This window comes from Oryx dammah, unplaced genomic scaffold (genome assembly GCF_014754425.2).
Source record: "Oryx dammah isolate SB20612 unplaced genomic scaffold, SCBI_Odam_1.1 HiC_scaffold_17, whole genome shotgun sequence".
Classification (NCBI taxonomy): domain Eukaryota; kingdom Metazoa; phylum Chordata; class Mammalia; order Artiodactyla; family Bovidae; genus Oryx; species Oryx dammah.
In genome coordinates, this window is record NW_024070201.1 from 77,080,810 (window position 1) to 77,152,898 (window position 72,089).

At 40.9% G+C, this 72,089-nt stretch overlaps 1 protein-coding gene across 2 annotated transcripts; it reads left to right on the plus strand.

The window, feature by feature from the left end:
- The first annotated feature begins 15,599 nt into the window (after positions 1-15,599).
- On the plus strand, positions 15,600-59,093 carry LOC120877058 (fatty acid desaturase 2-like protein FADS2B). Of its 2 annotated transcripts, none has more exons than XM_040259357.1 (12): positions 15,600-16,168; positions 26,433-26,543; positions 35,761-35,958; positions 37,677-37,778; positions 41,860-41,985; positions 47,858-47,918; positions 51,518-51,594; positions 51,741-51,853; positions 53,271-53,367; positions 55,271-55,350; positions 57,197-57,322; positions 58,663-59,093. In XM_040259357.1, exons 1-12 carry the CDS (start codon positions 15,848-15,850, stop codon positions 58,745-58,747), a joined length of 1,497 nt encoding a protein of 498 aa, XP_040115291.1. In that variant the 5' UTR covers positions 15,600-15,847; the 3' UTR covers positions 58,748-59,093. The 2 variants fall into 2 exon arrangements, with proteins under 2 accessions (XP_040115291.1, XP_040115292.1); XM_040259358.1 differs by having other exon boundaries at positions 51,756-51,853.
- The last annotated feature ends 12,996 nt before the right edge of the window (positions 59,094-72,089 follow it).

Consider the following 72,089-nt stretch of genomic DNA (forward strand, 5'->3'; position numbering starts at 1 on the left):
AATACACAGAAGAACTGTACAAAAAAGATCTTCATGGCCCAGATAATCACAATGATGTGATCACTCACCTAGAGCCAGACATCCTGGAATGTGAAGTCAAGTGGGCCCTAGAAAGCATCACTATGAACAAAGCTAGTGGAGGTGATGGAATTCCAGTTGAGCTGTTTCAAATCCTGAAATGTGATACTATGAAAGTGCTGCACTCAATATGCCAGCAAATATGGAAAACTCAGCAGTGGCCACAGGACTGGAAAAGGTCAGTTTTCATTGCAATCCCAAAGAAAGGCAATGCCAAAGAATGCTCAAACTACCACACAATTGCACTCACCTCACATACTAGTAAAGTAATGCTCAAAATTCTCCAAGTGAGGCTTCAACAGTATGTGAACTGTGAACTTCCAGATGTGCAAGCTAGATTTAAAATGGGAGAAGAACCAGAGATCCAACTGGTTCTTTTTGATGATGTTGGATCATCAAAAAGCAAGAGAGTTCCAGAGCAACATCTACTTCTGCTTTATTGACTATGCCAAAGTCTTTGACTGTGTGGATCACATTAAACTGTGTAAAATTCTTGAAGAGATGGGAATACCAGACCACCTCACCTGCCTCCTGGGAAATGTTTGCATGTCAAGAAGCAAGTTCGAACTGGACATGGAACAACAGGCTGGTTCCAAATTGGGATAGGAGTACAGCAAGGTGACTTATTTATATTGTCACCGTGTTTATTTAACTTATATGCATAATACATCATGTGAAATGATGGGCTGGATGAAGCACAAGCTGGAATCAAGACTGGCAGAAGAAATATCAATAACCTCACATATGCAGTTAACACCACCCTTATGGTAGAAAGCAAAGAAGAGCTAAGGAGCCTCTTGATGAAGGTGAAAGAGGAGACTGGAAAAGTTGGCTTAGAACTCAACATTCATAAAACTAAAATCATAGCATCTTGTCCCATCACTTCATGGTAAATAGATGGGGAAATAATGGAAACAGTGATAGACATTACTTATGGGAGCTCCAAAATCACTGCAGATGGTGAGTGAAGCCATGAAATTAAAAGATGCTTGCTCTTTGGAAGAAGAGCAATGACCAACCTAGACAGCATATTAAAAAGCAGAGACATTATTTTGCCAACAAAAGTCCATACAGTCAAACTATGGTTTTCCCAGTAGTCACATATGGATGTTAGATTTGGAGTATAAAGAAAGCTGAGCACTGAAGATTGATGCTTTTGAACTGTGGTGTTGGAGAAGACTCTTGAGAGTCCCTTGGACTGCAAGGAGATCCAACCAGTCCATCCTAAAGGAGATCAGTCCTGAGTGTTCTTTGGAAGGAGTGATGCTAAAGCTGAAACTCCAGTACTTTGGTCACCTGATGCAAAGAACTGAGTCATTGGAAAACACCCTGATGCTGGGAAAGGTTGGAGGCAGGAAGAGAAGGGGATGACAGTGGATAAGATGGTTGGATTGCATCGCTGACTTGATGGATGTGAATTTGAGCAAGCTCTAAGAGTTGGTGATGGACAGGGAAGCCTGGCATTCCACAGTCTACTGGGTTGCAAAGAGTCGGACACAACTGAGCAACTGAACTGAGCTGTGACTTGGAGCAATTTTTTAAATTATCAGTGTCTGTTTCCTTATTTGCAAAGTAAGGATCATATACTCAGCTTTGTTCTACTGGCACTTGTATTAAGTAATAAATATTAAAGACACTGGTGCATTTCAAAGTGCTTTTTAAGCTGAAGCCATTGCTATTATGGATACTGAAAAATACCATCAGTTGACTGCCATTGGTACTGAAGGTACAAATTTGAACAAGGCACATTGCCTGCCTTGTACTTTTAACTATCTAATGCAGTAATGCTCCAGGTTCACCTGATTTATTCTCTGCTTACTGCTCTGGCTTATCAGAAATCAGTATTCTTCATGCTGGGGAAAAAAAGATTCCAATTGAGGACAATCAAAGGGTTTGATTTCAGTCCCTTACCTTGAAATGAATCATTTGATCATCTCCAACTCCCTTACCCATGAGAGCAGCACCCGCACAAAACTCTATTTCCTCACACACCAGGTAGGTGAGAAATACAACACATGCAGGGCAATGGAAATGGATCTCACAGAAAAAAATGTCTCTCCAAACTCACATCTTGGACATCTTTGCTAATCTCTTAAGTGCAAAGCAGAATCTTTAAAGACTCCCTTGTATAATATCTGTAATCTTGTTCACCTCATTAATTCAGTCTACATCTGTGTAGTGGGAAACTGAAGTAATCAACCAGATAATGAACACCTGAAAATTTGCCATTGAGAGGCCTGAATTACTCATCTAAGCTGGTGACATTAGGCAAAATGATTGAGGGAAAACGCTTCTTTCCACCTCATTATGCTAAGCTACACACACAGAGACACACACACACAGAGACACACACAAACAGAGACACACACATAAAATGTTATGTAATATGACATCATAATATACAGTTTAAGTTAAGCCTCCCTCTGGCCCCAGTGAGCTTGGATGGTGAGAAATGGAATTCAAGGGAAGAAATATGTGAAATACAACTTAGTTTCTACCACTGCCCACATATTGGCGTTCCCTGATAACATATTGTGTTTAGGGTGTAAGTACTTTAAGTATTTCTCTATAAAATCAGAAAACCAGGGTTAAAAAAAAAAACTCATTACATAAAAAAGGAAAAAATACATTTTTTCCTCTCTCTCTTATGCTTCCCCAAGGTGAAATTAAGCTCAAAGATATTGTCTTAGGGAGGGAGGAAAAGTTTTCTCTCCAGAGAATTTTTAGAGGGAGAAGATAATTAGACTCCTTTCTGATAAGATATGCAGATGAATTATGAGTGATTATCTGACACCAAGGTGCAAGCAGCTGCAGAGCTGCTTTCCCCCTGAGCTTGCCTCTTAGAGAGGCCATGGTTCTTTGGTTTCTGTCTGTTGTGGAGCAAAATCAGAGTGTGATTGTAATGTGGCTGGGTAAACAATGAAAGTCTTATTAAGGTCAATCTATGGAGCAGGAAAGTGGCCTTTCTTTGAGAAAGTATTTAAATTTTATTTAATTCTTACTCCAAATGTGACTAAACAACAGCTCCAAATGCTTTCTATATGAGGCAAGTCACGCTGTTAAGGTTAAACAAATAACCTGAGAAAGGACCTGAAAAAGTATTTGAAGAGATATAATAGCTGAAAATTTCCCTAACATGAGAAAGGAAACATTCACCTAAGTCCAGGCAGCAGAGTCCCAGGCAGAATAAACCCAAATAGGAACACACTGAGACACATAGTAAGCAAACTGACCAAAATTGAAGGCAAAGAAAAATTATTAAAAGCAACAAGGGAAAAGCAACAGATAATGTACAAGGGAAAACCCATAAGATTATAAGCTGACTTATCAGCAGAAACTATATAGGCCAAAGGGAGTGGCATGACATATTAAAATAATAAAATGAAAGGCCGTAGAACAAAGAATACTCTAACCAGCAAGGCTCACACTCAAATTTGATGGAGAAATCAAAAGATTTTTAGACAAGCAACAGCTAAGGCAATTCAGCACCACCAGAACAGCTTTGCAAGCAAATGTTAAAGGAACTTCTCTAAGCACACACACAAAAAAAACCAGAAACAAGAAAATTACAAATGGAAAAGCTCACCAGTAAAGGCAAACATAGAGTTGTTGCCATTGTTTAGTTGCCAAGTCGTGCCTGATTCTTTGTGACCTCATGGACTGCAGAATGCCAGGCTTTCCTGTCCTTCTCTATCTGTCGGAGTTTGCTCAGACTCCTGTCCATTGAGTCAATGATGCCATCCAACCTTCTTATCCTCTGTTCCCCTTTCTTCTCCTGCCCTCAATCTTTCCCAGCACCAAGGTCTTTTCCAACGACTTGGCTCTTTCCATCAGGTGGCCAAAGTATTGGAGTTTAGGCTTCAGTATCAGTCTCTCCAATGAGGGATTTCATTAAGAATTTCCTCAAGAATTTCCTCTCCATTCCCCTCCAATGAGTTGATTTCCTTTAAGACTGACTAGTTTGATCTCTTTGATGTCCAAGGGACTCTCAAGAGTCTTCTGCAACACCACGGTTTGAAAACATCAGTTCTTCAGCACTCAACCTACATTATGGTCCAACTCCACATTTCTGCATGACTACTGGAAAGGTGTGAAATAATTTGCACACAAATATAATATGAAAAGCAGCAACTGTGATAGAGGAGAGCAGAAATGCAGTATTGGAAATGCATTTAGAATTAAAAGACCAACAACTTAAAGCAACCTTGTTTATATATAGACTGCTTTATCAAAACCTCATGGTAACCTGAAACCAAAAATCTATTGGTTTGGCCAAAGAGTTCATTCAGGTCCTCAGACAAATCCAAATGAACACTTTGGCCAACCCAATACAACAGATACACACACAGATAAAGAAAAAGGAACTCAAACACGACTCTAAAGTTAGCCATCAAATCACAAGAGAAGAGGAAAAAAGAGGAAAGGAGGGGGAAAGGCTACAGAAACAAATCCAAACAGTTACCAAAAATGGCAATAAGAACACGGATATCAATAATTACTTTAAACATAAATGGATTAACTGCTCCAACCAAAAGACACAGACTAGCTGAATGGATAAAAACACAAGACCTGTATACATGTCTTTGAGATCTGCTTCAGTCCTAGGGACACATACAGATGGAAAGTGAAGAAATGGAAATGGGGAGTCCATGCACATGTGAATCAAAGGAAAGGTGCAGTGGCAATACTCACATGAGAAAAAATAGATGTTAGAATAAAGACCATTAAAAAAGACAAAGAAGGACACTACATAATGATCAAGTGATCAACCCAAGAAGAAGATACAATAATTGTCAACATATACACATCCACCATAAGAGCATCCCAATACATAGCCAAATACAGCCAAAAAGGAGAAGGGAGAATGACCGTAACACAGTAATGGACAGACCATCCAGAAAACAGATAAGGAAACACAGAGCTTAAGTAACTTGTTAAGCCAGATAGACGTAATTGATACTTATAGAGCGTTCCACCCGGAAGTAGCAGAATATACATTCTTCTCATGTGCACAAGGGAACATTCTCCAAGATTCACCACATGCTGGGCCACAAAGCAAACCTCAGTAAATTTAAGAAAATCAAAATCACATCAAGCATCTGCCCCAACCACAATACTATGAGATTAGATATCAACTACAAGAGAAAAAGAAAAAAAAAATTCTGTAAAGCAGGTGGAGGCTAAATAATATGCTACTAAACAACTAGTGGATCACAGAAGAAATAAAACAGAAAATCAAACAACACTTGGAGACCAAGGAAAATGAAAGCACAATCATCCAAAACCTATAGGATGTAGCAAAAGCAGTTCTAAGAGGAAAAGCTACAGTAACACAGTCTCACCTCAGGAAGGAAGGAAAATCACAAACCTGAGAAAACCTGATGTTATACTTAAAGGACTAGAGAAAGAAGAAGCAAAACTCAAAGTTAGTAGAAGGGAAGAAATCAAAAAATCAGGACAAAAATAAATGAAATAGAAAGGAAGAAAACGATAGGAAAAAAAAAAAAACTCAGTGAAACTAGAAGTGGTTATTTTAGAAGATAAACAAAGTTGATAAACTTCTAGCCAGACTCATCAAGAAAAAAAGGAAGTGGGCTCAAACTGATGAAGAGATAAATGAAAAAGAAGTTACAACAGACACCCTAGAAATAAAAAGAATCAAAAGAGACTATTGCAAGCAACTACAAACAATACGCCAATAAAATGGACAACCTAGAATAACTGGACAAATTCTTAGAAATGAACAATCTCCCAAGACTGAAGCATGATGAAACAAAAAATATAAACAGACTAATCACAAGTATTGAAATTGAGACTATGATTATAAAACTTCCCCATATGCTACATTTTTATCTATTCATCTATCTATGGATGGGCATATAGGTTGCTTCCATAGCTTGGCAATTATAAACAATGTTGCAGTGAGCATTCCCATGCATATACCATTTTGGAATTAGTGATTTTGTTTTCCTTGGGTATATACCCAGGAGTAAAACTAATGGTTAATGTGGTAGTTCTGCTTTTACTTGGTGTTTTGTTTTGTTTTGTTTTGTTTTCCCATAGATGTCACAATTGAAGAAAGATTCCTTTCTGAAACATCCAATGGCTCTGGTCAAACTCAGGGGGAAAGTCTGAGGGTCATTAGGATGCAGGTTGACAATAAACTGCTATGTGACAAAATTAGTCATAGTGGAATAACACTCTGTCAAAACAGAAAGAGCTTCAGCTATGAAGCCAACCATAACCAAGTTCAAATCCTAGTTGAGTCACTTTCCAGCTATGTTACTTTGAGCTGTTCATATCTATTCTGAAACTCATCTTCAATGAGGCTAAGTATCAACTGTTAAGACTGACTGAGAAATTGCAATTAACATTTTGAAACACAGCAGTTGTGCAATAAAAGGTGAAAGGTTGTTGTTAAATCACGACGCCGGGATTCTTGGCCCCCCGAGGAGAAGAATTCAATCCAGGGCCAGAGATGAGGCTTGATCACTCAGAGCTTTTGTGTAACAAAGTTTTATTAAAGTATAAAGGAGATAGAGAAAGCTTCTGACATAGGCATCAGAAGGGGGTAGAAAGAGTACCCCCTTGCTAGTGTTAGCAATGGAGTTATATACTCTCCAGTGAATCCAAAGAATGTCTGCAGGTTGTAAAGACCTCACCAGACCTACTCCCATAATTTACATTTTAAGATAACAGAATTAGCCAGAAGGTTTAATCCAGAGACTGTCCTCAGGCAGAATACATTGTTGTTATATAATCCTAAGGAATGTAGAGAAGGAAAAAAGTTTGTCCTTTCTTCCTCCTTGAGAATTCCAGACCCCTCTCTCCTTGGGGACCCCTAGACTTCTTATCAACCTGCCTAGGAAATGACTCTCTCAAAGGTAAAAACAACTATGAGAGTCAGAAGGTCAACTGCAGTACTGAATGCAAAGGCATGAATCTGCCACTTGCAACAGCAAATGCTTCTTAGAAAACCACAGTTTGGGTCTTTAGTTTGTCACCTGAAGAGTTTGTTAGGCCTTCAGAAATCACCTTTTGCCCTTCATGAGAATTTACTTAGCAGACTTTGCAATTATCATCCGACTTAAAGATTATGTAAATGATACAAGAATGTTAACAGCACATCAAAAGATAAGTGAGTGCACCTAGAATTAAAGACCTAAGGACACTCCTCATCAGGTGAGAAAGAACAATCAGGGATAACACTGACATCAGTCACAAGGCTTGGCACTGCTAAGGTGAGATAGGAGCTGGGGGGTTAGTTTAAGTGGGACTTGCACTCACCCCCTTCATCTCCATCACAGAAAGTATATATGACAGAGTAGAGCGTGCACAACTCTGGGCCTTAGCTTTCCACTGAACCAGTCATTCACTCTGTAAGCAAATACTGAACACTAGTTAGTGCCTGCTTTGAAAACTGCAGACGTGAAAAAGGCATGCTCCCTGCCTTCAAACCATCGCTGATCTAGAGGAGGAGAGAGACAACCATGGTGACGGCAACACGATCAAGACGCGACCAAAGCAGCGACCTCACCGCCGGAAGGGATAGCGGGGCACAAACGAGGAGCTTCAGCTCCATCAAGACTGAGCAGGAGACAGCAGAAGCGTTTGCTTCAACCAAACTCTGAAGAATGAGCAGGAGTACCCTGGAAAGGCAGGGTGGTGGGGACTAACCTGGGCGTGGTGACTTCTTTGTGACGTCACACATAGAGCTTAACAGGAGTGCAGAGAGTCTAAGAGCGGGGCAGATGGGAAACCACTGTAAGCAGAGATCACACACTCTGCCTTTCCTGTGTATCCTCTAAGAAGGCCGAGCAGGATGATTGGCACATATGTCTGCAGGAGATAAATATTTATTATGAAATGTCATATTATCTGAAGATTTAATCTGATATATAACAGACACACGTATTTATTATGAAATCTCATTTTATCTGAAGATTTAATCCCATATGTAACAGAGACAAGTATTTATTATGAAATCTCATATTATCTGAGGATTTAATCCCACACGCAATAGAGCAGAATCATAAGTACACTTAGTCTATGGTTAAGGGAGAACAGTGAAAATCCAACTTTACCAGATCAAGGAAAACAGGGCTTCTTTTTATCTAAGAGCCAGAAGGAATCTCAGATATTATCCAATGCAATGTTCAGTGCTCAGCCAAAAAAATTGATTTTGATTATGTCAGTATTATTTGGGATCCCTGAGTCCTTGAGAACAACATTAACGCATCACTCAATGTGAGATAAGGACATGGAGACCCCAAAGAGAAAAATGGTTGTGTAATGCATCCAGCTAATCAGCAATGTTCAAACTACCATGCAATTGCACTCATTTCACAAGCTAGCAAGGTAATGCGCAAAATCCTTCACGCAAGTCTTCAGCAGTATGTGAACCAAGAAATTCCAAATGTACAAGCTGGATTTAGAAAAGGCGGAGGAAATCGAGATAAAATTATCAAAAGCTGTTGGATCATAGAAAAAGCAAGGGAATTCCAGAAAAATATCTACTTCTGCTTCATTGACTACACTGAAGCCTTTGACTGTGTGGATCACAACTGTGAGTAATTCTTAAAGAGATGGGAATACTAGACCATTTTACCTGCTTCCTGTATGTAGGACAAGAAATAACAGAACAGGATGGGGAAATGCACCGATTCAAAATAGGAAAAAGTACATCACGGCTGTTTATTTTCACCCTGCTTATTTAACTTCTCTGCAGAGAATATCATGTGAAATGCCAGGCTGGATGAATGACAAGCCAGAATTAAGATTGCCAGGAGAAATAACAACCTCATGCACGCAAATGATATCATTCTAATGGCAGAAAAAGAAGAGGAACTAAAGAGCTTCTTGATGAAAGTGAGAGAGTGAAAAAGCTGGCTTAAAATTCAGTATTCAAAAGGTGAAGATCATGGCATACAGTTTCATCACTTCATGGTAAATAGAGGGGGGGGAAGTAGAAACAGTGACAGATTTTATTTCCTTGGGCTCCAAAATCACTGCAAATGATGACTGCAGCCTCAAAAGTAAAAGATATTTGTTCCTTGAAAGAAAAGCTATGACAAACCTAGACAGTGTCTTAAAAAGCAGAGACATCACTTTGCCAACAAAGGTCCATATAGTCAAACTATGATTTTTCCAGTAGTCAAGTATGTATGTGAGAGTTGGACCATAAAGAAGGTTGAGCACCAAAGAATTGATGCTTTGGAACTGTGGTTTTAGAGACACCTCTTGAGAGTCCCTTGTACAGCAAAGAGATCAAACCGATCAATCCTAAAGGAAATCAGCCCTGAATATTCATTGGAAAGACTGATGCTGAAGTTCAAGCTCTGATACTCTGGCCACCTGATGTGAAAAGCTGACTCACTGGAAAAGACCCTGATGCTGGGAGAGATGGAAGGCGGGAGGAGAAGGGGATGACAGAGGATGAGATGGTTGGATGGCATCACTGACACAATGGACATGAGTTGGAGCAAACTCCAGGAGACAGTGAAGGACAGGAAGCCTGGGGTGCTGCAATCAGTGGTGTCACAAAGAGTTGGACACAACTGAGTGAACAACAACAATAACAATTAATAATGAGGGTTAAAACCCAGATGCCTTGAATAATATTTGCTTTATCACAGTTTAGGCACCACCTTTTTGAATAGGCAACCACCAGCACCATGACTCTCAGGATCTCTAATTACAGACCCATTCACAATTCACAATGGTGCAATTTATATTTATGGGCAGAGTTTCAGCTTCCAGTTTATCTTGAATAAAACTAAGTCTGTGGAAAGCAAACAGAAAGTGTCAGGATAAATAAGGCCAGCCTACAATGATGAAAAGAGGGTTTTTAAAAAACCCACATTCTTTGGCTTTGTCATGTTACTGATTCGTGCCTTCACACATAAAAGCAGGGTTTGTCTTACATTCTGATTAGATGGTACCTTAAACTTCTGAGCCAAAAGTAAGAATTGTTGTTTTCTTCATTGAAGGATGGTGGTAACTGATTTTTCACCAGGAAATTTTAAAAGCAGAGCAATCAGTTTGTGCTGTTCTTTACATACATTTGATCCTTTCATCAGCAGTCCCTGATGAATAGCAAATTGATGTTATCTAAAACACACTTAATGGAACAAAGAGTCTAGTACTAGAACTGGGAGGTGAATGAACCATAGGGTGTAGCAATTCAAGAAACTCTAAAACCTATTTGTTCAGTAAAATCATCTGGGAGACTTAAAAAATGCAGAATCGGGAAACTCCATCTTGAACTAACTGAATCAGAATTTCCACAGGCTAATACCCAGAATTCAACATTTACAAAAGCTTTCCAGGTAACTCATAATTATCCAATCCACCCAAGTAAATTTTTGCAACATTTTTCAGAACATAAGATTCTAAGTTCAAATGATGGCATCAACTATGGCAATCAATTATAATCCTACATGAGATATAAGAACTAGACCTGCTGTCCTTTTCCTTCCTCCAGGTATTTCATCTTTATAGGACCCTGCCTATTTATTCATTAAACAAATAATTATTAAATACCTATTCTGCTAGACTTGAGAATATGATAGTGGGCACAATAAAAATGATTACTTTCTCATGAAGCCTATTGCTCTCAGTCACTGGAATTCTATAAGAGATCTATCCAGGAAATTTTCCTTAATTTATATCTTGACTTTTTTTAATCTCAATTTTTGCACTTGCTACAGATAAGCCTTTGGGCTTCCTGGTCCAAGTCGTGGAGAGCAACTGTGGTCAATAGCTCTTAAATTTACATATCCTCTATTCAAGATAATAGCTGATTCCAAAAGAAGTTCTCTGGCTCAGCTGGAGCTGAGTAGCTCTCCTGAATCATCCTCTGTGGCTTAGAGGAGAAGGGTCACATTACAGAGACAGAGTTGCTCCAATTGAACTACATCATCAGAGGCTGGGGCAATTCTATTAGAAAGAGATGACGGATAGACAATTAAATACATTTCAACAGCACTTCTCTGAGGACAATTCATTTGAGCTGCTTACTGTCTGAATTTTGGCTCTGCTCAAATAATTAAGTTTATAGTCATTCTTTCATTATTCATTCATAAAACATTTATTATACATTGACCCAGTCCAAAAGATAAAAAGAATCAAGAATTGTGTAGAGATTAGCAGTTAAGGCAAACAGGCACATAATGAACATCAGTGTTTAACGAAATATTCTAAGTACTAAGAAAACACAAGAGACTTAAAGATATCTTCACATGTTTCCTTAAATGAGTCTTAATGGCTATATAGACATTGTCCTGGCCAGGTAAAGTGAGAAGGTTCCCAAACAAAGTATACTGTAGAAACAAAGTTTTTGTGCAGCAGAAGGAAGTTTCATGGCTGAGAAGTGTAACTATGGCTAGAAGACTAGTCATTATGTAAGTGATTTGCCAGTCCTGCCACTGTAAGCTGTGAAAATAAGAGCAAGTTACTAAAGCATTTAGTGCTTGTCCCATAGGATTGTTGTGAGGATTAACTTTTCTAATGCATGTGAAGGGTTTAGAATACTGCTGGCACATCTTTAGTGCTTAATAAATGTTTTATTATTGTTACCACTGTCAAACCATCATCACCATTATTTCAAACAAATGTGCTGTTCCTGGGGGGTTTTCCTTTTACTTGTGAGAGGAGAGCCCATTTTGTTTATCATCATACCACAAATATCGTGATTTGAATGTGGCCCAGGTGCCAAGGAGTAAGTTCAAAGATCACATACATTAGGTTGCTGATAAGGTCATGGTAGATGCCACAGGCTTAGCTGAGAAAATTCCTTTCTTCAAAAAACCACACGCTGCTTTTATATAATCATATACTCCCACCAAGAATTACCAATTCTACTTGGTGTCATAAAAGATTTCTACTGGCTCTACCTGTCATTCAGCCCAGTCCCCACCATGCAGTCCATAAACCAGAATCCAACTTCATTCTTTCAGAATAATGTTCCAAAGCACAAACCAATCTCAAAAACACAACTCCACACCACAGAGACAGCTAAATTCCAACTTTAGAATTATTTCCTGTGTATTCTTAAGACTTTGGCTCAAGAGATGAGACCAATGCTCCCTTAGGTTTTAGTAGGAGTTAGAGAATTTTTTCTATTCCTGCCAATCCTTTATCTCTTCAGCCAATCACCAACCATGAGGACATTATCATTTTGAACCAGAAAAATCCATCCCCAAACCACTATCTTTGTGGATTCTTTTATTTCTAGCTTTGCCAAGGACACCCCTCTGTACAAATAGGGCTCTTTCTATTAAAATTTGCCAGTCACTGTCTAGGTGGTTAGAACTCAGATATAAAGGTCATCATCCTTAGTAAGTGTCCCTGAGTGAAACTCAAGTGATTAAAATGAACTCATACAACATTATAGGAACCAGCACAAGGCCGGCACAAAATAGATGCTCAATGTGAGCATGTTCAGATGAATTTTGTCTCTTACACTGAGCCATAAGACACTAATTATATTTGAATGGCTTGACGTTTAAAAAACAGCAATATGTGATTCAACCTAATGAGGGATGGGATTAATCATTGGGTATTGTTGGAGTATGGGGAAATAGCTACATGGACTAAAGACTTGGCTTTTAAAAATTCAAATTTTTTCCTTGTTAGAAAAGCAATATATCAGAGAAGAAGCTTAAAGAATAAGTTCATTTGCACAATTTCTCCACTTTAACTGCCACTCCTCATGTGCAATACATCATCACCTCTCCCTTGGAGTACTGCAAGAGCTTCTTAACTGGCTTCTCCACTTTCATTCTTCTTGAACTTGGGCATGAACTTGGGTGAGCATACATGTACACATGTACAAGGGACATGAGTTTGAGCAAGCTCCGGGAGACATCAAAGGACAGGGAAGCCTAGTGTGCTGCAGTCCATGGGGTCACAAAGAGGTGGACATGACTGAGCAACTGAACAGCATAAAAGAAAAACTGAACACATAGGAGACTTCCTTGGTGCTCTAGCAGTTAGGGGTTTGCCTGCCGATGCCGGGGACACAGATTCAATCCCTTGTCCAGGAGGATCCCACATGCCATGGAATAACTAAGCCACAACTACACCACAACTACTGAGCCCACACTCTAGGGCCAACAAGACAGCCGCTAAAGCCTGTGTGCCTAGAGTCCATACTGCACAGCAAGAGAAGCTGCTTCAACAAAGAGCATCCCTTGTTCACTGCAACTAGAGAAAGCCCGTGCTATGCAATGAAGACCAAGCACAGTGAAAAATAAATAAATAACTAAAAATAAACAAACGGGACCTACTTAAAAGCTTTCCACAGCAAAGGAAACCACCAACAGAACAAAAAAGACAACTTACTGAGTGGAAGGAAATATTAGTAAATGATATGAGCAAAAAGGGATCCAAACAACATAGACGGCTCATACAACTCAACCTCCAAAAAACAAACAACCCAGTTAAAATATGGGCAGAAGAAATGAATAGACATTTTTCCAAAGAAGATATGCAGGCGGCCAACAGATATATGAAAAGATGCTCAACATCATTAGTCATCAGGGAAATGCACATGAAAACTACAATGAGGATTAAAGAAAAGGAAAAAAGAAAAGACAAAACCTCAAATTGTAAATAGAAACAAGAACAAAGTAACATATACACAAAAGAAACGAAAACAGAACCAAAACCAAAACAAAACACAAGAGAACTAAAGAAACCAAAAAAGAAATCAAACAATTTTTTCAAAGCTAAAATAAATAAATAAATAAAACCAAAGCAGAGTGCCAACTGAAGAATAAAGCAAAGAAAACAAAACAGACAAAAATTATCAGAAACCATTAAAAGATAATTAAAATGATTGAAAGATGAAATCTTCACACTTTTGGAAATAGGGATGGCTCTTGAGAATTTGGGCTTCCCTGGTGGCTCAGATGGCAAAGCATCTGCCCACAATGCAGGGGAGACTGAGGTTCAGTCCCTGGATTGGGAAGATCCCCTGGAGAAGGAGACGGCAACCCACTCCAGTATTCTTGCCTGGAAAATCTCATGGACAGAGGACCCTGGTAGGCTACAGTCCATGGGGTTGCATACACTTGGACACAACTGAGCAACTTCATGTTCTTGAGAATATTATACTAAGTGAAAAAAATCAAGCAGAGAAAGATAGCTACCATATGACTTCACTCCTTTCTGGATACAAACGTGAAATGTTAAAAATAAACAAACAGTGCAGTGGCTCCTCGAGTAGGAGTGCTGGGAGGATGGTAGAATGGGTAAAGAAGGTCAACTGCATGGTGACTGATGAAAAATAAAACTTTTAGTGGTGAGCATGCTGTACTGTTTCAGAAGTTGAATTCTAATTTTCCACACCTGAAATTTATATAATGTTGTAAACCAATGTAATGTTAATAGGGTGTTACAAACATTTTAAAGTCAAAAATGCTTTTTTCAGAAATGTAAAACCCGCAGGGAGAAATAACAGCTGTCAAAAGAACAATTTGCTGTATGACTGAGGGAATTCAAACAGGGGTTCTATGACAGTCTGAAAGGGTGGGATGGGGAGGGAGATGCAAAGGATATGGTCGTACCTGTGGCTGATTCTTGTTGATGTATGACAGAAAGCCACAAAATTCTGTAAAGCAATTATCCTTCAGTTCACCTGTGGTGGATTCATGTCAATCTATGCCAAAACCAATACAGAATTGTAAAGTAAAAATTAAAAATAAATAAATAAATTTAAAAAAAAAAAAACAACAACAAAAAAAAAAAAACAAATTTTTTAAAAGAAAAATTTTAAGTATACTGTATTGATGTTTTTCTTTCTGGCTTACTTCACTCTGTATAATTGGCTCCAGTTTCATCCATCTCATCAGAACTGATAACACCAATACAGTATACTAACACATATATATGGAATTTAGAAAGATGGCAATGATGACCCTGTATGCAGGACAGCAAAAAAGACACAGATGTGTATAACGGACTTTTGGACTCAGTGGGAGAGGGAAAGGATGAGATGACTTGGGAGAATGGAATTGAAACATGTATAATATCATGTAAGAATCGAATTGCCAGTCTATGTCCGATGCAGGATATGGCACGCTTGGGGCTGGTACGTGGGGATGACCCAGAGAGATGTTGTGGGGAGGGGGGTGGGAGGGGGGTTCAGGTTTGGGAACACATGTACACCCGTGGTGGATTCATGTCAATGTATGGCAAAACCAATACAGAATTGTAAAGTAAAATAAAAAATATATAAATTTAAAAAAAATAAAATGGGAGAATCAGATGAAAAAAAAATTTTTTTAAGTAATCTGAGAAAAGCAGAATAAAAGGAAAATTTCCAATCTGAACCACAACAAAGAAAGAACATTTCCGAATTCCAGGAGGCGTTCGTAGCCTCCTAGAGGTTTTGCAAGCTTCTGCTCATGTGTTGAATTAAAACGACTCTTCCTTTCAATGGGGGAGAGCTAATGAGCCTGACCCAGCGTGATGCCAGTGCAGACAGTCAGCAAAGAAGGAGCCCAGGCCCTCCTCCCCGGGGTCAGGCCACACCATCCCCTGGGCTGTGATTGGCTCCAGCTCTTGACCAAGGGACACTTAATGATGAATAAGAACTCTGCTAAAAGATCAGCCAGCAGAGAGAAGAGAGAAAGGTAGACCAACGTTCTGGGGTGCGGGGAAAGTCTTCATCAGGACAAAAAAGACTCAGGACAGAGAAGTGAGAGGCTGGGAAGGAATTAGAAATTCCAGGTGTCAAGTCAGAAATTCTAAAAGTACAAAGACAATGAAGTTTGAAGATAAGCCTAAGGGCAATGGGAGCCTTGTAGACGAGAACCAGCTGGACCTAGGTGCGAAGCATCAGGCAAACGGGAAACCAGGAGCAAGTGGGAAAGCCAAGCTCTCTGCAAGGCAGGAGGCAAATGCAAAGTGCGACTTGCCCAGAAAAAGCCTCAACAGGTACACCTGGCAGGAGATCCAGAGACACAATCAGGAGGCTGATCAGTGGCTGGTGATCAACCGCAAGGTCTACGATGTTACTGGCTGGGCCCACAGGCATCCCGGTGGGCCGAAGGTCCTCAACCACTGCGCTGGGGAAGACGCCACGGTAAGGAGCTCAAAGCCTGCCCTCTCTCTCTCTGTTCCAGCTGCTGGGTGGCTGGGACCTTGGCTGTCTTTCCAAAACCATTTCAAGTATGTGTTCAAGCTCCATGATCGCTCATCTCCTCCCAAACCAATTTTCTAGGATTCCTAGCCAGCAAAAACTTGAAAGCTAATTAAGCCTCAAGGTCTAGCTATTATTTGCACTGGGTTTGGGGTGGGCTCAGATGCTGACAGTAGATACTATGTGTATTTCAGGTTTGGGTTTTTGTTCTTGGCATTATGTTTTTTGTTTTATTTGTTTTGTTTTGAAATGTAGTTATTGTCTTATAAGAAGAAAATTACAAATAGGTGAGCAAAATCTGGAAAAAACATCTTCACCCAAGTAGAAGTTTCTCAGACTCCTACAACTGGAGTGCATGAAATAGACAGCAGTTCATCTGGCGAGCATCAAAATGTTGAGCAATGTTTAAAGCATACAGTGACACAGGCTTTTAGACTTTGTAGAGTTCTTTTTAGTCGTGCAGTTCATTCAGTGTGATACAGGTAATATAGCCCACTTTTATGGAAGAAGTAACTGAAATCAGAGTGGTTAAGTGACTGACCCAAGTTCACCAAGCCAGCAGATCTCAGATTCAAAACACTTATGTTTATTAACTTTCAGTCTTAACAACTTTCCTTCACTGATTTTCCTCATAACTCTCCTCCACCAAAATAGCAGAAAAAAATAGACTTTCAATGGATGCCTAAAACACCATGCATCATGTATGTTAAGTAGCTTTCAGTTCAGTTCAGCCACTCAGTCATGTCTGACTCTTTGCGACCCCATGAATTGCAGCATGCCAGGCCTCCTTGTCCATCACCAACTCCCGGAGTTCACTCAAACTCATGTCCATTGAGTCGGTGATGCCATCCAGCCATCTCATCCTCTGTCGTCCCCTTCTCCTCCTGCCCCCAATCCCTCCCAGCATCAGTCTTTTCCAGTGAGTCAACTCTTCGCATGAGGTGGCCAAAGTACTGGAGTTTTAGCTTTAGCATCAGTCCTTCCAAAGAACACCCAGGACTGATCTCCTTTAGAATGGACTGGTTGGATCTCATTGCAGTCCAAGGGACCCTCAAGAGTCTTCTCCAACACCACAGTTCAAAAGCATCAATTCTTTGGCCCTCAGCTTTCTTCACAGTCCAACTCTCACATCCATACAGCCACATTCAACTCTTTGTGACCCTATGGACCACATCCCGCCAGGCACCTCTGTCCTTGAGATTCTCCAGGCATGAATACCGAAGTGTGTTGCCGCTCTTTGCCAGGGGATCTTCCTGACCCAGGAATCGAACCTGTATCTCTTACCTCTCCAGCAATGGCAGGAGTGTTCTTTACCCTCAGCACCCCTTGGGAAGCCCTAGACACATTCAAAGGCATGACCTCACTTAAACCTTACCATAAGGAAAGTGAATGGTATTCTCATATTAAAGATGAAAAAAACTGATGCTAAAACATGAAAATAATGTATCTCACAGTCCACAAATAACAGCAACAAATTTTAAAATCAGATAGGTTTTTTACCATAAAGCCCTTTATAACTGATCTTAAAAATAAAATTTCCATTTAATATTGAAGAAGGAGGTTTCTCAATCCTTAAATATATTTAGGAATCCCTTCTAAAATATGCTATAAGAAAGTTGGTTTTAGCCCAATTAGGAACTTTTTCTCCATATTACACACACAAAGAAATGGAGAATAAAAGGTGTTAAATAAACTAATTCAAGATCAGAAATTAGCATATTATCAAGTAGAAATTTAAACAGATTATTTTTATGTTACCCTTATTGTTTTCATGTTAGTATATAATTTTTCCAACTGGTTTCAAAGCATAGGACTAAAAATATTGATTCATGAAGCTCTGCTCTGTGAGTGTTACCTGACTGATAAAAACAGAATACACAAGCATACGGCAAGTTTGCAAAGTAAGAAAGATTTTGGTTTTTGACACTAGCGACATCTTCTTTCCCCAATTCTCATTTTCTCCAAATTTCTCAACTTCTCTGTCTAATCAGGGTCTTCTACCATCTTCTTGTCTTGATTCTGCAGTCAGAGGAATGCCTTTATGAACAGACCCTTCCACATCTCCACCACTCCAATCTGATCTGATATTTTTAAAGCAAAGCTCAACCTTTTCCTGGGAAAGTGTGCATGAGCTTGTAGTCCGTGATGGGAGTCTTACATGTGTCAGGAAGACCCTAGGAAGCAGAGAGCTGAGGATAGAAGCAGCCAAATGACAAGCATTTGTGTAAGAATTGGGAGAAAAATTAAAAAAATAAAGGGGAAAAATACTTGCTGATGAATGACAGAAAACCACAAAATTCTGTAAAGCAATTCTACTTCAATTTAAAAAAATAAAGTGGCAAAAAAGAGGGAACAAATACCACAGATCTCATCTCCACAACACAAAGAAAATATGGACGATGCTTTTCTAACACAAGTCACAGAATCAGCTCAGAGGATGTGTTAGAAAAATATGTACCTTCAACCACCTTGAATATAACTGGTAGATATAGCTTGCAGAAAGCAGGTCAGCTGATGAATTTGCAATTTGCTGGTGAGATTTTTTATCTCCCAGAAGTTAGAGAAAGACCATGATTCTGTATCCAATTCTAGTCAACAAGGAAGAATTGATTAATAAAATAGAAACAATCAGAACCTATGGGAAAATACCCATGACACCTCAGGATTTGTGTCTTAAGGATGAACACCCTGAGCATGGTCAGTCATGTACCCTAGACTTTTAGAAGGCAGATCCAGAATGTTCAGAGAAAAGTCCCCAGTGGATGATGGCTAGAGAAGAAGGAAGGGTGCCAGGAGAATTCTGACAACCACGGTATTCCATGGCCACCCAGAGTCCATGGAGCCTGCGGTGCGGTATACTGGTTAGATAAGCCTGGGAAAGTCCCTGAAATGCTCTGGAACTCAGCTTCATCATCTGCATAATGGGAACGACCTTACCCATCTAATTAGAAAATGAGACTAAAGCTTGTAAAGTGTTGAGCATAATGCCAGACACACTTTTCATTAAATCATAGCTATTGTTATTCGTATCACACCTCCATAGACTCAGAGGTGTGTTTAACATCTCCTGTTTACCACCTGCTTAGAAATCCTGATGGTTTGCTGCCGGCTCTTTGGGAACAGAGGAGTATGTGGTGGAGAAACCGCGAGACTAGGGAAGGAGGGAAGAACATGAAGTCAGAAAACCTGAGGTCAGATGCTCGCTCTCTACAGCCTAAAAAGTGTTTGCAGGCAGTACCCTGAAAGGCAACTGTGCACCAAATATGATCTCTGTGCACAAGCCCTGGACCATAGCTGCACCTGCCCAGAGGCGGGCATCTTTCCTTATTTACATAGAAATTCCTCTCCAAGCGTCCATCCTTCTCATGAAAAGTACATAATGATACCAAGGTAGCTTGTTTCATAGGGTCACTCATTCATTCATTCACTCATTCATTCATGTGGTCAGTCATTCTAAAACTTTTTTAGGTGTCCAGTCTAATGATTAAGAGTACAAATTTGAAAATGAAACAGGTGTGGTTTGCATCTGGGCTCCACCACTTACTAGGAATGTCCTGAGGAGCTTGCCGAAGCCTTGGAGCCTCAGCTCCTTTATCTAGAGAGTGGGATAATGATACTTCTATCTTAGTATGGTTGTCAAAGTCAGCAGAGATAAAATAAAGGTTTTCTTATACCTGGCACAGATTAAATATTCAAAAAATGGTGTTTAGTATTACTTAGATAAGTAATTACTGAGTTAAGTAGTCATTTTGTCCAAGGAATTTTACTAAGAAAAATGTCTGTTATACAAAACACAGGCACATTAATTCCTGTTATTGCACATATTATTTATCAGATTTTTTCAAATTATATGGTTTAAAACTAATGCACAATGCTAATAACTAAGGTCGAGGCTCAGATCTTCTCACCTAGAAAAGCTTACCTAGGAAAAGCCAGAAACAACCTATAAGCCCAACAAAAATCACATAGATTACAATATGTCCATATGAAGCATGCTGCATGCTAAGTTGTGCTAAGTTACTTCAGTCATGTCTGACTCTGGGCAACCCTATGGACTATAGTCCACTAGGCTCCTCTGTCCTTGGCGATTCTCCAGGCAAGAATACTGGAGTGGGTTGTCCTGTCCTCCTCCAGGGGAATCTTCCCTACCCAGGGATTGAACCTGCATCACTTATGTCTCCTTCATTGGCAGGTGGGTTCTTTACAACTAGCACCATCTGGGAAGTCCCAAGTTTCATATAAGTAAGTCAACAATATTTCTGGACTCCACAAAAGAAGTAAACACAATCTTGTGAGGTGTGCACAAGAGCAACATGTTCAGAACAAACAAGTCAGGGTTATTATCCAATGTGCATAGTCAACCACCTCCTTGTATCTGAACATCATGCTCTGAGAGGGACACTGAGAAACTCAAGCTCTTCATCAGGGTAAAAATCCAATATGACAGGAAAAAGATGACAAAAGCCTAGAGGAAATATAGCAAAATTTGTTTCAACTGCTTGAAAAACTGCAAGGTGGAAGAGGATAGAGCCGTGTGCAAGTCCAAAAGACTCATGTGGAATCAGCAGAGGCAAGGCTGGGGTGGACAAGAGAGGAGGTGTACAGAGGTGGCATACAGATCGGGTTCACATCACGAGTAAGCACCAGCAGAACAGGTCTCCCAGCTTGGCCACATCCTTTGCTTAGCACAATCCTGGTCTATATGATGGCTTGAGGATGAGAAGAGGGGAAGGAGGAAGAGAGGATGAAGGGTGTGGGGGGTAAAGAAAGAGACAAGAGAAGGAGGAGGGGAGAAAGGTCTTGAGTTCTGAGCGAAGGGCTCTGGATCTTAACTGTCGCTGTAGGTCTTCCTCCCCTCCCACACTGCTTTAGCCGAGCATCCCTCCCTACACCCAGTCCTACAAGGATTCTAGCTGTTTGTAAAAGGAAAGTTGTCATCAGTAATAACGGCATCTTTTGTGGGCTGTCAACATTTTTTTACTTTAAAATTAAATTTTAATTTGATTTTCATTTGAATGATGGTTCAAGTTGAAAAAAAGGTGCAAGAGTAAAGAGACAAGTGCAGTTAAAGGGCTAATGGGTGACAAAGGCCATGAAGAGGGACTCGTTTTCAAACGCCAGCCTGGTGGTTAAGTAAAGGCTGAAGATCAAGAAGAGTTAGTCAAGGCAGAATGGATACAGGCATCTGTATGGCTGAGTCCCTTTGCTGTCCGCCTGAAGCTATCACATTGTTAATAGGCTATGGCCCCATATACACTTTTTTTTAAAGAGTCAAAATGAAGGAAGGAGTCCAGGGAACATGCTGAAGTCCTGAATAAGGCACTGGCAACAGAAATGAGGGAGAGGGGTGGATAACCAGGAGACATAATTTATAATAGGGGATAAGTGGCTGGGTAAGTACGCAGGAGTAAGGAGTCTAAACTGATGGATGACTTATGTAGGTAGGTGGGTGGCAGTTGCCATTACGAGATAATGAAGCCAGAAAGATGAACAGCTTTGGTGGGGACAGTGGAGATAGAGAGAGTCTGGCCTGGAGCTTAGTTAAGATTATCACAGGAAAAAAATCTCAAATAATGAAAGTTCTCAGATAATAGAGTGAGTTATGGCAAAAATAAATAAATAAATAAATACCCCTCTGTTTATCTGTCTGAGTGGAGGGGAATCTTGGTGACTTCATGTAAACATTCTCCACTCCAAAGTGGCTCTTTTCCCAAATGAAGGCAAAGACTATATTCTCCAGATAAATCAGCCTACTCAAAACTTGTGATCTCCCAGAAATACAAGGGACTTTGATTTAGCATTTGCCTTGAAACAGGTGAGATCTGAGAAGGAACCAGAAGAGGAACTACCCAAAGGTGTAGAAATGGGTGTCCGTGGTTGGGTATTGAATATTCTGGTGAGGTTGTTTTTTTTTTTTTTTTTGGCTGTGCTGCAAGGCGTGTGGGACCTTAGTAGCCCAACAGGGATGGAACCCACACCCTCCATTAGAAGCATGGAGTCTTAACCACCAGACAGACAGGGAAGTCCCTTGTGAGCTTTTTGAGATAAGTAAATCAAAATCTATGTTCTACTTATATTGTTTTGTGACTATATACATATATTCACCATGGGTGGGTATTTTTTTTTTCTGAATTTGGGGAAGTTTCAACCTACTTCAGAGGAACCAAATAATAATAATATAAAAATATCATCATTTAATGGCATCTGATTCCAAAGCTTAAGCTTTTTGATGCTTGGCTAAGGCTTCAGCAAGGTTTTGTAATGAATGAAGGAATAAATGAGCCCATGGAGCAGACTAAGCAGTATCCACAGTTAGAAAACAAATGGAAGCTTCAGAGATTAAGCACATTTCCTAATATAAACAACATACTGCACTGCTCCCTCTAGTGTATTTTGGTGCAAATTTAATAGGCACACACTTTGATTGATTGCAGAACAAGATTTGGCAAATGGAGTGACTCCTGAATTTCAACCCACACATGCTCTCTAGGCCAAGAGCCTTGATGCAGGCCACAGCCTGTATACAGTAGTTAAGCTGTAAGGACATGATCCTTCTCAGGCCTTCTCACTTTACATACTTGTCTCTCCCACTAGGGATCATACTGCTTTTCCAATAAAGGACACGTTTCCAGCCCCCATTTAATAACAGCAAAAAATCAGCAGGATTTCCCAAGTCACTTGTGAAAACAAAGATAATCACATCTTTCCTCTGTGTTGATACTGTTTGGGAAATAATCAGTGTTAAGAGCTACAGTATAAATTTATGAATAGGTTATGAAATAGAGATGATGGTTGAGAAGTGAATCAAAAGATAACAGATGAAAATGAGAGATGATAAAGTAGTTAAAAGGTCAGAAAATAGAGATGCTGAGAGTGGGGAAGAGACAGCAATGCTTAAGACCCATATCCTTTGAACTCAATACTTCTCAACTTTCTCCTTTTTAGAGAAGTCATATACTGCTCTATTCATTCACCCTTCCCCTTGTTCATCAGACATCTCTTGATCACATGTCATATTCCAGGCACAGCAAAAAATATCAGGTATAATTTAATCAATAGTGCATGGTCCCAGTCTTCAAAAAAGTCAAAAGCCACTAGAGAAGGCCTTTGTGAATACAACAGGTTCACTGCAACATCGTTTGAAAAGCTTTAGGAACAAAGTGTCATGGAAGTCCAGAAGAGATCATAAATAACTTTCCTGACTGTGTTAGGAAGGCATATTTCATCTGGATGTTCAAGAATGAGAAGGAACTTTTAATCAGAAAATAAAAAAATGGAGGAAAGCAGTCAAGGCAAAGGGAGCAGTATGTATTACAAAGCTTATACAGGGTCATGGAATGTTTATCAAATAGGGAGAGACAGGATGAGGCATGAAGTGTATGGCGAGAGTAAACCTGGAGAAGTAGGTTGGGGCCACAGACAAAGTGACACACGTGATGAAAACCTAAGGTGGGGAAACACTTCACTAACTGCCTAGCATGCATATACTGATCTTAACATCCTCCCAAAACAATCTTGTGTCACCCTTCTTTCAGGAAAAGAACTGTACATGTTAAGGCTGGAATGGACCTTTATGGCTTCCTGGCTTTAAAGCCACATAGCCTTGAGTTCAAATCCTGGCTCTCCCACTTGCTGTGGCAATGTTCTGAGATTTGGAGTCTTTATATGTATAACAAAAATGATCGAACCTCACAGAAGTAAGTTGATGATGATGAGTTGGCCCATAGAGCACCTTGCACACAGGATACACTAAAAAAATGGTGTTACTCTCTCTCCCCTTCATTTACCCCTGGACTTTCTTCAGGAGGAGCATACTTGTCAAATAAAGTTAATTAAGAAAAAATAACAACTCATTTTTGAAGGTCTTTCGAGAAGGAGATTTCACAACTTATTCAGTATCTGGACTCTAATAGGGAATTCCTTCAAACAATATTCTAAGACTACCTAAACCACTTTTGTACTGCCCATTAATACAATGAAAAGAGTTCCACACAGTAGGGCAATTCTTACTCTTCCAGAAAACTCTGTAGGTCTTCAGGCTCTGTTGTCACAGTATTGACCTGTGAATCTTGCTGAAGATCAGAATAAACAGTGAACCCAGAGGAATATTAGCATCAGCACACTGTTCCAGGGCTCTGGGTGACTTCTCAGAGTAAGATACAAGTCCAGGGCCTCACCCCTGCTCTACACTCTGATCTTGATCCCTCAGAATGTTTCTCGCTCTCATCTGTTCCTTAACAGCAAGCAGAACATGATTTTTCAGTATGGGCCACCCTGAAATGTTTTAGTCACATTGTTAATCACTGAATGACTCTCATCCTGGTTAGGTAAACTAACTTTAGGGTCATTGAATGTGACAACAAAAACACATCTCTGAAAGCAGCATTTCCCAAAGGCGTCAGAGAAAGTATACAAAGGCAGAAGGAACAGTGGATCCTGGACTGGTTCTCATAGATACAAATCCCTTCTTGCATCACTGAATCTAGAAAAGTGAGTCTAAAGAGTTGATATTGCACCCTTCTGAATAATATATATACACACACACACATACAAGCCTATACATAAGGAAATGCTTTATGTGTAGGTTTGTATGTAGTTCTAGATGTATCTAAAGTTGCTTTAGATTTTGAAGTTGGAGGATTCATTGTATTCACTAAAACAATTCAGAGCTCACTCTGAGTGGAGTATGGAAAGAAACTCTCTGAACTGTTATATTTTACTGAAGAGAAGAAAGGCAGGTAGCCCTTATCTGGGTGCGTCTTAGTCACTCAGTCGTGTACAACTCTGTGCAACGCCATGGACTGTAGCCCACCAGGCTCCTCTGTTCATGGAATTCTCCAGCCCAGAATACTGGAGTGGGTGCCATTCCCTTCTCCAGGGGATCTTCCCAACCCAGGGATCTAACCGGGGTCTCCCGCATTGCAGGCAGATTCTTTACCATCTGAGCCACCAGGGAAGCCCAGAGGCACACATATAGGAAAGAGCTAATATGTTTGAGAATTTACTATAAACCACTCAGATTCTAATCAACTCACTTAATTTTTATAATAACTTTATAAATTGAGTAGCTATTACCGTCACTCCCATGTTAGGGAAGAGAAAACAGGAGCATGGACTGGTCAAGAGACTTGTCCACAATTACACAGCAAGCATAGACTTATATGTAGGAAGGCTGCTCGGGGATCCAGTTTCTTAATCAGCACTCTGCAGCACCACCACTCCAGGGTGTTGTGTATGGATTCTACATATTCAAATTAATAAACCTTGGTTATTTTTCTTCATATTAATCATTCCTATTCTCAGCCATAATAGCAAGAAGTCCAGTATCTTACTCTTGCAGAAGCCTCCTTCCCCTCAAAGCAGTTTAAATCCCTGGAGGAAAAAAAAAAAAAAAGTCTATCTCTTATTTCCAAACTTAAGCAGGACATGGGAACCAACACTGCTTCTCATAGCCACTTGGAGTTACTACTTAACATGGGAATGGAGTTGGAAAAACATAGTGGGTCAGCTGTATTTTGTGCCTGTCTCCAGCCCCCACAGCAAATGCTATGGTGTTTGTTTGTTTGTTTGTTTGTTTAGAAAGAGTGCTAAGGCTTCCTCAGTGATAAACTTATCCAAGAAAGTGCCAATTTAGACAACTAAGGGTTTGAGGGCTTTGCTCCCATGCTCTCTTAGGCATTTGTTATCATCAACTTCAACTTGTCTTTCCTTAGAAATAACTCAATTCAAGAGCCTCTGTCCCCTGGTCCTTGACCAAGAACTAAAAGGGAAACTCTGATAGATCTGACTTGCATAGGCAGTCTTGGTTGCTGCATGCTCCAAACAGTGTGGGCAACTTCCACACCAAGCCTGAGGTCTGACTCTAAAGATTCACCGCGGCCCATAATCTCAAAGCCAACTACTTCTTCTGGACTCAATAAAATAAACAACAATCTCTTCTAACGCTTGGGGATCAACTTTCTACCCAGGACTTGCCTAGTAAGCCATGCATTCAGTGGGTGGATCTCCAGTGTGAGACTTCATAGAAGAATTTCAAGGGTAATTCTGATCAATGAACTTGAAGTGTCAACCTAGAGTTAGAAGTAAATGCTCTATAACATAGTCTGTGCTGACTCCTAAGGTCAGTACAGAACAAGGTAAGAAAGGGGAGATATCTGTACATAAGCATGTCATTTTTAAGCCTCTAACAGTTCTCTCTGATTCACAGGACGTCTTCAGAGCCATGCATCCGAACCCTGACATTGTGCAGTTGTACCTTAAACCACTGCTCATCGGAGAGCTTGCTCCAGAAAAGCCCAATCAGGAGAGAAACAAAAATGTGAGTGAGGTCTTGGGACTCAGGAGTATGTGGAGGGATGGGGACAAAGTATATTACAGGGCCAACTTATCATTTTCTGTGGGAAACCAGCCATCCTGCCTGGGAGGACCTGCAATAGCATAAATGAGAGGATTCAAAGTATGTCAAAGCAATGTCATCCTCCTGAGATCCTCAGAATTCTTAAACCTCTGAGAAACAAAGGAATGGGCTGCTTGGCCCTGTGCCAAACAGTAATTCCATGTTTCTACCTACTTCTCGCCACACAACTTACACTAACTTTTCTTTTTCCATGACTGCTTATAATTGTTTGATGTTCCCTGTTAAACCAGTTTCCATGAGAGCAGAGACTATGTCAATTTTGCTCATCCCTGAGTCCTCAGTACCTACCAGCACAAGATTGGACTGGTAGTAGGAATTCCATAAATAGCTGTTGAATCAATGATATGACTATATCCTAACTATAGTTCTTTTTACAATTGGAGAAATTACAGTTCCAGGAGAATAAACTACCTTCTGAAAAGCAAAGAACAGGAACTCCAGTTCACCTCTTCCTGGCTCCAAACCTTTGGGTATTCCCCACGAAAAGCACCACTTTTTTATTTCACCAAGACTTTGACTGAAAAACTGTCTTCAAAGGGCAGGGCCTCCATAAGACTAGACTTCACTAGAATGATTGCACATAAAGCTTAAAGGGATTTTAGCTAATATTAAGCACTGAGGTTTTTTTTGTTTGTTTGTTTTGTTGTGTTTTTTTTTTTTGCACTTCATGTTTTAAAACAGCTTACAGTTGTACCATTCTTTTGAAATACTTTATACAAATTGATGATCCAGATATTGCTGTGAGGCAGAAAGATAAGAATTACATTTCCACTTAAAGAAATGAAGAAATAAATTCACAAGAGGATAGGAGGAATCTGAGGAAAGAGGACTGGTTACGTGCAGGCCCAAGACGAATACTTAGATTGACATTTGAGGTCCATGTGCATCCCTCGAGGCTGTGTGTCAGGAAGCAATGCACTGTACTGAGACAAGTGGGCCATCAGGCAGACAGCCTGGACACAGCCCAGTTCCTATGACAAGGTGTAGGAGCTGAGATGCCGTTTTTTGGTCAGTAAGTCATGTCTGACTCTTTGTGATCCCATGAACTGCAGCATACCAGGCTTCCATGTTCCTTCACTATCTCCCAGTTTGCTTGAACTCATGTCCATTGAGTTCATGATGCCATCCAACAATCTCATCCTCTGTCGCCCTCTGCTCTGCCCACCCTCAACCTTTCCAGGCACCAGGGTCTTTTCCAATGAAATGGCTCTTCCCATCAGGTATTGGAGCTTCAGCTTAACCATCAGTCATTTCAATGAATATTCAGGGTTGACAGGTTTGATCTCAATGCTGTCCAAGGGACTCTTAAGAGTCTTCTCCAACACCACAGTTCAAAAGCAACAATTCTTTGGTGTACAATCTTCTTCCTGGTCCAACTCTCACATCCATACATGACTACTGAAAAACCCATAACTTTGACTATATGGACCTTTGTTGGCAAAGTAACGTCTCTGCTTTTTAATATGCTGTCTAGGTTTGTCACTGCTTTTCTTCCAAGGAGCAAGCATCTTTCAATTTCATGGCTGCAGTCACCAGCTGCAATGATTTTTGGAGCCCAAGAAAATAAACTCTATCACTGCTTCTATTTTTTCGCCAGCTATTTGCCTTGAAGTGATTGGACTGAATGCCATGATCTTCATTTTTTGAATGTTGAGTTTGAAGCCAGCTTTTTTTACCCTCCTCTTTCACGTTCATCAACAGACTCTTTAGTCCCTCTTCACTTTCTGCCGTTAGAGTAGTATGATCTTCTTATCTGAAGTTGTTCATATTTCTCCCAGCAATTTTGATTTCAGCTTCTGCTTCATCCAGCACAGCATTTCATATGAAGTACTCTGCATATAAATTAAATAACTAGGGTGACAATATACAGCCTTGACGTACTCCTTTCCCAATTTGGAACCAGTCTATTGTTCCAAGTCTGGTTCAAACTGTTGCTTCTTGACCTGCATGCAGGTTGCTCAGGAGGCAGGTCTAGTACTCCTATCTCATTAAGAATTTTCCACAGCTTGTTGTGATCCACAAAGGGTCAGAAGAAACAGTAAACCCAGAGGAATATTAGAGTAGTCAGTGAAGCAGTTTTTTTGTTTTGTTTTGTTTTAGAATTCTCTTGCTTATTCTATGATCCAACAGATGTTGGCAATTTGATTTTTGGTTCCTTTGCCTTTTCTAAATCCAACTTGTTCACGTACTGTTGAAGCCTAGTTTGAAGGATTTTGAGCACTACCTTGCTAGCATGTGAAATGAGAGCAATTATGTGGTACTTTGAATGTTCTTTGGCATTGCCTTTCTTTGGGATTGGAATAAAAATTGATTTTTCAAGTCCTGTGGCCACTGCTGAGTTTTCCAAATTTGCATATCGAGTGTAGCACTATAATAGCATTATCTTTGGGGGATTTGAAATAGCTCAGCTGGAATTTCATCACCTCTATTAGCATTAAATCACCTCCATTAGCATTGTTCATATCAATGCTTCCTAAGGCCCACTTGACTTCACATTCCAAAATGTCTGGCTCTTGGTGAGTGACCATAACATCCTGGTTATCTGGGTCATTAGAGCTTTTTTGTATAATTCTGTTTACTCTTGCCACATTTTCTTAATTTCTTCTTTTCTGTGAGGTCTTTACCATTTCTGTCCTTTATTGTGCCCATCTTTGCATGAAATGTTCCCTTGACATCTCCGATTTTGTTGAAGAGATCTCTAGTTTTTTCCATTCTATCATTTTCCTCTACTTGCTTTGTTCACGTAAGATGCTTTCTTATCTCTACTTGCTATTCTCTGGAACTCTGCATTCATTTGGGTATATCTTTCTTTTTCTCCTTTGCCTTTCACTTCTATTCTTTTCTCAGCTACTTGTAAGGCCTCCTCAGACATCATTTTGCCTTTTTGCATTTCTTTTCCTTGAGGATGATTTGGATCACTACCTCCAGTACAATGTTACTGTAATTTGTCATGAAATCATGGGACTGGATGCGATGATCTTCATTTTCTGAATGTTGAATTTTAAACCAGCTTTTTCACTCTCCTCTTTTACCTTCAACAAGAGGCTCTTTAGGTTCTCTTCACTTTCTGCCGTAAGGGTGGTGTCATCTGCATATCTGAGGTTATTGAGATTTCTCCCAGAAATCTTGACTCCAGCTTCTGCTTCATCCAGCCTGGCATTTCACACTATATACTCTGCATAGAAGTTAAATAAGCAGGGTGACAACATGCAGCCTTGATGTACTCCTTTCCCAATTTGGAACCACTCCATTGTTCCATGTCTAGTTCTAACTGTAGCTTCTTGACCTGCATACAGGTTGCTCAGGAGGCAGGTAAGGCAGTCTGGTATTCCCACCTATTGAAGAATTTTCCACAGTTTGTTTTGATCCACATGGTCAAAGGCTTTAGCATAGTCAGTGAAGCAGATGTCTTTTGGAATTCCTTTGCTTTCTCTATGATCCAACAGATGTTAGCAATTTGATTGCTGGTTCCTCTGTCTTTTCTAAATCAAGCTTGAACATCTGGAAGTTCTCAGTTCACGTACTATTGAAGCCTAGCTTGGAGAACTTTAAGCATTACTTTGTTAGCGTGTGAAATGAGTGCAACTGTGCAGAAGTCTGAACATCATTTGGCATTGCGTTTCTTTGGGATTGGAATGAGAATTGATTTTTCAAGTCCTGTGGCCACTGCTGAGTTTCCCAAATTTGCTGATATATTGAGTGCAGCACTTTCACAGCATCATCTTTTAAGATTTGAAATATCTCAGCTGGAATTCCATCAACTCCACTAGCCTTGTTGGTAGTGATGCTTCCTAAGGCCCACTTGACTTCACATTCCAGCATGTCTGGCTCTAGGTGAGTGATCACAACACCATTGTAGTTATCTGGGTCATTAAGATCTTTTTTGTACAGTTCTTCTGTGTATTCTTGCCACCTCTTCCTAATATCTTCTGCTTCTGTTAGGTCCATATGGTTTCTGTCCTTTATTGTGCCACTTTGTATGAAATTTTCCCTTGGTATCTCTAATTTTCATGAAGAGATCTCTAGTCTTTCCCATTTTATTGTTTTCCTCTATTTATTTGCATTGATCACTGAAGAAGGCTTTCTTATCTCTCCTTGCTATTCTTTGGAACTCTGCATTCAGAGAGGTATATTTTTCCTTTTCTCCTTTCCCTTTCACTTCTCTTCTTTTCTCAGCTATTTGTAAGGGCTCCTCTGATAGCACTTTGCCATTTTACATTTCTTTTCCTTGGGGATGATTTTGATCACCACCTCCAGTACAATGTCATGAACCTCTGTCCATAGTTCTTCAGGCACTCTGTCTATCAGATCTTATCCCTTGAATCTAGTTCTCACTTCTCACTTCCACTGTATAACTTCAAGGGATTTACTTCAGGTCACACCTGAATGGCCTAGTGGTTTTACCTACTCTGTTCAATTTAAGTCTGAATTTTGCAATAAGGAATTCATGATCTGAACCACAATCAGCTCCTGGTCTTGTTTTTGCTGCCTGTATAGAGCTTCTCCATCTTTGGCTGCAAAGAATATAGTCAATCTGATTTTGGTATTGACCATCTGGTGATGTCCATGTGTAGAGTCATCTATTATGTTGTTCGAAGAGGGTGTTTGTTATGACCAGTTTGTTCTCTTGGCAAAACTCTGTTAGCCTCTGCCCAGCTTCCTTTTGTACTGCAAGGCAAAGCTTGCCTACTACTCCAGCTTTGTCTTGACTTTCTACTTTTGCATTCCAATCCCCTATGATGAAAGAAAGCTAAGCGCTAAAGAACTAATGCTTTTGAACTGTGGTGTTGGAGAAGATTCTTGAGAGTCCCTTGGACTGCAAGGAGATCCAGCCAGTCAATCCTAAAGAAGCTCAGTCCTGGGTGTTCATTGGAAGGACTGATGTTGAAAATACAATACTTTGGCCACCTGATGCAAAGAACTGACTCATTTGAAAAGTTCCTGATGCTGGGATAAATTGAAGGCAGGAGAAGGGGACAACAGAGAATGAGGCGGTTGGATGGCATCATTGACTAAATGGACATGAGTTTGAGTAAGCTCCAGGAGCTGGTAATGGATAGGGAAGCAGCGTGCAGCAGTCCATTGGGTCTCAAAGAATCGGACACAACTGAGTGACTGACTGAACTGAACTGATGATGAAAAGGACATCTTTTTTGGTAATAGTTCTAGAAGGTCTTGTAGGTCTTCAGAGAACCATCCAACTTCAGCTTCTTCAGCATTAGTGGTCAGGGCACAGACTTGGAGTACTCTGATATTGAATGGTTTCCCTTGGAAATGAACAGAGATCATCTTTCTTTTTTGATTTTACACTCAAGAAGTGTATTTTGGACTCTTTTGTTGACTAGCACACTTGTGTGATCTATTAAAGTTATCTATGGCCACCAGAATTCTGATGTTCATGAGGTCTTTTGAGATGAGCCCATCCAGACTTTCCCCAGGCATTGGATCATTTAAAAGTATCAGTGAATTTTGAAATGAATTCTCTTGCTTCTAGGGTTATGTTCATAGCTCTTTTAATAAAATTTAAATTCCTCTTCTCTTTTACATCTGAACAATCCAGTTTTCATTCTCATACCCTGGTGACTTTCTCAACAGTCTGAGTTTCAAACCCATTATAGTCATTAAGCTAAGGAGAGATTTCTTCCCAGGCCTTTCGCTGACTCTTGAGTATGATGTGCAAGTTTGTAAATCAGTGCTAGCAGTTGACCTACATACATAAGCACAGTACATGCACACAGAATCAGGACCCCTCCAACCAATGGAAAGTGAAGTTGCTCAGTCCTATCCGACTCTTTGTAACCCCATGGGCTGCAGGCTCCTCTTTCCATGGGATTCTCCAGGCAAGAATACTGAGGTGGGTTACCATTTCCTCCTCCAGGGGATAATCCTGACCCAGGGATGGAACCTGGGTCTCCCGCATTGCAGGCAGACACTCTACCCTCTGACCCACCAGGGAAGACACACACACTAATACCACAGAAGACCCTGTCTTACTCCTGTAGAGCTTCTGAGCATCTCACAGGAAGTTCATCCTTTGAGCTAATCTAAGTGAACGCTTACTTTCATAAAGGAGTCTTATGCACACACTAAAGACTGGCATATTGATATGCCAGTCATAAAGCCACTGCCTGGGCTTAGGATACCTACTTACCTGAGCAACTGTGAGCAGAAAAGAAATGAATATTGTGATAAGCCAGACATTTATCTATGTTATCAGCTGATAACATAGAAAGTAACACAGAACCATGTAGATAGCAAAGTTCCCCAAAGTATAATCAGAGATCAAATAACACATTAATTTAAAAAGGCAACTATTATTAATAGCTACACACTTCTACATATAAAACAAACAAACAACAAGGACCTACTGTTTGGCAGGGATCTATATTCAGTATCTCGTAATGATCTACAATGGAATACAACATTTATACAATATTATATAAACAATATATTAAAAATATGTTTATCTATATATATTTGCTGTACACCTGAAACCAATACAACATTGTTAATCAACTAAACTTCAATACAATTTTTTGTTTTGAAAAGTAGAGTATTAATTTGGGGGGTTTTCCCTGGCAGCCTAGTCATTAAGACTTCTCTTTTCAATGCAGGGGGTGCAGGTTTGATCCATCATCAGGGAGCCAAGATCTCACATGCCTCACAGCCAAAAAAATAAAATAAAATAAAAACAATATTGTCACAAATCAATACAGATTTCAAAAAAATGATCTGCATCAAAAAATTTTTTAACTAATCACTTTTAAAAAAAGAATTGTTAGATATACGTATCTCTTTATTGAAACCCCCACCCCCCAAAAGAGAAGTAAATTATAAGTTCCATAACAATTTGAGGACAGTTTACAAATCACTACTCATCTGTCTCTTCTCCAGAAAAATAAATTTTCATAACTTGTTTTAAGCATTTTGCTTTTGTGTTAATTTTTTAAGATTTGGGTTTTTTGTTTAAATTGTCCCTGATAGATGGAGTGCCTGATGAACTATGGAATGAGGTTCATGACATTGTACAGGAGATAGGGATCAAGACCATCCCCATGGAGAAGAAATGCAAAAAAGAAAAATGTCTGTCTGGGGAGGGCTTACAAATAGCTGTGAAAAGAAGAGAGGCGAAAAGCAAAGGAGAAAAGGAAAGAAATAAGCATCTGATTGCAGAGTTCCAAAGAATAGCAAGAAGAGATAAGAAAGCTTTCTTCAGTGATCAATGCAAAGAAATAGAGGAAAAGAACAGAATGGGAAAGACTAGAGATCTCTTCAAGAAAATTAGAGATACCAAGGGAACATTTCATGTAAAGAGGGGCTCGATAAAGGACAGAAATGGTATGGACCTAACAGAAGCAGAAGATATTAAGAAGAGGTAGCAAGAATACATGGAAGAACTATACAAAAAAGATCTTCACGACCCAGATAATCATGATGATGTGATCACTAATCTAGAGCCAGACATCTTGGAATGTGAAGTCAAGTGGACCTTAGAAAGCATCACTACAAACAAAGCTAGTGGAGGTGATGGAATTCCAGTTGAGCTGTTTCAAATCCTGAAAGATGATGCTGTGAAAGTGCTGCACTCAATATACCAGGGAATTTGGAAAACTCAGCAGTGGCCACAGGACTGGAAAAGGTCAGTTTTCTTTCCAATTCCAAAGAAAGGTAATGCAAAAGAATGCTCAAACTACTGCACAATTGCACTCATATCACATGTTAGTAAAGTACTGCTCAAAATTCTCCAAGCCAGGCTTCAGCAATACGTGAACTGTGAACTCCCTGATGTTCAAGCTGGTTTTAGAAAAGGCAGAGGAAAGAGAGATCAAATTGCCAACATCCGCTGGATCATGGAAAAAGCAAGAGAGTTCCAAAAAAACATCTATTTCTGCTTTATTGACTATGCCAAAGCCTTTGACAGTGTGGATCACAATAAACTGTGGAAAATTCTGAAAGAGATGGAAATACCAGACCACCTAACCTGCCTCTTGAGAAATCTGTATGCAGGTCAGGAAGCAACAGTTAGAACTGGACATGGAACAACAGACTGGTTCCAAATAGGAAAAGGAGTCAAGGCTGTCTATAGTCACCCTGCTTATTTAACTTCTATGCAGAGTACATCATGAGAAATGCTGGACTGGAAGAAACACAAGCTGGAATCAAGATTGTGGGAGAAATATGAATAACCTCAGATATGCAGATGACACCACCCTTATGGCAGAAAGTGAAGAGGAACTCAAAAGCCTCTTGATGAAAGTGAAAGAAGAGAGTGAAAAAGTTGGCTTAAAGCTCAACATTCAGAAAATAAAGATCATGGCATCTGGTCCCATCACTTCATGGGAAATAGATGGGGAAACAGTAGAAACAGTGTCAGACTTTATTTTTCTGGGCTCCAAATCACTGCAGATGGTGATTGCAGCCATGAAATTAAAAGACACTTATTCCTTGGAAGAATAGTTATGACCAACCTAGATAGCATATTCAAAAGCAGAGACATTACTTTGCCAACTAAGGTCAGTCTAGTCAAGGCTATGGTTTTTCCTGTGGTCATGTATGGATGTGAGAGTTGGACTGTGAAGAAGGCTGAGCACTGAAGAATTGATGTTTTTGAACTGTGGTGTTGGAAAAGACTTTTGAGTGCCCCTTGGACTGCAAGGAGATCCAACCAGTCCATTCTGAAGGAGATCAGCCCTGGGATTTCTTTGGAAGGAATGATGCTAAAGCTGAAACTCCAGTACTTTGACCACCTCATGAGAAGAGTTGACTCATTGGAAAAGACTCTGATGCTGGGAGGGATTGGGGGCAAGAGGCGAAGGGGACGACCGAGGATCAGATGACTGGATGGCATTATGGACTTGATGGACGTGAGTCTGAGTGAACTCCGGGAGATGGTGATGGACAGGGAGGCCTGGTGTGCTGCAGTTCATGGGGTCGCAAAGAGTCGGACACGACTGAGCGACTGAACTGAACTGAACTGATACTTATTAAATAAATAAATGTCTATTCATAAAATTAAGGTATCATAGATTAAATTATTAAAATAGATTAATAATTATGTTGATATGTACTCCCTCTCCACTGAAGGAACTAATTCTTTTCTTGCATATTTATCTCACAGTCCCAGTTGGTAGAAGATTTCCAAGAACTGCGGAGAACATTAGAGGCCATGAATATGTTCCATGCCAACCTGGGGTTCTTCTTCCTTCACCTCGCCCAGATCTTGATTTTGGAGGCCCTGGCTTGGGTAATAGAGTGGCATTTTGGCAGTGGCTGGCTTATCACAATATTCATTTCTCTTCTTCTCATGGTTGCTCAGGTAAGTAGGTATCCCAAGCCCAGGCAGTGGCTCTATGGGAAGCCTGAGAATTTTTCTTCTCTCTTTACACTGATGTCAGCGGCTGCCTGGCACTTCCTGGCAAGCTACTCATCAGTGTCTGGCACCAACAAGTTTTCAAAACCCACAGGGCCCCAGTTCTCTTATCTGTAACATGGGGTAACAAGTTTTTACGGAAATATTCTGAGGAGAACTAAACAAGTTACTCTGTAGAGTACTTAGCACAGAGACTGGCATGTGGTAAATATCCTTGACAGTTGCTGCTCTTGGCCCGACATTACCCACACAATGTCAGTAACTGAAGTTCCGTTCTAGGCCATGTTACCTTCACCTTTGTCTTTCGTTCATTAACCAACCAACATTTTTCATGGTTGTTCAATGCTTTTGTTAAGACTATAGGCACACACATGAGCTTATTTTGTTCTCTTTTTAATCGCTCAGTTGTTTCCAACCTTTTTGACCCCATGGACTGTACCTGGCTCCTCTGTCCATGGATTTCCTCAGGCAAGAATACTGGAGTAGCTTGCCATTCCCTTTACCAGGGAATCTTCCTGACCCAGGGATCAAATCCAAGTCTCCCACATTGCAGGCAGATTCTTTACTGTCTTAGCCACCATGAAGAAAGGAAGCCCCACATTAATTTATACCTATACGTGTGTGCGTCTGTGTGTGTGTGTATATATATACATATATATATATATCACTATTTATACATGCTGTTCATAATAAAAGATTCTACTAAAAATATTATATATCTGTATTTTTTTTAATTCCATGAGACTCTAGCCAAAAGCCTCATTTCACCAATACTTATCAATACATCAGTCTATGAAGAGAGTCTATTTATTATTATATGATAATAGGATCATGTATTCTGCCAGAAATAGCAATCGGCAACTGGCATGTAGCAGGGCAATTGATAAATCCTTTGAATGAAGCACAGATCTCTGAAGATGGCATTCTATGACCACAACACTGTATTGTGGACACAAAGGGAAACACACCTGACCCTGCACTTGGGAAACAGTCTTCCAGGGGAGGAGCTGGTCGTTGAAATATCTAGACATGATACAAGGCAGAAGGAAAAGAAACAAGCATGTGCTGTGGGAGCAGAAAGAGGCATTTAATTCTAATGAGGGAATTGGGGATGATTTCATGGAGAATTAACATCAGTGTTAATTACAAAATTTTATCTGCTCATTTTTTTCTTGAAAAGTCAACTTGCTTTATTCTTTGAAGCAACTTTTAGAATTAAGAAAGGAAACAAATATTTGTTTGACTGCTTAGCGTTATCAGGAATTTTCCATGTATTTTGGCTGCACGACAGCTGAATGAGCAAGGTAATATGATAATCCCTGCTTCTCAAACAAAGAACTGGGTTCAGAGCTACCGACTAGCTTGCCAAGAGTTGCATAACTTGTAAAGTGGTGAAGGACAGTTTAGAGCCCTAGTCAGCCTGACTCCAAAGGCATCCTCCTTCCGTTCCACACTGGAAGATTGTGACAGTGGAGAGAAGAGCATTCTAGGCTGAGAGAACCACCTGTGCAAAGGCACAGAGATGGGAAAGAACTCAGCAAGTGTGACAGATGCACACAGAGATCTCTCAGTATTCCCACAGGTTCCCGAACCTACCAGAGGGCCCACTTACTACTCTCTTCTTACCTTGTCAACTTCTCTGACGGTAACCCTGTCTCTTCTAGGTTCAGGGTTCATTTCTGCAACATGACATGGGACACCTTTCCATATTTAAGAAGTCCAAGTGGAACTGCCTGATGCAAATATTTCTAGTTGGTCATCTCAAGGTACAGAATGTTCCAGGAGTATGATGGGATTCTGAAAGTCATTTCACTAAGCAGTGGTTTCTACATACACTTATCAGCAAAAAATGTTACTACACACCCCACAAGTAAATGTAAATATACCACAATGTATTGACTATATATATATATATATATATATACACACATACACATAACATTACAACATATATGCTAAGACTAGAATTTTAAATGTTTAGGAGAAGAAGTTTATTTTTATTAAGAAGTTCTGTTTTTTTTCTTAGCCAATAAGCTATTTGTCCCAATCCCTGGTACACCATTAAAGAACCACCTCTCAGGAGATATACTCTATAAAGTCATGAGTAGGGATATTCTTAGAAGGGATCTGGACATGCACTTCTGGGAGGTTAGGGGAATCCAACAAACTATTTAATCCTGGGAGGACTATGTATGAATAAAAGAAAAGATGCAAAACAGATAAAAGTTTAACAAAAGAGAGAACCAAGGAAAGATAGATTGCTCGGTTTAAGAGTTGAGGGTTGCAAAACCCAGACTACTGGAAAAATCAGGGGCAGTTGGTCTTATCCCCCTCAGATATGCTCCAGAAAGACAGGAACACTATCCTATGCACCCCTGAAATGCAGTGCCTAACAGAGTGCCTAACACACAGTAGGCCTTCCATAAGCATTTGTAGAATGCATGAAGCAATGGATGGATGGATGGATGGAATGATGGATGGATAGATGGACAGATGCTAGATAACAGTACAAGGATTGATGAAAGTAGGTTTTAGCCCTGGCTCTGGAGGATAATGCTCACTGTGCAACCCTGAACAAGTCAGATTCTATCTCTGGCTCTCAGTGTTCTCATCTCTAAAACTAGGACTTCAACTGGATATCAGTTTTTCTATGATGTTCTAGGATTTGGTGAGAAACCAAATGACAGAATGATCTCTGTTTGATTCCAAGGCAAACCATTTAGAATCACAGTAATCCAAGTCTAGTTAACTCTGCTAGCCTTTGCCCTGCTTCATTTTGTACTCCTTTTCAGTATTCTTGCCTTGATAACCCCATGAACAGGATGAAATGGCAAAAAGATATGACACTGAAAGATGAAGTCCCAGGTTGGTAGGTACCCAATGTGCTACTGGAGAAGAGTGGGGAAATAACTCCAGAAAGAATGAAGAGACGGAGCCAAAGTGAAAACAGTGGTGAGCTATGGATGTGACTGGTGGTGGAAGTAAAGTCCAGCGCTGTAAAGAGCGATATTGCATAGGAACCTGGAATGTTAGGCCCAAGAATCAAGGCAAATTGGAAGTGGTCAAACAGAAGATGGCAAGAGTGAGCATCGACATTTTAGGAATCAGTGAACTAAAATGGACCAGAATGGGCAAATGTAATTGAGATGAACATTATATCTACTTCTGTGGGCAAAAATTCCTTAGAAGAAATGGAGTAACCCTCATAATCAACAAGATTCCTAAATGCAGTACTTGGATGCAGTCTCAAAAATTAAAGAATGATCTCTGTTCATTTCCAAGGCAAACCATTCACTATCACAGTAATCGAAGTCTATGCCCCAAATGCTAATGCCGAAGAAGCTGAAGTTGAATGGTTCTATGAAGACCTACAAGACCTTCTAGAACCAACACCAAAAAAAAAAAAAAAGATGTCCTTTTCATTATAGGGTACTGGAATGCAAAAGTAGGAAGTCAAGAGATACTTGGAGTAATAGGCAAGTTTGGGCCTTGGAGTACAGAATGAAGCAGGGCAAAGGCCAACCGAATTTTGCCAAGAGAACACACTGGTCATAGCAAACACCCTCTTCCAACTTTATTACTCCTGTATATATTCCAAATATTTTCATTTTAACATGAAAGAAATATAAAAATTCTTTTTTCATTCTGAGGCTTTGAATCTAGTATGTATTATATCCTTACACAACCCACCTCAATTTGACTGGTCAGTTATTAAGTGCTCAGTGGCCACACATAGATAAGGGCTACTCTATTGAGCACTGCAGATCTAAAATACACATTAATCAATTTTTGAGAGATGTCATATATTCAGTAAAAGCTATGACTATTGCTTATTCTTCTATACATGATTAACATAATAGGGGAAGGGAAGAGAAATGTAATATCTCAATATGCCAGTATTCTACATACAGCAATTCATGTCTCCTTAAACAACCCATGCAGGTAAATGTCATTATATTATACTATATTTACTGAAGATGAAATTGAATATCAAAGGGTAGATAATTTTCCCAAACCACGCAGATGCATTTATACATCCAGTGGATGCAAGTAAGTTGATGTGCTTCCAAATCCTTTTCTCTGTTAAAACATTCAGATTTTCATTGAAAGAGAGAAAACCCCAAACAAATTAATCAGAGATGACATGAGACCGGCATCAACTAAAATACTTTTATTCTCATTTATATTTAATGAGATCATTGAAGCTTGAATATGTAATGATCAGAGGCAAGCCCCCATAGGAGATGACTTCAGATCCATGACTCTGTAAAATATTCATTGAAGTAGAAACCCTGGGACCATTTTCCCCCAGAACTAATTAGTTTTAGAGCTGAAGTTTATTTATGAAATAAGAAGTGTTCTATCTGCTCTACCTATTTCATATTTCTTTTTTAAATGAGGACAATAGAAAGAAAGATGGAAAAACATTTCATTTCAATGGTTTTTATTCTTCTTCATTATCAGGAGTTGTTTTAGCCTGGAATTTATATTCCTGGATAAGATAATTATTTGCTGGTAGGCTTTTAGAGCCTCTAGCCAATGAATCATTCTGTGACCCAGGAATGGGGGGCAGCATGTTCCAGGCATTGATATACTAATTAAACTTTGGAGATGTAAGCAGAAAACTCTGATTGTTACTATTCAAGCGCTGCTGCTGCTGCTAAGTCGCTTCAGTCATGTCCAACTCTGTGCGACCCCATAGACGGCAGCCCACCAGGCTCCCCCATCCCTGGGATTCTCCAGGCAAGAACACTGGAGTGGGTTGCCATTTCCTTCTCCAATGCACGAAAGTGAAAAGTGAAAGTGAAGTCGCTCAGTCATGTCCGACTCTTAGTGACCCCATGGACTGCAGCCCACCAGGCTCCTCTGTCCATGGGCTTTTCCAGGCAAGAGTACTGGAATGGGTTACCATTGCCTTCTCTAACTTAAGTGCTAGTCATGTCCAACTCATTGTGACCCCATGAACACAGCACACCAGGCTTCCCTGTCCTTCACCAGTTCATAAAGTTTGCTCAGACTCATGTCCGTTGAATTGGTGATACCATCCAACCATCTCATCCTCTGTCATCCCTTTTCCCTCCTGCCCTCCATCTTTCCCAGCATGAGAGTCTTTTCCAGTGAGCTGGCTCTTCACATCAGGTGGTCAGAAACCAGGCCCACGTTGGGCGCCAGTTTCTGCAGGGGGCACTCCACAGAAAGAGAAAGGCAGTAGAATTTCCCTCAGCAAAACCGAGGGGTCCCGAGGAGAGGTGAGCCTGCTGTCCACCAACCCAGCTCCTCAGCGAGCCAGAGACAATCAGAAGTGACAGGGGTTCCGTCTGAGCGGTTTCGCTTTATTGCCACAAACTCTTGGTTTATATAGGCAAGCAAGGTTGTTCCGGGAGAGACCTCCCATAGTTGCACCAATCAAGTTAAAGGTCAAATTAGAATATGCCATAGTTACACCAATCACGTTAAAGGTCAATGCCATAGTTACACCAATCACGTTAAAGGTCAAATTAGAATATGCATGTTAGGTAAAGTCGTCATGAGCTTAACAGGAGTCTATGGTAACCATGTACTGTCCACGTGTACGAAAGTCAAGAGAGCCAATCAAAAACTTTAACATAGGCCATACCCATATCTCTTCCACCAGACACCATCTTGGTTTCCAACTGTTAAAGCTAGCCCCTTTCCTTTTAAGGTTTCCCACTAGGGCCCCACAGATTGGAGGTTCAGCTTCAGCATCAGCATCAGTCCTTCTAATGAATATTCAGGGTTGATTTTGTTTAGTTTTGGAAAACTCTGATAATGAAAGATATTTCAGGAGAGAAATCTTGCAGCTAATGAATGTTCTCTTCTCCTCAGGGCTTTTCTGCAAAATGGTGGAATAACCGGCACTTCCAACACCATGTAAAACCAAACATCTACCCCAAAGACCCAGATATTAAAGTAGGCCCATTTTTTGTTATTGGAGATTTACAACCTGTCAAGGTATGTTTACAAATCAATCCTAAGCACTAGAGAAATGTTTCAGGAAGTGGTTTCTTGGACAGGCCTACTACACCTTTGTCTTGAGGAGATCAGGCTGCAGATTCTGCCTTCAAGCATGTTTTCAGAGCATCTCTTCTTTTAGCTCCATGATAAAAATTTTAAATAAGTGAATCTGGTGTTGTAAGAAAAGAAGAAAATGTGGAATGAATAACTCTGTGATCTTAAAAGTCATTCAGGCTAAATCATTCATAGAAGGCATGGCAGTACATTCAACAAGTGTTAAATCATGAACCGTCTACATATCTAGTTATTATGTCAACTAATTTTATCTGTTGGAAGAAACAAAGCTGTTATTTTTAATTTAGGTCCATTTTGGCTCATTCATACATGAAACTCAGCTCAAATGCCTCATAATACACTTAGGACCTCACCTCTAGTTCAGACTTCTTAAGGAAAAGAAAAAGGAAGGCAAACTCCAGGATGTCTCAGCTGTTGACTTTCTTAAACCTCAGCTTAAAAACCAGCATGTAAGGATTATTACCAAGATTTTCAAAGTCTGCTTTCAAGATAGAAGGAATAAGGATAACCACAGAAAGGTATCTTTCCTTGAAAATAAATGATGGATCCTGAGAATTAACTGCTTAGGAAGAGGCTCTATCTCCTTCTGGAAAAATTTAGAAGCTTTCTAAAAACAAAGGAGTATAGCTTGGTCATTTGCTGCAGGGACTTTGTGGTATCCAGAACTGTGAAACTTTCTCAAAATAGGTTTTCCCAGTTTGGGAAGACAACCTTCTTCCAATTAGGAGAAAAAATCTCCTACCTAGATTTAAAGAAAAAAGAAAGAAAGAAACCTTGACTGTATTCTTCAGTCAGTTGTTCTTCACTATGTCTCCACAAATAAGTCAGAGCTCTCTGAAGTTTGCCAACTCCTAAAGTGAAGTCTCTCAGTCGTGTCTGACTCACTGCAACCCTGGTGGACTGTATCCCACCAGGCTCCTCCACCCATGGGATTTTCCAGGCAAGAATACAGGAGTGGGTTGTCATTTCCTTCTCCAGGGATCGAACCTGGGTCTCCCACATTGCAAGCAGACTCTTTACAGGCTGAAGCCACCAGGGAATCCCTGTGAACTCCATGGCTGATCACTAAACTTATGACATTTTGACTTCTCTCCTCAGTCTCTCATAGCAATGGAGATTTGTCTCACTGGAGTTCATGAGGCAGCCTGGCCCCCTCTAGAAGTCCCTTCTGTAGAACTGTATCCAGTTCACATGCTGCCTCTTCACAGAGGATGGAGACATCATCACTTCTCCATCATTCGAGAGACATATCCCTCGAGCAATTGGTTTCTGTTTACTATAATTTCAAAGCCAATGCACAACACATTACTTAGAATCATTTAATCTCTAAATTAAGTTGTTTTGCAACAAAACTAATTCTGATAAGCCCTAAATTGTTTCTGTTCTTCCCATTTTACTATCAGTCTTTATACCACTTTCTTAAAACATTCATTCCTTTCAGTTCAGTTCAGTTCAGTCACTCAGTCGTGTCTGACTCTTTGCGACCCCATGAATCACAGCACACCAGGCCTCCCTGTCCATCACCAACTCCCGGAGTTCACTCAGACTCACGTCCAACGAGTCAGTGATGCCATCCAGGCATCTCATGCTCTGTCGTCCCCTTCTCCTCCTGCCCCCAATCCCTCCCAGCATCAGAGTCTTTTCCAATGAGTCAACTCTTCGCATGAGGTGGCCAAAGTACTGGAGTTTTAGCTTTAGCATCATTTCTTCCAAAGAAATCCCAGGGCTGATCTCCTTCAGAATGGACTGGTTGGATCTCCTTGCAGTCCAAGGGACTCTCAAGAGTCTTCTCCAACACCACACTTCAAAAGTATCAATTCTTCGGTGCTCAGCTTTCTTCACAGTCCAACTCTCACATTCATACATGACCACTGGAAAAACCATAGCCTTGACTAGACGGACCTTAGTCGGCAAAGTAATGTCTCTGCTTTTGAATATGCTATCTAGGTTGGTCATAACTTTTCTTCCAAGGAGTACACGTCTTTTAATTTCATGGCTGCAATCACCATCTGCAGTGATTTTGGAGCCCAAAAAAATTAAGTCTGACACTGTTTCTACTGTTTCCCCATCTATTTCCCATGAAGTGATGGGACCGGATGCCATGATCTTCGTTTTCTGAATGTTGAGCATTAGGCCAACTTTTTCATTCTCCTCTTTCACTTTCATCAAAAGGCTTTTTAGTTCTTCTTCACTTTCTGCCATAAGGGTGGTGTCATCTGCATATCTGAGGTTATTGATATTTCTCCTGGCAATCTTGATTCCAGCCTGTGTTTCTTCCAGTCCAGCGTTTCTTATGATGTACTCTGCATAGAAGTTAAATAAGAAGGGTGACAATATACATCCTTGACATACTCCTTTTCCTATTTGGAACCAGTCTGTTGTTCCATGTCCAGTTCTAACTGTTGCTTCCTGACCTGCATACAGAGTTCTCAAGAGGCAGGTTAGGTGGTCTGGTATTCCCATCTCTTTCAGAATTGTCCACAGTTTATTGTGATCCACACTGTCAAAGGCTTCAGAATAGTCAATAAAGCAGAAATAGATGTTTTTCTGGAACTCTCTTGCTTTTTCAATAATCCAGCAGATGTTGGCAATTTGATTTCTGTTTCCTCTGCCTTTTCTAAAACCAGCTTGAACATCAGGGAGTTCACAGTTCACATATTGCTGAAGCCTGGCTTGGAGAATTTTGAGCATTACTTTACTAGCACGTGAGATGAGTGCAATTGTGCGGTAGTTTGAGGATTCTTTTGCATTACCTTTCTTTGGAATTGGAATGAAAACTGACCTTTTCCAGTCCTGTGGCCACTGCTGAGTTTTCCAAATTTGCTGGCAAACTGAGTGCAGCACTTTCACAGCATCATCTTTCAGGATTTGAAACAGCTCAACTGGAATTCCATCACCTCCACTAGCTTTGTTCATAGTGATGCTTTCTAAGGCCCACTTGACTTCACATTCCAAGATGTCTGGCTCTAGATGAGTGATCACATCATCATGATTATCTGGGTCGTGAAGATCTTTTTTTGTACAGTTCTTCCGTGTATTCTTGCCACCTCTTCTTAATATCTTCTGCTTCTGTTAGGTCCAGACCATTTCTGTCCTTTATCGAGATCATCTTTGCATGAAATGTTCCCTTGGTATCTCTAATTTTATTGAAGAGATCTCTAGTCTTTCCCATTCTGTTGTTTTCCTGTATTTCTTTGCATTGATCATTCCTTTAACAAGTATTAATTTAATCCTCTAGGACCAGGTCCTATGTTCATACTCTGGAAAAGTTAGACTTCTCCTTTGGAGCAATACTCAAAAATCAGTCCTTCACCTACATTTGCCAACTCTCCAAAATTCTCCACCAACTCCCTCTTTCAAGTTTCCTACCAATTAAATATCCAGAAGCTTGGGAGTAACTGCAAATAACTATCCTTACTTTATCACCATGACATTTATTTTTATTTATGATAATAAGAGAAACAAGGGTCAAGTTTAACATCCAAATAACAGAAGAAATATGTAGAAGGGAAGGTATCAGAAGAATGGGAAAAGCAAAAATCAAGCATGGTTCACAGTGTTTTAACTGACTGAACATAAGGTAAAATTATACAGGAGATTTGAATTATCATTCATTCATTAATTCCTTCAACTAAACATTAAATGTCTCTTAGGAAATAGAGATAAACCACTACTTCTATGCCTCCTCTCAAGATATTTGCTGCCTTTGTACATTTGGGCACTGACCAAATTAACTAAGAAGACCCCTAGAAAATGACTCAAATTCCCAGTGGTAAGATTATATGTTCAGTTCAGTTGCTCAGTCGTGTCTCACTCTTTGCGATCCCATGAACTGCAGTATACCAGGCCTCCCTATCCATTACCAACTCCCAGAGTCCATCCAAACCTATGTCCATCGAGTCGATGATGCCATCCAATCATCTCATCCTCTGTCTTCCCCTTCTCCTCCTGCCCTCAATCTTTCCTAGCATCAGAGTCTTTTCCAGTGAGTCATCTCCTCGCATCACGTAGCCAAAGTATTGGAGTTTTAGCTTCAACATCAGTCCTTCCAATGAACACTCAGGACTGATCTCCTTTAGGATGGACTGGTTGGATCTCCTTGCAGTCCAAGGGACTCTCAAGAGTCTTATCCAACACCACAGTTCAAAAGCATCAATTCTTCAGTGCTCAGCTTTCTTCACAGTCCAAGTCTTACACCCATACATGACCACTGGAAAAACCAGTGACTAGACAGACTTTTGTTGGCAAAGTAATGTCGCTGCTTTTTAATATGCTGTCTAGGTTGGTCATAACTTTCCTTCCAAGGAGTAAGCGTCTTTTAACTTCATGGCTGCAATCACCATCTGCAGTGATTTTGGAGCCCAGAAAAATAAAGTCAGCCACTGTATCCACTGTTTCCCCATCTATCTGCCATGAAGTGATGGGACCGGATGCCATGATCTTAGTTTTCAGAATGTTGACCTTTAAGCCAACTTTTTCACTCTCCTCTTTCACTTTCATCAAAAGGCTCTTTAATTCTTCTTCACTTTCTGCCAAAAGGGTGGTGTCATCTACATATCTGAGGTTTTGATATTTCTTCCAGCAATCTTGATTCCAGCTTGTTCTTCCTCCAGCCCAGAGTTTCTCATGATGTACTCTGCATAGAAGTTAAATAAGCAGGGTGACAATATATAGCCTTGACGTATTCCTTTTCCTATTTGGAACAAATCTGTTGTCGCATGTCCGATTTTAACTATTTCCTCCTGACCTGCATACAGGTTTCTCAAGAGGCAGGTGAGGTGGTCTGGTGTTCCCATCTCTTTCAGAATTTTCCACAGTTTGTGGTGATTTGCACAGTCAAAGACTTTGGCGTAGTCAATAAATCAGAAATAGATGTTTTTCTGGAACTCTCTTGCTTTTTCAATGATCCAGCAGATGTTGGCAATTTGATCTCTGGTTCCTCTGCCTTTTCTAAAACCAGCTTGAACATCTGGAAGTTCACAGTTCACATATTGCTGAAGCTTGGCTTGGAGAATTTTGAGCATTACTTTACTAGCATGTGAGATGAGTGCAATTATATGTTATCATGCCTTAAAATGAGTAAACCACGGCATGAGATCCACTGATGGAAATAAAGGAGGAAAGATGAAGTAGATACTAGAGGTTATGACTATGTGTTTTATAATGTAACCATTCAACAAATATCTGTTAAATGGATGAATGGATACAAGCAGACTGAGCTTCAAGCAGAATTCTAAGCACACAGGTTGAAGAAGGCCTTGAAAACTTATCAGAAATATTCCTCCTCCATCACTATTCCATTTACACCAGGACAAAAATTTTAAAATGGCTCCCATGGGAATAATAATAAACGATCACAATCCCTGAATTCAAATGGAATAAACCATCCCTGCAAGAATTGCCCATATTTAAATAAAGAAAAAGGCACCACAACATTTCCTTCCCCTTCAGTTCTGGTTCCGAAGTGCCTTCAGTTTGACAGTAAAGGAACTCTGACCAGATGGCTCTTTCCATAGAGATTACACACACACACACACACACACACACACATGCACATGCACATGCACACAGTCACACACACATGCACACACACACCGTCACACACACACACAGACACACACGCACACACACACACACATGCACATGCACACAGTCACACACACATGGTCACACACACACAGACACACATGCACACACACAGACACACACACACACAGACACACACACACAGCCTTGAGTATAATAACAGAAGTCTATATTGTTCTTACTTTAGTTTTATTCTTTATTCATTCAGTATGGCAAGAAAAAAATCAAATTCATCAACTATGAGAAGCAGCACCTGTACTTCTGCACGGGTGAGTCACCAGAGAGCCACAGTCCTTATCATCCCATTTCCTTGAAGCAAACAGTTGTCAAGCCAGAGGCATGACTGAAATCCTCCCACAGAGAGATGATCCCAGGTCTTGTGCCTCAAAAAAAGCAGCATGTTTTATTTCAGACTTACTTGGGTGGAATCTGAAGAGGAAAACAGAAGAGCAATTAAGCATTCTTAATGGGCATCTCATCACTCTGGCTACTGTACAGGGAAGGAGATGTTTCAAGAAGGATGGGATGCCAATCAAGGGGTCTGGTGTCTGTGACTCTCGTCCTGGATAAACTAAATGCAATACTTATCAAGAAGAAAAGGATAGTGATATATGGATAGGGAGAAAAAATAGGAAAAGAATGCTCAAGCACTGACAGTAGGTGCCAGAAAAAGCAGAGTCTCATGAATAAAAGTCACCTGTAGAGCTTCTGTGTGGAAGAAACTTGACTGTTCCCACAGCTTACATACAGCTGTAAAAGGTATTCGAGTGGACAGATACAAACACACACACGAAGCAAAAATGTTTTGCTCTTAACCAAGTCAAACTCATGATAGCCCACAAAGAAAAGTTTAGGACCTCAAAATATGCTCATGCAAAACACGCTTACTCATTTGGAAAAGAAGCCCAAATCAGGGGAGACTGCAAACATTTCCTGTAGATCAGTGGTTCTCACCTAAGAGCACTGTGGCCCCCAGTGGGACATTTGACACCATATAGATACTTTTTTGATTATCGCAACACAGAGGGAGAAATGGTATTGACAGCCATGGGGCAGAAGCCAGTGATGTTATGAAATGTCTTATAGTACACAGATCAGCCCTGAACAATAAAGAATTATCTGACCTTGCTTTATTGACTATGCTAAAGCCTTTGACTGTGTGGATCACAATAAACTGTGGAAAATTCTGAAAGAGATGGGAATACCAGACCACCTAACTTACCTCTTGAGAAATCTGTATGCAGGCCAGGAAGCAGCAGTTAGAACTGGACATGGAACAACAGACTGGTTCCAAATAGGAAAAGGAGTATGTCAAGGTTGTATATTGTCACCCTGCTTATTTAACTTCTATGCAGAGTACATCATGAGAAACGCTAAACTGGAAGAAACACAAGCTGGAATCAAGATTGCCAGGAGAAATATCAATAACTTCAGATATGCAGATGACACCACCCTTATGGCAGAAAGTGAAGAGGAACTAAAAAGCCTCTTGATGAAAGTAAAAGAGGAGAGTGAAAAAGTTGGCTTAAAGCTCAACATTCAGAAAACGAAGATCATGGCATCCAGTCCCATCACTCCACAGAAAATAGACGGGGAAACAGTGGAAACAGTGTCAGACTTTGTTTTTTTGTGCTCCAAAATCACTGCAGATGGTGACTGCAGCCATGAAATTAAAAGACGCATACTCCTTGGAAGAAAAGTTATGACCAACCTAGATAGCATATTCAAAAGCAGAGACATTACTTTGCCAACTAAGGTCCTTCTAGTCAAGACTATGGTTTTTCCAGTGGTCATGTATGGATGTGAGAGTTGGACTATGAAGAAAGCTGAGCGCTGAAGAATTGATGTTTTTGAACTGTGGTGTTGGAAAAGACTCTTGAGAGTCCCTTGGACTGCAAGGAGATCCAACCAGTCCATTCTGAAGGAGATCAACCCTGGGATTTCTTTGGAAGGAATGATGCTAAAGCTGAAATTCCAGTACTTTGGCCACCTCATGCGAAGAGTTGACTCATTGGAAAAGACTCTGATGCTGGGAGGGATTGGGGGCAGGAGAAGAAGGGGACGACCGAGCATGAGATGGCTGGATGGCATCACTGACTCGATGGACGTGAGTCTGAGTGAACTCTGGGAGTTGGTGATGGACAGGGAGGCTTGGCGTGCTGCGATTCATGGGGTCACAAAGAGTCAGACATGACTGAGCGACTGAACTGAACTGAACTGAAAACGCCAACAGTGTTAAGATTCAGAAAGTGTTGCAGATGATCTGGCTTGCCCAAACATTGGCCACCAAGGGTCATCTGTCTCGTGCCTGACTGGGATGGTCTGTGAGTCCTTATTCTGAGACATGAGGCTCAACCACCACTGCAACCTCTTCCAGTGCTAGAATTCTGAGGACTTCTCCTAATGCAGTTATTCTCTTTCATGACCAAAAAGGGTCTGGAGGACATTGGTGCCCCAGTTTGAAAGGGAACTCTTCCAGCCCAGACAGATGTATATTCACATAAGAAAAAACTGTTGGAGTCTCTTGTCTGAACTCTCCTCCTGTGTGTAGTAAAACAATACAGCCTTAGCTTATAAGGAATGGATGAATACTGTAGTTTCACTGCAGAATGCCCAGCTTACAAAGCACCTCATCCTCAGGAGCTGTTTCATTTTGTCATTTTCTTTAAAATGTCTTCAACGTAGTATGACAGGTACAAATGAGTCATACTCAACCTGTCAGAGAGAGATGAGGCTTGACATTTCATAAACGTGGCGAGACAGCTTTCATGCAGATTCCTGTAGTAGGGAAAGATACTTCAGTATAAGCTGAGCTCAACTCTCCAGAAATGAAAAGTGGGAGACTTTTAAAACACGGGGACATGCTAAAGGAAATTAGTGAAAGAGGATAAAGGGAGGGGAAGCTGGTCATGTGTTAAGCCACATGTGTCTTCTCACTGGTGCTTATCAAAGTCAAACTCCTTACCCTCCCAGAGGCTGCAAGACAGAGCCCAATCCTCAAAGATTGTACTTCAAAGGGATGACTTCCCAAGTCCTTGAGAAAGACACTCTGGATCAGGGACAATCCGTCCCAGAGGGACACAGTAAGAATCTTATAATTGTAAGTTTTCTAACAAATGATTGAAGAAAAGGAGGTCAGAAGCCTACTGAACAAGCAGTAAGTTCTTTGGACAGTCTTGAACTTTCTCAAGAATTTTAAGGGAGCTGGAGTCATCCCAGGAGCACAGCCTTGAACTGTTCTTAGAAACTATTTCTAGCATTTTTGCAAGTCTCTTAGTGTGTAGGGTGGACAAAATCATTTATGCTGACAGTTCGCTGACTCTGAAAGTTTACAGGTCAAGTTTGAAGCCTCGTCAGGAAGGGGGCTCCAGAACATCTGACTCAAGTTTGATCAAGAAGAGAGTTGTCAAAATCTGAAGGGTCTCCATGAGACTCCTACCTGCTCCAGGCAACTTCACTGGTCCTGGGGGAGACGCAGGGATGCTCTGTATCTGCCACCTCGACATATTGTGACAGGGCCTAACATGAAGGATCGTGAAGGATTGTAGCATTCCAGGGACCTTGAGAAAACTTGAAAGCTCACAGCAGAAGCCCTTCCAGGATGCCTTCATCAGGAATGACTCAGATCTTCAAAGCTTCCCTAGTCTCCTTAAGGGAGCTTGAACCAAAGTCCCAGTTCACCCTCAGCAACTCTAAAAGCCCAGCAGCACCCAGGATGTGGTTGTGGATCTCACCTTGCGTCCTTCTCAGGGGCAATACTCCAGGGGTAGCATGTTAGGAGATCACCTCCCACTAGCTTCCACAGGAATCATATCTGCTCATTTGTTCACCATCTTATTGTTTGTTTGTTTGTTTTTTATTTTTTCAGCTGGGGCCACCCTCCTCATACCAGTATATTTCAACATGGATTCTATTCAAGCAATGTTCCGCAGAAGGTACTGGGAGGTGAGCAACTCGATTGTTTCTCTAGAGCTAGATCAGGCTGGTATAAAAGGGGAAAGGTAAATGCTTGGTCCTTTCCAGACGTGGCTTCCTTGAGTATCAGGATATAAGATTTAGCCAGTTTTATTTCCACTAGCTTAACTTTCAAGCACTTCTTTCCACAGGACATTGCCTGGGTCAGCAGCTTTTATATCCACTATTTCATCACATTTGGCCCTTTCTATGGAATCTTCGGAACCCTGATGCTAATATACTTAGTCAAGTAAGAAAACAATAATATCTCCTACTCTTATTACGTGGATGTTCCTCTTACCTTTCTTACTTGATCTATTTATGATTGGCAATGATTAGCAGATTATGATACCAGACTGCATTCTTGTAGCTGAGACATTTCCAAGAAAATGTGGGATAAAATAGCTGAAATAGTTGAATGAGTTTCTTGGAAACTGAATTTGCCCTGTCTTGCCTTTTTTCCCACGTGATTAATTCCCAATTACAGAGTAGTAGTCCCTTAGCGTCTGAGGAGGATTAGTCCCTGGACCCACCTCAGTTACCAAAATCCAAAGATATTCAAGCTCCATAGTCATCTGTCCATTTATGTGGTTCCACTACTGTGGATTCATGCAACCACTAATCTTGTAGTACTGTGGGTTTACTTAAAAATATCCACATTTAATTGGACCTGCATGTTTCTCAAAGGTCAAATATTCTGCCTGATCACCAAGTCCTTCAAACTGCAATCCAGCTGGACATCATAATTCTTACCAAAGATAATAGAAGGCCAGTTTTTTAAAAAGTTATTTTATGACTAGAGATTTTCCCCAAATCAAAATGACTTTAAACTGAATAACCTTCTTCAACTTCCCAATTTATTCCTTCCTCATTCATTTGCATTACTATTCATAACAATAACAGTAGCTATTATGCAGCAGGCAATTTGCTAAAGGCTTTACATGCATTGTCTTATTTGCTGTAATAAAAAATGCACAACCAGGCAATGTAGATAGTATCAATTTCATTTTTCTGATAAGAAAACTAAAGTTCAGAGAAATTAAATCACTTACTCAAGAGCAAATAAGGGCCAGTGGCAGTGCCAAATCAGAGCTTGTACCCAGTTATATCTGATGACAACAGCCAAGCTGTTAATCACATTGTGTATATCCTTACTTTGTTGTTGCTTTAGTCGCTAACTCATGTCTGACTCTTTTGTGACCCCATGGATTGGAGCCTGCCAGGCTCCTCTGCTCTGGGGATTTCACAGGCAAGAATACTGGAGTTGGTTGCCATTTCTTTGTCCAGGGGATCTTCCCAACCCAGGAATCAAACCTGGATCTCCTGCATTGGCAGATGAAATCTTGACCACTGAGCCCCCAGGGAAGCCTGACCTTCAGTTATCTAGGTATCTTCTGAGCCTTGCACCAACGCCTACAGAAAATACTGGGGACACTGCTCTGGTACAGTAGGCTGCAGGACAGGTAGTGTGACTGAATACCTAGTATGCCATCTTTAGATATAAAAGGTCTGCAAAGATGAAAAACAAACAACCACCACATGATTGGAACCTTTGAGTCACTGCCATTTCCTCTACTGCTCAGCCAGATCTGCCAGTGGTTACGCAAGCCCAGTGACTGGAACTTAGACTCCCCAAGGAGTGATCATATCTTCTTCTTCTCTGAAAGGTTTCTTGAAAGTCCCTGGACTCTATATGTTAGCCAGATGAGCCACACACCAATGAAAATCAGCAAAGAGGAGAACCAGGACTGGTTCAGCACTCAGGTAATAATGCTGTTCCGGGAAAACATCCACCAAAGCATCCTGATCACTGTCTGCTTACAGTGATGTTTACTGGAGGCTTGCCAGGGGCCAGGCACTGCCCACTGTTTTGCATGTAGCTGCATGAGATGTAGCGACATGTACCTACATGCTCGGAGTATTCCCACTTTGCAAATGATAACATTGAGGCATGAAGAAGCGGCACAACTTGTGCAAGATCACACAGCTAAGTGGCAGAAGCAGGTTTTGTTTATTTATTTGGCCACACTGTGTGGCAGGCAAGGTCTTAGTTCTCCTACCAGGGATCAAACCTGTGTTGAGCACACAGTCTTAACCAGTGGACCAGTGGAAGTTCCCCAGAAGCAGGTTTTAAACCTGCTTTTTAAACCTCTGCAGTTTGATTTCAGAAGCTTTGCTCTTAACTAAGGCTTAATAAACTACAGTCCAGGGGCCAGTCTAGCCCAGTCTGTGTTTTTGTAGTTTTATTGGAACACAGCCACACTAATACATTACGTATTCTCTATGATAGCTTTCATTCTAAAACAGCAAAACTGCGTAGCTGTAATGCACAATTGAAACATTTACTGTGCGGCACTTTACAGGCAAGGTTTACTAAACCTGCCTCAATATGGTACAGTCTTTCAACGAATCTCACACTCCTAGAATAACAGAAGGGAGAACCCTGGAATCCCCCTCATTTCATTGTACAGATAGTGGGGCCCAGAGAGGAGATTCAGTATTCTCAGCAAGACTGCTGTTAACAATTAAAAGATTCATGACCCATGCAGAATACCACTGCCTCCGAAGCCTGACACTGGCTATGCCATGATTAACTGGAGAATCCAGTCATCATACTGCTTCCTTCTCCATGCTCATTTCCAAATTCAGTGGACATTCCACACAGTAGTGATTCTCAATCTTTTTGGTCAAGAAACCACTCTTAAAACTTATTGAGAACATCAAAGAGCTTTTGTTTGTGGTGGTTATATACACTGATACTTACTGTATTTGAAATTGAAACTGAGAGTTTTAAAATATCTATTAATTAATTTTAAAATAATAAGATAAAGCCAATAAAGGTTAACATCAGAGTGATGACATCATCCCATGCTTAATAGCCCCTGGAAAAACCCATGCTATAAGCATGCATGAATGAGAACGAAAAAGGCGAATACTGTCTCAGAAATATTATGGGAATCATTTTGACCTTGAAGATCCCCTGAAAGGGTCCTAGGGAACCCCAAGGTGCTCTAAAGCACACTTCGAGGAACCCTAACATAGAGCAACTGCAAAAATAACATTCAAAATGGCAACAACCCTAACAAGAATTAAATCTTAGAAAGACACTGAATAAAAGTCACATTCATAAGCATTCTAGTCTGGAGAATCCTATGAACTTCTTCTCAGTCTGTCTTTGTACAAAATAAAATAGATTAAAAAGGAAGCTACTTGTATATATTAATAAATGTATTTCTATGCACAAAACCCTTGATTAAAGCCCTTGCATGCTTTATTCCCCTTTAGAAGTCCTTTACATCTATTCTGCGGTAATAATATTCAAACTCTTATAATTTCTACCAGAGTCCTACAATCCCGCTTCCATCTGCCGAAGTCCTTACTCATGACACCTTCATCTTCTGATTTTGAGGGCTAATAGTGACTTAGTCCTCTCAAATCCTATTTACTTCTTCATATCTATTGCCTTATCTATACTTCTTAGCAAAATGTCTTATTTACTTCATAATTGTAAGGTCCTTAAGACCTGGGACTTATTTTTATCCCTCATGGTTTGTTACACAAAATATGTACTCAATCAGTACTTGTTGAATGCTGGATAAATAAAAGAGTAACAATCTCTTGTTTGACATGGGTTGATTTACATCTAACATAAGCTTTTTCTCTGCAGGTCTTGGCCACCTGTAATGTTGAACAGTCCTTTTTCAATGACTGGTTCACTGGGCACTTGAACTTCCAAATTGAGCACCAGTAAGTAAGAGAAATAGTTCATGATAAAGGGCAAGGACTATCACTAATAACTGTCCTCCATATAGTCCAGAGCACTAGACTCACGATCTTAAGGGGAAAAAAATGAACCAGGATTCTCTAAAGGATGCTATTTTTCAATTAACAACAATGATAAAGAAAGGAAGAAAGAAATGAAGGAAGTGTCACAATTGCAAGTTCAGTTCAGTTCAGTTCAGTCGCTCAGTCGTGTCCGACTCTTTGTGACTCCATGAATCGCAGCACGCCAGGCCTCCCTGTCCATTACCAGCTCCTGGAGTTCACTCAAGCTCACGTCCATCGAGTTGGTGATGCCATCCAACCATCTCATCCTCTGTTGTCCCCTTCTCCTCCTGCCCCCAGTCCCTCCTGGCATCAGAGTCTTTTCCGATGAGTCAACTCTTTGCATGAGGTGGCCAAAGTACCAGAGTTTCAGCTTTAGCATCATTCCTTCCAAAGAACATCCAAGACCAATCTCCTTTAGAATGGACTGGTTGGATCTCCTTGCAGTCCAAGGGACTCTCAAGAGTCTCCTCCAACACCACAGTTCAAAAGCATCAATTCTCCAGCGCTCAGCTTTCTTCACAGTCCAACTCTCACATCCATACATGACCATTGGAAAAACCAGAGCCTTGACTAGACAGACCTTTATTGGCAAAGTAATGTTTCCGTTTTTGAATATGCTGTCTAGGTTGGTCATAACTTCCCCTCCAAGGAGTAAGCATCTTTTAATTTCATAGCTGCAATCACCATCTGCAGTGATTTTGGAGCCCAAAAAAATAAAGTCTCAAGTAAATGGGGTGAAATCTTGGAAAGTATCAGTGACTCAGTTTCCAGATTTCTATGGGCTTAGGAACTGGTGATTTCCTTGCATTTGCTTTGTTGGCAAAAGCTAAGAAAAATCAAGACACTAGGGTAACCAATTTGTGTTCAAACTTAACTATGCTATAATTCAAATATTTACTTATCTGTGTCTTTAGAGCCAAGTTTACAAAATAACTAATGAAGTGGAGTCCCTGCTGCAATTTATACATGGTATCTGGAAATACTTTGTCAACGGGTCAGTTACAGAGAGGTAATGGGTAGTTCACACCTTGATGCAAGTTAAAACATTGAGAGTCAATTTCTCCAGAGTATCAGGGGAAAGGCTTTCCACATTCTCTTTGTCTAAGCCATCTGAGTCTATGACAGTCAAAGAAGGAACAAGACCTTTATTTGTTCAAGGATTTTTTTTTCATTCTATTTCTCATATTAGGGCTTGAAAACTTCAGCAAAATAGAAAAAAAAAGGATTATTACTCATAGTTTTATTAAAGGAGAGGTTTACATCCAAGACGGTCATCATCTCTCCTCACTTCTTATTCCTTTCCTAGGACTTTTAGCTATTTACCATTACTTAATATACATTCATCTATTCTTGCTAAGGAAGGTAGAAAGAGAGACTAACACAGAGATTAGCAGGGGTGGGGTGGGCGATTCAGTATCTCTAGTTCTCTGGGTAGTTCTAAACAGTGGGTAGCTCTAAGTGGTAGAAAGTTCTAAATGATATACTTTCATTTGATCATGCCAAAAATAAACAGTTGATGGAGCTAAAACACAGTTCTTAGTTCTTAGTTCTTCCTAAACATCTGCCACCTACAAGGCTTGTGGTGGGTTAAGGGGTAAGATGAGTCTGCCAGCAAGTTTTTTAACTTCCCAAAACAAAAGTATTGTGGAAGGTCAAGGTTGGGTCTATGTGGCTGATACCATTTTATTTTGTAAAGGGGGAAAGGTAACTTTAGTTTTCTCCTTAGGTCTGAGAAGTTTTATATCTCCTTTCTCTGTTTCCCTAGTCTATTTCCCACAATGCCACACCATAATTATCACAAGGTGGCACCTCTGGTGAAGTCACTGTGTGCCAAGCATGAACTACCATATGTGAATAAGCCCATGTTGAAGGCATTTGGAGATATTCTCAGGTAATGACAGTCCATCAACCCACAGCTCTCATTTCCCATCACTGTTGGTCCCCAGACTCTTCACTGCTTTATGAATCATTCAGCCAATAGCTATTTATTAAGGAGCATCCATGTCCCCAACATGGACATGAGGCTCTGTACAGAACAACACTAACACAGAAATGATAACAGCCATTCCTACCATTTACCTGCTGCCTTCTGGATACTTCTTAGTGAAAATACCTTGATGCCCTACTAAATTTCAAGCTTCTTATAAACCAGGGTTCTGTGTTATTTGTCTGTATCACCCACAGAGCCTTGACATGCTTTAGAATTTAACCAGTGGAAGGGACTCCCAAATCACCTGGTCCAGGGTTGCAAACTAAGATGCTTGCAGGGTCTGGTGGGACAGGCAGGCGTGACTCTTCCTATAGGAACTGAGAATCTGTACTCATCCTGAAGCATTCACAGTTCCCTGAAGGATCCTTTGCTCATCAAATTAACAGCCAAAACCTCGGTTGTATAATTTATCTTAAAATTAGGAAAAAGAAAAGCAAGAGTATCTTTTTAATATGAATAAATAAACCAGCAAGCCTAGAGCTGGTCAGATCTGATCCCTGAACAGTGACCCATCTTCACTCTCTACCACTGCCTTCCTTCTTTCCTGCCCTCCCAATATCTGGCCTCCCTTCGGCCACTACGTAACTCCCTGCCCCTTGCCATGACACATCCTTGGTCATCTTTTCTCCTACCTAGAATAATCTCCCAACTTGCCACCCTCCTCCTGACACCTTCTCAAGTTCTGTTCACTCTCCAAAGCTCACCTGAAAGGTCTTTTCTTCATCTTGGTCCTCCCTTGCCTCCAAGACTAAACCTGTCATGTGCTCTCACAGCACCTGTTTCTCTTCATTTCTGCATATTGGGTAATAAATTATGTAAAATGTACCTCCCAATGTAGACCACAGCTCCAGGTGGAAAGACTCTCACCACTCCTACTCATAGCTATGTCACCAGAACCTAGAAAAGTCTTTAACTTTATAAAGTAGGAGAGGTAGGTAGATACAGGTTAGGTTGGTATAGGTATATGGTTTATCTTGTAGAGATTCAGTAGAGATTTTTCTTTTAATATGGAGAAAAGAATAACTGATGCTTTGGAGTACAGAAGAAAATAATTGAAAGAAAAACTCAATCTCTTCCATATAGAAATGCTGATGGACTGTGGACTGCCAGGCTCCTCTGTCCATGGGATTTCCTAGGCAAGAATATTGGACCCTGAATTAAGTAAAACAGCAAATGTTCCATGAAGTAGCTCCTTTGACCTGAGTCTTGCCTACTCACAATTTTGTCTGCTCCTCTCGCAGGGCCCTGAAGAAGTCTGCAGCCCTCTGGATGGATGCTTACTACAGCCATCCAGAAACAATGTGGATGTGCGTGAGTCTGCATTAAAGAGAAAGCCATAGGCCCAAAAGTGTCACTTGTGCTAAAGCTCATGATACCAAACTTCCTTAATACCTAACTTACTTGCAGTTTCAACCTTCCCCAAAGTGTAATTTTAATCAACTGTCTGTAATTTTCTGATCAACTATCTGTAATTTTTTTGGATCAACCATCTAGGAGGTAATCTGTTGTTCTCCATCCCTGCCCCCAGCCCAGAGGAAGAAAAGGACAAAACCTTTGTCATCCCTTCCCCATCACCAAAAAAGGTGTCTGCCCTAAATATACTTTGCTGAGAGCTTCCTTGCCCCTCTCTTCTTCTGATAAAAGCCTTCCATTTGCCCAACCCCTCAGAGCCCCATTTGATTAACTTTGTTCATAAATCACTGAATAAAGCCAATTAAATCATCAAATATACTCAGTTGAATTTTTGTTTTCTAACAGCTTGTTCAATAATCTTCCCAGAGGGGAAGATGCAAGGCCTGCTAATTTCACGACTCCCCAGATCACTGAGCACTGGGTTAGAATTCAGATGATCCATCCTGCAGATCATTTCTGCCCTCTGCTCTTTGGCCACAGGGATAAAGATGGCTTGATTGGCCAGCCCTCTGTCTCTGTAACCGAGCAGGACCCGATGGGGCCTCCTGGCAACAGCTCCCCACAAGAGGCAATCTTGGCACATCCTCGGCTTTATTTCCTCTCTGAGGCACCAGAAAATAGGATTTGATGCAAATTTCCTGAACTGTTTTGCATAGAGGAACCCATCCCCCCACCACCACCAAAAGGAAGAACTACTTTTTGACCATGAACACGTAGCCCAAGGCCACCTAGAGCCTAAGAAATGAAGATGGGAACCCCTGTGCCTCACCATCAGCCAGTCAGAGAACTGTACACAAGCTGATCCCAAACCCTGGGACCTCCCCCTCACGTGCCCTTACAAACTGCTTTGCCAAAACCCTTCTGGGAGTCTAGATTTTTCAGAGCATGAGCCACCTCCTCTCCTTGCACAGCCCTGCAATAAACCTTCCTCTGATCCAAACTCCATTTGAGTTTCTTTGGCCTCACTAGGCATCAGGTACAGGACCTTGTGTTGACATCCCTGTACACTAAGTGGCTCATGAAAGTTATGTTACAGCCCTACCTGCAGCTCTTCAATGGACTCCCATGGCTGCTCTTGGAATGAAGATGAAACCTGGTGACTGCCAACAGACTATACATGTCGGTCCTCCCCCACGAACCCTGCCCCACCTTAGACTACTTGCCTCTTCTTCAGCCCAGATGGTTTCCTTCCAGGCTCACACACTCTTCTGCTAAAGGGTCTTGGCTTCTGAATCCAGTGTCTGAACTGCTCTGTCACCATCCCTGCCCTTACTCCTCACCTGGTTAGTTGCAACTTCCCTGCAATCCTGGAACCACAGAACCACTCCTAACTGGTTCTGTTTCCAACAAGTCACTGAGACTTTTTCAAAGACAAGAGAACCAAATGCAAGCCAGGCAGCCAAGGTGAGTGCAGAGGAGAGAATTGTTGACCTCAAATAATACCCAGAGCCAAAGGACCCTCCACAACCCCCCAGGAAACCAAAGGATCAGGGCATGGCTGGAACTTGAATGCCAGAATCTTTTTAGAAGTGAAGGGCCCATGGTCCTTGAGGATCCCATATTGAAGCCTGAACCATATTTTACCATAGATGACCATGTTCCAAAGCTCACTCATGGCAACCTGCCCCACCAGCATTTGTGCAGACCAACTCAGCTACCATTAATTCATAAAAGTTTAACCAGACCCCAGATCAAAGACACAGATTTGAGCCCTGCCCCCATCTCCTTGCCAGTGAGCCTCAAAATAAAACATCTGAAAAGCTGGTACCAAAATGGCAACCCACTCCAGTACTCTTGCTTGGAAAATCCCATGGACAGAGAAGCCTAGTGGGCTACAGTCCATGGGATCACAAAGAGTTGGACATGACTGAACAACTGAGTATATATAGTATTGGCTTTTATGCACATCAAGCAGTGAGCCCTTTGCTTGGTAACAATTTCAGGGAAGCTTCCCTATTAAGTCAAGGCCTCCTGTGATATACTGTAGCTCTGTAGTAATTACTAGAGAATAATCTTACATCCATTTGTGTAATTACTTTAATAATTTATCTTCTACAGTAGCCTGCAGCAGCCATGAGAGTAGGGACTGCCTCACATGATAGACACTCAGTAAAGATGTGAATACAGAAGGAAGGAAGGGGGTGAGTGAGGATAGGAAGGAGGAGAAAAATGAAGTGTCAACTTCTGGCACTTGCCTGCTACCTCTACAAGGAATAAATCATGAGCCATTGCAGCCATTGACCTTCAACACCCCCTGAAATTAGTTCAGGGAGGAGATAAGGAATGAGGCACTGTTTTCTGGGAAAAGATGGCAGAAGGGTTACTCAGATAGTTAGATATTTCCAAAAGATTTTATGAGCCCAAATCTTGCATCTCCTCACATCTGAGAAAAACACTAAGGTCATTAATGATGACATCTGCTCCCTGTGACTAGCAGCAAGCTTCTGCCAAAATGTGTGCTTGACTGCATGTACCCTTCTTTACTCAAATCATGTACATACTGACTCCCCTGCTATCTCTTTGGCACAGTTTCTCAGAGCTACCTGAAATCCTGTCTCCAGGGCAATACTCCTCATTTTGCCCCCAGTAAAACTTAACTATCAGCTCTCATCTTGGGCCTTTTTTTCAGTCTACAGGACAGAAGGAAAGAGGGAAGTCCTAGGAGGAGGAGAGAAGGAGGGAGGGAGGGAAGAAATGAAGGATGGAAGAGGGAGAGAAGGGGGAGGGAGGAAGGGAGGAAAGGAAGGAGGAAGAAAAAGCTGTGTGTCAGTGTTATTCCTTCTAGTCAGACAGTAAGATTTCTTTCTCCAGGGGATTTTCCCCACCAGAAATTGAACCGATATCTCCTGCATTCGCAGGCAGGTTCTTTACCAATAAGCCACTGGGGAAGCGCAGATAGTAACATGAATTTTATCAAGTATATGAAGAGTACTTTTATATTTTAACTCTGAATTATTAAAATTCTTACCAATACTTATGAGCATCTACCAAGCAGGAAGTATTGAGTTGCACCCTTCATGCGTGGAATGGGTGTTATTCCATTTAACCCTCACAACAGCTCCACAGGGAAAGTCCTATAATTAAGCTCATTTTATAGATAAAAACATGCTATTTTGGGAGGCCAAGCAACTTGCCTGATGGCACAGGTAGGAAAGGGTGAGTAGAGTTTCAGACCCAGGGATCTCTGATTCCATAGTCAATACTCATTAACATTCATACCAAGAAACCAAAAATAAAGGGGAATTAAGTGGTATTACAAGTCTTTTGGGCTCCAAAATCACTGCAGATGGTGACTGCAGCCATGAAATTAAAAGGTGCTTACTCCTTGGAAGAAAAGTTATAACCAACCTAGATAGCATATTGAAAAGCAAAGATATTACTTTGCCGACTAAAGTCCATCTAGTCAAGGCTATGGTTTTTCCAGTGGTCATGTATGGATGTGAGAGTTGGACTGTGAAGAAAGCTGAGCGCTGAAGAATTGATGCGTTTGAAGTGTGGTGTTGGAGAAGACTCTTGAGAGTCCCTTGGACTGCAAGGAGATCCAACCAGTCCATTCTGAAGGAGATCAGCCCTGGGATTTCTTTGGAAGGTATGATGCTAAAGCTGAAACCAGTACTTTGGCCACCTCATGCAAAGAGTTGACTCATTGGAAAAGACTGATGCTGGGAGGGATTGGGGGCAGGAGGAGAAGGGGACGACAGAGGATGAGATGGCTGGATGGCATCACTGACTCGATGGACGTGAGTCTGAGTGAACTCCAGGAGATGGTGATGGACAGGGAGGCCTGGCATGCTGCGATTCATGGGGTCACAAAGAGTCGGACACGACTGAGCGACTGAACTGCACTGAACTGAACTGAACTGAACTTAGCAAGTGGTAAGCAGTGGACACACTTGGACTCTAATAGCTTCCTGGGAGCTAGTGGAATAAGCACAAAGGTAGTTATCTTTCCACCTCGGCAAGAACAGGCACGTGGGGTGGGGGAGACTGGAGGAGCATGCGACAAGCATAGAAACAGTCCCCATCGACCGACTACTCCTCATCCTAAAAGAGTAGTATCCAGCTCAGAGAAATTCACTGCGGGAGAATCAAGCAGAGACTTAACTTTTCAAGGGAGAGACGCTGCATTAAACTTGGAAGAATGGAATGGAGAAATAGATCGGAGCTTTGGTGGTGACATGGCATGAATTCAACCTGGGGAGAGTTCACCTTACCTGTGGCTACCTTCACATGGCTTTTCCCTGACATCCTATTTCCTCCAAAGCTTCACTCTTTTCCTAATGTGAAACATTCTGGCAGTGATAAATTGTATTTTCAGTTGGGCATGAAGTAAGGATGACTGACTGGATTAGAAGGCGGGAACCTCAGTCCTAATTTCAGCTCTTCAATGCCCTACCGTGAAATTGGCCATGTCTCTCACACATTGCCTCGATCTGTAAAATAAGTGGGGTGCATAATATTACCTGGCCTATCTGCATCATAGCTTTGTTGGGACAACTGAATAAGCAAATAGAAATACTTTAATAAGCCAGGAACACCCATTCAGATGATGGTTGTTGTGATTAATGTAACTAGGGTTTCTTCTATCCTGGCCCCATCAACAGCAAGAGCAGCTACAAAGTCAAATAGACTCAAGGGACAGAAAGACACTGAACCATTTTAATGATGACAAGGGCACATTTCCTTAGATGAGAGGACTGTGAGTCACAAGTGAGAAAATTATTTCTCCTGTTACAACAGATAACACCTGGGCATCAGCTTCCACTTCTGACTTTACTCAGTCCCCTGGAACCAGCAGCCAGATCTTAGGCTGGAAGAATAGTAGAGAGCCATGGGCTCTAGTTTTCCAAACTTCCAGTCAATCATGTAAGTACATAATTCTCTACTGGAAATCATGCCAAATAGAAGTATATCACTTGTTACTTAATCAGTATATTGTAAAGGATTTTCTTGACTATTTCCCTGCTGATCATCTACCCTAAAGATACAGAAAGTACTAAATTAAATATAAAAAATTTAATGTACTTTATTAACATCAATAAAGACTAAACATAAATTCTGTTGAGAGGAGGAACACTCAGATACCCTTTCTTTCTAAACTTCATTTATGAAAATGTGCAGTACTGAAAGGATTTTACAATGAACATCTGCCTAACCATAATCAAAATTTTGAAGTTACATTTTTAGTAAACTTGTTTTATTTTATATCCATCTACCTCTCTATCCATTACTCTATCCTTTTTATGTGCTTCAAAGTAAATTTCCAGAGGCTTTTTAAAACTAAACTTCTGCTGCTGCTGCTAAGTCGCTTCAGTCATGTCCGACTCTGTGAGACTCCATAGACGGCAGCCCACCAGGCTCCCCCATCCCTGGGATTCTCCAGGCAAGAACACTGGAGTGGGTTGCCATTTCCTTCTCCAATGCGTGAAAGTGAAGTCACTCAGTCGTGTCTGACTCTTAACGACCCCATGGACTGCAGCCCACCAGGCTCCTCCATCCATGGGATTTTCCAGGCAAGAGTACTGGAGTGGGGTGCCACTGCCTTCTCCAAAACCTCAGATTATGCAAACAACAAAGTTCATTTCTCGTCTTCAATAAAGAATTGTGTAGCAGTTTCATCTTTGAGGGAGTTTTATGGGAATTTTGCTATGTGAAAGGAATATAACATGGTTAACATTGTGCAAAAGAAATTATTAACTCAAAACAGAATAAACCTTCTTATGCATGCATTTATCCTTCTCTATTTTTTGATTATTGATATATATGTAACTCCTTCATTCTGTCTCACTTGGCAGTATTTATTAATCACTTACCATGTGTCAGACTCAGGCCAGGTGATATGAACAAGAGTTGCATCAGCCTGGGCTCTTGGAGCATACAATCTAGTGGGGGCGGAAATGTCATTAAGAAAACTAAATGAAAGAAAAACCAAGATCATCACAAATGAAGAAAACAAAAGGCTGTGTGAGAGAGTGATAAGCAGGGACTAGTTTCAATAAGGGGCTTATGAAAATGGGACTGTGGAACAAGACAAGGGTGCCCACTTTCACCACTACTATTCAACATAGTTCTGGAAGTTTTGGCCACCGCAATCAGAGCAGAAAAAGAAATAAAAGGATTCCAAATTGGAAAAGAAGAAGTAAAACTCTCACTGTTTGCAGATGACATGATCCTCTACATAGAAAATCCTAAAGACTCCACCAGAAAATTACTAGAGCTAATCAATGCATATAGTAAAGTTGCAGGATATAAAATCAACACTCAGAAATCCCTTGCATTCCTGTACACTAATAATTAGAAAGTAGAAAAAGAAATTAAGGGAACAATTCCATTCACCATTGCAATGAAAAGAATAAAATACTTAGGAATATACCTACCTAAAGAAACTAAAGACCTTTATATTGAAAACTATAAAACACTGATGAAAGAAATCAAAGAAGACACTAATAGATGGAAAAACATACCATGTTCATGGATTGGAAGAATCAATATAGTCAAAATGAGTATACTACCCAAAGCAATCTACAGATTCAATGCAATCCCTATCAAGCTACCCGCGGTATTTTTCACAGAACTAGAACAAACAATTTCAAGATTTGTATGGAAATACAAAAAACCTCAAGTAACCAAAGCAATCTTGAGAAAGAAGAATGAAACTGGAGGAATCAACTTGCCTGACTTCAGGCTCTACTACAAAGCCACAATCATCAAGACAGTATGGTACTGGCACAAAGACAGAAATATAGATCAATGGAACAAAATAGAAAACCCAGAGATAAATCCACACACGTATGGACATCTTATCTTTGACAAAGGAGGCAAGAATATACAATGGAGTAAAGACAATCTCTTTAACAAGTGGTGCTGGGAAAACTGGTCAACCACTTGTAAAAGAATGAAACTAGATCACTTTCTAACACCACACACAAAAATAAGCTCAAAATGGATTAAAGATCTAAACGTAAGACCAGAAACTATAAAACTCCTAGAGGAGAACATAGGCAAAACACTCTCCGACATAAACCACAGCAGGATCCTCTATGATCCACCTCCCAGAATACTGGAAATAAAAGCAAAAATAAACAAATAGGATCTAATTAAAATTAAAAGCTTCTGCACAACAAAGGAAACTATAAGCAAGGTGAAAAGACAGCCTTCTGAATGGGAGAAAACAATAGCAAATGAAGCAACTGACAAACAACTAATCTCAAAAATATACAAGCAACTTATGCAGCTCAACTCCAGAAAATTAAACGACCCAATCAAAAAATGGGCCAAAGAACTAAATAGGCATTTCTCCAAAGAAGACATACGGATGGCTAACAAACACATGAAAAGATGTTCAACATCACTCATTATCAGAGAAATGCAAATCAAGACCACAATGAGGTACCATTTCACACCAGTCAGAATGGCTGCAATCCAAAAGTCTACAAGCAATAAATGCTGGAGAGGATGTGGAGAAAAGGGAACCCTCTTACACTGTTGGTGGGAATGCAAACTAGTACAGCCACTATGGAAAACAGTGTGGAGATTCCTTAAAAAATTGCAAATAGAGCTGCCTTATGACCCAGCAATCCCACTGCTGGGCATAGACACTGAGGAAACCAGAATTGAAAGAGACACATGTACCCCAATGTTCATCGCAGCACTGTTTATAATAGCCAGGACATGGAAACAACCTAGATGTCCATCAGCAGATGAATGGATAAGAAAGCTGTGGTACATATACACAATGGAGTATTACTCAGCCATTAAAAAGAATACATTTGAATCAGTTCTAATGAGATGGATGAAACTGGAGCCAATTATACAGAGTGAAGTAAGCCAGAAAGAAAAACACCGATACAGTATACTGACACACGTATACAGAATTTAGAAAGATGGTAATGATGACCCTTTATGCAAGACAGCAAAAGAGACACAAATGTATAGAATGGACTTTTGGACTCTGAGGGAGAGGGAGAGGGTAGGGTGATTTGGGAGAATGGCTTTGAAACATGTATACTATCATGTAAGAAACGAAGTGCCAGTCTATGTTCGATACAGGATACAGGATGCTTGGGGCTGGTGCATGGGGATGATCCAGAGAGATGATATGGAGTGGGAGGTGGGAGGGGGATTCAGGATTGGGAGCTTGTGTGCACCCGTGGTGGATTCATGTCAATGTGTGGCAAAGTGAATGCAGTGTTGTGGAGTAAAATAGAGTGAAGATAAAATTTAAAAAATAAAAATAAAACACTGAGTTTACATTTTAAAAATAAATAAAATAAAACTTGGAAAAAAAGAAAAAGAAAAAGGGACTGTGAGAATGTGAAGAAGACTGCCATGAGGTCTTGATGAGCAGCATCATTAGAAGCAAGTGCAAAGGCCCTGAGATGGTAACAAACTTCTGTTCAAAGAACACAGCTGCCTGTATGGCTATGAAATAGTGTCCCAGGTTTTTCCCTCATTGTCACTTCAACTTCATTTCTTCAGTGTATTTTGCCTTGGCTCTTCAGAGGCACTTATACTTTTCACTTTCATGCATTCAAAAACAATTTTCCAGATAAAGAACAAAGAAACTGCATAGCACATGAAATAATAGCCATTATCTTGTAATAACTTTTAATGGAGTATAAACTGTAAAAGAGCTTCCCTGGTGATTCAGCAGTAAAGAATCTGCCTCCCAGTGAAGGAGTTGCAGATTTAATCCATGGGTTGGGAAGATCCCTTGGAGAAGGAAATGGCAGCCCACTTAAGTATTCTTGCCTGAGAAATACCATGGACAAAGGAGCCTGGCAAGCTAAGGCCCGTGGGGTCACAAAGAGCCAGATACAACTAGACAATGGCAACAAAAAAAAATTATAAAAATTCTTAAGCACTGTTATGTTCACCTGAAAATAACAGAATATTATGAATAAACTATACCTAAATAAAAAATAATAAAAGTAAATTTCTATTACTTTATTAATATAAGCATAGATTTCTCTTTGGAAATCCTCCCAGATTTAACTGACCAGGTTAAATTTCCTTTTGCAAGCCCTTCTTTCCTGTGCACCTGACTAACACAACTTGTTTTCTGCCTATGTGTCCACTGAACACTGAAAACTCCATGAGGGTAGTCACCACCCTGTATGCTCCACTCACCGTTTTATCACCAGCCCCTGTCAATGTTTAGCAATGACCAGGTATTCAATAAATGTTTTCATGATAATTAATCTATCTTCTCATGGCAAGCATTCCAAAAATTGCTTGTAATTACTGCCTAGACTCCAGCTGTCATTCTGATGCTCTCTGTTCCATATGGTGTCTACCACAAACAAAAATAAAATAAAAAACAGGCCTTGTTTCTGTTGGTCGCTCAGTTCAGTTCAGTTCAGTTCAGTCGCTCAGGCGTGTCCGACTTTTTGCGACCCCATGAATTGCAGCACGCCAGACCTCCCTGTCCATCACCAACTCCCAGAGTTCACTCAGACTCACGTCCAACGAGTCAGTGACACCATCCAGCCATCTCATCTTCTGTCGTCCCCTTCTCCTCCTGCTCCAAATTCCTCCCAGCATCAGAGTCTTTTCCAATGAGTCAACTCTTCACATGAGGTGGCCAAAGTACTGGAGTTTCAGCTTTAGCATCATTCCTTCCAAAGAAATCCAAAGGCTGATCTCCTTCAGAATGGACTGGTTGGATCTCCTTGCAGTCCAAGGGACTCTCAAGAGTCTTCCCCAACACCACAGTTCAAAAGCAGCAATTCTTCAGTGCTCAGCTTTCTTCACAGTCCAACTGTCACATCCATACATGACCACTGGAAAAACCATAGCCTTGACTAGACAGACCTTAGTTGGCAATGTCTCTACTTTTGAATATACTATCTAGGTTGGTCATAACTTTTCTTCCAAGGAGTACACGTCTTTTAATTTCGTGGCTGAAGTCACCATCTGCAGTGATTTTGGAGCCCAAAAAAATAAAGTCTGACACTGTTTCCACTGTTTCCCCATCTATTTCCCATGAAGTGATGGGACCGGATGCCATGATCTTCGTTTTCTGAATGTTGAGCTTTAAGCCAACTTTTTCACTCTTCTCTTTCACTTTCATCAAGAGGCTTTTTAGTTCCTCTTGACTTTCTGCCATAAGGGTGGTGTCATCTGCATATCTGAGGTTATTGATATTTCTCCTGGCAATCTTGATTCCAGCTTGTGTTTCTTCCAGTCCAGCGTTTCTCAGTAGTGTACAACTCTTTGCGATCCTGTGGACTGCAGCACGCCAGACTGCCTGGTCCTCAACCATCTCCAAAAGTTTACTCAAACTTATGTCCACTGATTTGACAGTCCTCTGTCACCCCCTTTTCCTTCTGCCCTCAATCCTTCCCAGCATCAGGGTCTTTACCAATGAGTCAGTTCTTTGCATCAGGTGGCCAAGGTATTGGAGCTTCAGCTTCAGCATCAGTCCTTCCAATGAATATTCAGAACTGATTTCCTTTAGGATAGACTGGTTGGATCTCCTTGCTGCCCAAGGAACTCTCAAGAGTCTTCTCCAACACCACAGTTCAAAAGCATCAATTCTTTGGCACTCAGCCTTCTTTATGGTCCAACTCTTACATCCATACATGACTACTCAAAAAACCATACCTTTGACTATGTGGACCTTTGTTGGCAAAGTGATGTCTCTGCTTTTTAATATGCTATCTAGGTTTGTCATAGCTTTTTGCCCAAGGAGCAAGTGTCTTTTCATTTCATGGTTGCAGTCACCACCCTCAGTGATTTTGGAGCCCAAGAAAACAAAGTCTGTCACTGTTTCTATTTTTCCCCATCTATTTGCCATAAAGTGATGTACTGGATGCCATGATCTTAGTTTTTAGAATGTTGAGTTTTAAGCCTGTAATTAGGAACCCTCTGCTCAGTCAACTGAAAAAGGCTACAAAGAGTGACTTAGGTCTACTTCTCACTGGTACAAATATTGGCTTATACTAAAAGAATTTGCATTCTGCCAGATGATTTGTTGGAGAAGGACTAGGCAGGGCTGAAGAGATGAGAGAGTAAGGCTGCCCTAAACCACAATGTGAAGTTTCCAGCCCTAGACTTGGGCTCTCTTTATAGTTACACATCTATTTCTCACTCTCTGATTATGAGCTTGCTCCTTCCTTTCTAGAGAGTACCTCCTTTATTCATAGGTAATCTAATGAAATACAAGAAATTATTTGGGGTTATAAAGAATCAATATGTTAGAGTGTCAGTACCTTGCCTACCCTGATCAGCTTTCATGGACTACTGCATCAGCTTCCTAAGTATTCTCATTATTTACCCTCTTCTTCCATCATCAGCACATTTGAACTCAGTGTCCTAGCTACCTGGGATCTCCCAGATATCTGCATGAAGGGTATCTACTTATTCCCATGGTCACCTTCCATCCAATCCAATTTATGCACAGAATCCCTGTTCCTCCCTCACCAGGAGAACCTATCATTCCCTAAGCACTAATCCATTTTTGGTTCCTTCATAGTTTTCAACACCATCCGAAATTATTTATGTTATCTTATTTCATTGGAATATAAGCTTTAACATAGAAATCTGGTAAGTGAATGAATGTAAATATATCCTTGTCATTTATAAAGTGTAAAGAGAGTGGGAAAATATGATCAGGTCCTTGAGAGCAGTGGTTTTGGACTAATTTGTTATACCTCCAGCACCAAACCTGCCCTGAGTGCCTTTCAATAATTACCTGTTCTTCAAGGACTGCTGTTTTTCTTCAAGCACTGAACACATCTCAGAGTGGTCCTGCAGAGGATACAAGGTCCAGACCTGCTGGAATTTCTGTGGTAGAAAGCTACCAGCCCTATCCCATGGAGTAGGATTTGGAGGACTTCAGACAATCCAACATGCAACCATGGAAAACCTTGTATTGTGGTTAAGGTGCACTGCAGGCACATGGAATATGGACCCGGTAGTGTTTCACTCTCAAAGAGCTGACAGTTTTATTAAGAAGACAAAAATAATATACATTTAAGAGGAAAACAGAAACTATAATTAGCTTCCAATTAAAATAAATAAATTTTTTAAAAGAACAAAAAAAAATGAAGAAGAAATTAAGATGGCTAGGGCCATGTCCCAGAGAAGGCAATGGCACCCCACTCCAGTACTCTTGCCTGGAAAATCCCATGGACAGAGGAGCCTGGTGGGCTGCAGTCCATGGGGTCGCTGAGAGTTGGACACAACTCAGTGACTTCACTTTCAGTTTTCACTTTCATGCATTGGAGAAGGAAATGGCAACCCACTCCAGTGTTCTTGCCTGGAGAATCCCAGGGACAGGGGAGCCTGGTGGGCTGCCGTCTATGGGGTCACACAGAGTCAGACACGACGGAAGTGACTTAGCAGCAGCAGCAGCAGCAGGGCCATGTCCAACACAGAAAGAGCAGCAGGAGGCGTGAGGGGGAGAGAGGAGGGGTTGTGGAAGGGAGGGAAGGGGGCTGCTGGGAGCACCAGCTGCCAGCATGCCACAGCTGCAGGTCCAGTGCTCCAACAGCAGGATACGCGGGACAACAAGAAGCTCCCCGAGGAGCCACAGGCCGCGCCAGGCCTGAGGCCAGGCTATGAAGCCAGAGTAACAGGCCTGCTTGGCTCCTCACTAGTCCTGGAGAAGCTGCTGGAGAACCAGCATCCTCCTCCCCTGCCACTACCACCGCCGTTAGGCACGCCCCAATAAAGACGAGTGGAAGGAAAAACTGGAGGAACAATGGGCTGAGACAGCCAGCATCGGGCCATCTCAGTCTCCCTCGTGTGGCGTGCCTGTGACCAGACCTTGCCAGGTGACCGCGAGCTATTTTACCTGCAGTATGTGGCCCCGGACGGGCTCCTGCTGGAGAAGAGCCTCCCCCGGGCCCCAGCCACCTGACTGAGAACCTGCCGCTGCCACTGGCCGAGCTGGAAGGGAAGGAGTCTCTTCCAGGGAGTCCCTGCTGCTCCACCATCGCCCTCTTCAGCCCTCAGAAGCCTGTCCAGCCGAGGCTGGTACTGGGTCTTTGAGCAGGACCACCTCCTGTTAGTGAGGTCAAACAATTCTAAAGCATTGGCGTTTGGAACAGCGCAAGACTGACCACAGGTTCATGCAAGGAGGTGAGTGGTTTATGCCCATAAACCCCATAGTCACTGAAAGCTTTCAGCACTGTCCTTTGATAGGAAAGGTGAGGGAGGGGCGTGGCTAGTTGTTGCAAACTTCTTGGTGTCAAATCCTTGTAGTCAGTTTACGGTCAGGCAATGATGTCACTGTAAATCTCTACGACAT

Bases quoted from the DNA above. Each gene is read 5' to 3' on its own strand.
- LOC120877058 (XM_040259357.1), top strand. From the start codon at position 15,848: ATGAAGTTTGAAGATAAGCCTAAGGGCAATGGGAGCCTTGTAGACGAG. The intron at 16,169-26,432 runs GTAAGGAGCTCA...TCTGATTCACAG, and splicing joins GCGCTGGGGAAGACGCCACG to GACGTCTTCAGAGCCATGCA. The intron at 51,595-51,740 runs GTGAGCAACTCG...TTAACTTTCAAG, and splicing joins TCCGCAGAAGGTACTGGGAG to CACTTCTTTCCACAGGACAT.